Source organism: Podarcis tiliguerta (assembly GCF_965153285.1).
Source record: "Podarcis tiliguerta genome assembly, chromosome: 9".
Taxonomy (NCBI): domain Eukaryota; kingdom Metazoa; phylum Chordata; class Lepidosauria; order Squamata; family Lacertidae; genus Podarcis; species Podarcis tiliguerta.
In genome coordinates this window covers 42,123,776-42,195,864 of record NC_139542.1, presented here as the reverse complement: position 1 = coordinate 42,195,864, position 72,089 = coordinate 42,123,776, and positions in this window count along the sequence as shown.

The following is a 72,089-nucleotide window of genomic DNA, read 5'->3' as shown; positions in this document are numbered from 1 at the left end:
CTTATCCCAATAAAGCATGTTTTCATTGGGCAATGCCTATGACACAGGTCTTTGTTTGACTGATTGGTCCAAATAAGGCTCCCTTCACCTGGCCTGCTTAACAAGATAATGCTCCTCCTTTTCATTCATTGTCCTATACCTCCCTCCGTGGGAAACCCAGCTAGATGGGTGGGGAATGCAAGAAAGTAAAAAGTTATTGGGAAATGATATATAATGAATTGAAAAAAATGTTCAAATATACTTTTGTTAAGAAACCAGAAGCACTCTTACTTGGTATTGTAGGGAATGAGATAAACAAGAAAGATAGGAAATTATTCTTATATGCAGTGACAGCAGCGAGAATCCTGATAGCTCAGAAATGGTAGCAAGAAGAGTTACCTACACTGGAAGAATGGAGAATGAAGATGATGGACTTTGCAGAACTTGATAAACTGACAGGAAGAATTCGAAATCGACGAGATCAGAGATTTATTGAAGAATGGGAAAAGTTCTCAGAATATATGCATAATTTAAGTGAAAAATAAATAACGCTTGTAACCATTAATGAAGCTTTGTAAAAAAGAAAGGTTAGAATTTGAGTGAAACAAGAATTAATTTTTTAAAAAATTAGGTGAGATCTTAGAAATGTGTAAGAAAGTAAGAAGGGAAGGAGTACCAGCCAAGTTGAGGGAAGTAAAAAAAAAAGAGAACGGATGTTAAAAATTGTACGAATTGTATTAATTTGTTTTATTTGTAAATGGAATAAAAATTATATTTAAAAAAATAGATGGGTGGGGAATGAATGAATATTATTATTGTTACTACTACTACTACTACTACTACTACTACTACTACTACTCTGCTTTGTACTTACTTCAGTTTTCTATGCAGCCATTCTGGTGACTGTTTTGGTTTCATTTGTTTTTATTTAGTAAGTTTAGTGTTACTACAGTATGATTTACAATGCTGATCTCCTTTTTAAGTTTTAATAATTAAAGGTATTAATCATTAACAACAACAACAACAACTCATTTAAATGTTTATAACAGCAGCACCAGCCAAAACCAAGAACTCCCGTATCCCTGTTAATAGTGGGAAAGCAACTAATATCACTCTTCACTCTTCCCTGCTTATTGCTACTATAATCAGCACAGCCACAAACACACGTACACACACACACATGTACACACACACACATGTGTACACACACACACACACACACACACACACTGCTGCATTTCTCTAGGAAACATACACACACCAAGAGATTTGATAACGATGTTTCAATTATGAAGCACACAGTGAACTTTCCTCTCCACTCCACCATTCCACTGCTCCATTCTGCTGTAAAAACAATAGCAACATGTGGGCAACTTGATATATATTCTAAACAGCCTAACTATCCAAATGCTTTTCTAATGCTTTTTGAAATAATTGAGTTTTTGGCCTGGTGCCTGAAAGAAGGTAGTTATCTTGGTGCCTGCTGAAAAGCATGCAAGCAGAGGTTCTTGTAAGAAAGAAAGAAATCTTTATTCAGGCAAATAATGGTGCAGGCTCAGCAGCAGCCTAAGGAGTCTTAGTTTAGGTGTTCAAGAGCAGCGCAAGAAGTTCAGGACTGGATGGAAGCAGCAAAGATGTCCCAACAAGTTCCCTAACCTGTCTGCCAAGCTTTTAAAGATGAGGCATGTCACACTCACTCACAGGACTCGCTTGCCTTGTGGGAATGAGCCCCAAAATGGTGGTGGAGCTGGAACTAACCAAAGGATAGGATACTATAACCCATCAATGTTGCCTAAATAACGTGTCTGTTAAGGGCATGACCTCTCATCTGTAATTTCCTGACCCTTTGAAGCTTGAGTGAACATGGAAAGTCCCAAATACTGAAAAGGAAAGGTTTTGAGTGAAACAGTACCACTATTTTCCAATTCGGGTGGTGATATTTTCAGGGATAATGAGAGTTAAAAGTAAAAAAACAAATGAATGATCCCTCCACACCAGAAGAGCAGGGGACATGGAACCATCACTTCAGTTTATTCACATAGCACTGAACTATGGTGTAACATTGCGCTCAAAACTAATCACAGTTTCAGGTGTGAAAGCAAATCATAGTTTGGCTTTGCAGTCTTTGGTTTGGGGTGATGTCTGATGCAGCTATTCTAAACTAGACTCTTGGTATAAACATATGTTTTGATGTAAAAAAAAAGCAGAAATCGAAGATAGATTAAAACAATAAGTAAATTTCCTTGTATTATACAGGTGCTTAAGAACTGTTTTGCTTTAAAAGAACAAAATGGAAAGAGAAACAATAAGTTAAAAACATGACTACTGGGATGGATTATTACTGGCATTATTCCTCATACTTTTAAGATCCTCTGTACCTTGTCAAAACAAATGTTTTGCAATTTTCCATGGGATTTGAAAATGTTCTGCTCTAACATTTTCAGTCCCACTCTTATCTTTCATTGATCAAAAGGAGCTTTTAGCTTTTATGTTTCTGAAAGATCTGGAGTGGAGAAAATGTACAAACAGTAATGACTGTTTGGGCTTTTGAGCCCATTATACCTAATTCTACTTGAACCTGAAGCTCAAAAACCTAATTCCCCCCACACTTTAGCATTAGGATAAATAGAAGAAAGCCTTCTAGAAAGCATTGATTAAAATCATATATTTTAATGACATTCTTTGAAAGGGTTTTTAAAAGGTTGTTTTTTACAGAAGGGGGGGGGGAGGCAGCACAAATGAAGCAAAATAGATACAATTGGAAGCAGAGTAAAACCTCAAACTGAGCATCAGAAATTCATAGCAATAGACCGTATTTTTCTGTGTATAAGACTACATTTCCCCCCTATTTTTTCAAGTTTAAAATTGGGGGTCGTCTTATACATGGATAGTGCATATGGAGGATTTCTTTATTTGGAGTCCAAAAAAATAGGGGTCGTGTTATACACGGGGGCGTGTTATACACAGAAAAATATGGTAATATCTATGTCCAACAAAATTTCATTTCTGAGCACAAGCCTGAGGTTTTGCCTTAGCTTTTAGCTTTAGAAAGAAAAATATAATTAAATTATTAAAAAGCACTTTTAAATAATATTTGGAAACATTAATTCAGTGGCAACAAAGATGGCTGAGTTTCTTTTCTAACCCTTTTCCTGTTGAGTTTGAAGCACTGCACAAACATAAACCTACTAAAGCGGTTCATTGTTCCCATGTTTCAAGTTGGAAGGGGCTGAGGATAAGAGATAATTATTTGCAACACTCCTTCAGGGTGGTTCATCCCGAATACTGGTGGTTACAGTAGCGTGGTTCTCTCTTAATAATCCATGACAGAGGTGGAACAAATGTGGATTTGGATTTTCCCAGTAAAAATCCCCTCACTCCTCAAGTTGTAGTCTCTTTAAATCAAGCATAGGCAAACTCGGCCCTTCAGATGTTTGGAGACTACAGTTCCTATCATCCCTGACCACTGGACCTGTTAGCTAGGGATGATGGGAGTTGTAGTCCCAAAACATCTGGAGGGCCGAGTTTGCCTATGCCTGCCTTAAATGGTCCCTTCAGGGTGCAAACTAGGACTCTTGAGGACTGTGGCCTGGTGAGAGGGAATGTTCCATGGAGCTGTCAGACAAGAATGTCCAGAGTGAGGAATCAACTCTTCATTGTTGAATGTACACTCGCAAGCTAGGGAGATGCATGTCCATCTATCTGACGTCTCCCACCTACTCCTAAGTGCGCACCTGGTGAGGTAGTAGCTGCAACAGAGAGGCCCCACCCTAACCTCAGCTTATGTATCTGCCCATTTGAGCGGTACACAAGCAGGAAAAGACTCCACCTGCAGTTAACGTTCTGCTCCTCCCTCTTCAATCCTCTTCTGGTCCTGGGGGACAGTGGAGCAGGAGACGTGGGGGCAGGAGGAGCAGGTGTGGAAGCCCTCGATTATACACCAGCCTGACCTAGCTCTCTCTTCTCCACCACCTGTTCTTCACTCTCCAATTCTGCAGCTTCTTCTGCCTCTGCCTCTCATCTCCCAGCTGCTGCAAGTTTTCCCAGTTCACTGACCCCTTCTCCTAAGGCAGTCTCCAACTCCTCTTCTCCTGGTGCCCACTCAACAGTATCCAGCCACTGCTCCTCAGTATCCAGCCAGTCCCTGGCAATATGTGGCTGTAGAGGTGGTGTAGCCTATAGAGAGGCCAGGAGGCTAGAAAGAGAGAAGGGCCTGAAGGGGCAGATTTGGTTCCCTGCCTTGAGGTTCCCCACCTCTGCTGTGAGGTGAAGGCACTCCTCATTCTTCTTATCCACGTTGTCATCAGCTTTGATGGTTGCCACCAGCTTTCCTGTTTGTGAGTGACACCTGAACTTCTGATGACCATAGGTTTTTTTAAAAGGATGTTCTCCAGATTTTATGAAATGTGCCCTATAAAACAATGACTCCTGTTTAATGATAGCTTATCATTCTCTTTCTGTAGTAGCTAAGTGCAAAAAAGGGGAAGAACCCCCCCAATGATATTCTCCTCTTTTAAGTGATTTATTTAAGGGGAAAAAGTTATCCTGGGTTTTAAAATTGTAAAGTTTAAAAGTACTGTGTAGGATTATTTTCCCCATGGTATCTTAGAGAGTCAAGTGTCAGAAGCACAGAAAATATGAGCGAAGAGGACTCAGTTCACTGAAGCAAAGAACAACAACAACAAGAAAAAACAAAACAGGATCCTTGTGGGAATCATTAATAAGCATAGCTCTGCTCTGTAGCAGCAACAGCAACAAAGTATCTTTGGTAGAAAGGATCCTCTTTGCAGTAAAGAGTGTTAAAATAAATGAAAAGGTCCGTCTCGGGGGAACTTTCTCCATCTTCAAATGCAAAACCAACTGAAATGGTCAATGGCACACATACACATGAGAGTTTAGTGAAGGTCATCAGTAGGTCAAAGAAAAGCATAAGAGACTGGCCTTGGTGGAAGGCAAAGCAGTTCTCTCATTTAATCAAGTTTTTCAGAATGTTCTCATGCTTGCCTGTAATGAATCATGCAGCCTATAACAACCAGGTCAAAAATTTACCATTGATGTGAGCATGGAATGATTCTAAAACAGTTAATGTGTTATACAGTGTGTGTGTGTACTTAAAAGTTACATCATGCATGAGAGTTACATTCCGGGGATAGTGCATATATGCAAAAATGTATATATCTGAATGGTCCACCTTGGAAATACCCCTGTACAACCATCCTTACCTTCCAAGCAAGACAGAGAGCTATTGAGCTCCCCACCTGGGCTCTAGGATGCTCTCACAAGATCTCATGGGAGGGGTGTGTGGCCAGGGGAGCCTCATGAGGGCCAGGTGGAAAGGCTTGGAAGGACAAATTTGGCTCCTGAATCTGAGGCTCCCCACTCCTGCCATACAATAAGCAACAGCAGATTTATACCATTATTCATTTAGCAAACAATGTAGCATGGCTCTTTCTCACAATAACAAATAGTCTTTCCATAAATGAGAACAACATGTTATTAATGCTAGACAAAAGCTAAACGAAGCAGGATGAATAATGTATGTCATAAAATATAGCAACTGTCTTTGTATTTGCATAGCCAATCCTTGCCACAGGGATATTGTATAGTGTGTAACTATTTACACCTAAGAAATTTAAATATTCTAACAACATTGAAGGAGGGAAAGCAATTTCATCAGGCTTTGTGGCCAAATGTAATATGTGCAGAGATGCCATTATCTGTATACCCTAGGGATGCTATTTACTTTTCCTGCATTCTCCACCCACATGATGATTTGATTAGTTTTCCTGCCGCAAAATTCATTAAGAAATGTGTCAGTGCATTGTGATCTATAGGTCAGTGATATTAAGGCAAGTGTACTTTATTCTGGCTAATCAAGCCATTTAGCTGACATTTGCTTTATGAAGTTCTCAGAATCTAAGAGCATTTAGAGGAAGAATACACTAAAATGAGTTTTTAAATGGTTGCTTATTTTACTTCCCCAACTACAATTCTGGTATCATGTTGTGCTGATAACGAAAAGAAATTGAAGTCTAAAGCTGAAGGCTCAAACAATAACAGATTTACCTGAACGCTATCTGTCTGTCTGCCTGTCTGCCAGTGGTTGTATTGTCAACCAGTATGTTCATGTGGCTTAAATACTTAAAAATCAAATCAAATCATGTAGTGTGTCAGATCATGTCCAAAAATGTGAGACTCAATAAAACTGCCTCAAATTGTCATCTGACCAATGTATGAGGTAGTTCACACCCTTTCTGTGGTCTTTGCTCCAGGAAGTGAAAATGATAGTTTGAAGGTAGGTAGCAGTAAGGAATCATAGAATCATAGAATTGGAAGAGACCACAAGGGCCATCGAGTACAAACCCCTGCCAAGCAGGAAACACGATCAGAGCACTCCTGACATATGGTTGTCAAGCCTCTGCTTAAAGACCTCCAAAGAAGGAGACTCCACCACACTCCTTGGCAGCAAATTCCACTGTCGAACAGCTCTTACTATCAGGAAGTTCTTCCTAATGTTTAGGTGGAATCTTCTTTCTTGTAGTTTGGATTCATTGCTCCGTGTCTGCTTCTCTGGAGCAGCAGAAAACAAGGGTCTAAATAACTGTTCTGTCATAGTCAGATGATTTCATAGTGAGGTCTGGCCTTTGGTGACAGTTCTCTATTTCTCCTGGCTGTCAAAAAACATGAGGACAAGTTCAAGTTTTTGGTTTTAACCCATGAGGCCTCAAACGATTTGGAACTAGGATACATGCAGGCATACCTCTCTTCCCCTGCTGTGCTGTCCAAGCATTGCACTCAGCTGTTGATGGTTTCTTGACTGTGCCACAATCACAGTTAGTGGCAACCTGGGAAGGGTGTTATCTGTGGTGACCTGCTTCCAATGGAAGCTCCTCCCCTAGAAGCTCTGAAAAGTGCCAGTGCTCATATTTTGATGTTTAAAAACATACCTGTGCACTCACACCGTTTTTGGTGTTAAATGTCAGGAATTAATGGTGCCATTTGGTTTATCAATTGCATTTTCTTTATATTGCTGTGAGTTTACTTTTCATTGTTTTAACATTTGCACTTTTATACAGTGGTACCTCAGGTTACATACACTTCAGGTTACATACGCTTCAGGTTAAAGACTCTGCTAACCCAGAAATAGTGCTTCAGGTTAAGAACTTTGCTTCAGGATGAGAACAGAAACCATGCTCTGGCGGCACGGCAGCAGCAGGAGGCCCCATTAGCTAAAGTAGTGCTTCAGGTTAAGAACAGTTTCAGGTTAAGAACGGACCTCCGGAACGAATTAAGTACTTAACCCAAGGTACCACTGTACTGCCTTGAGATGGATTGCATAGGAGATATATAAAAACTGTTTATATATTTTAAAAATGTGCATTTTTGTTCACACTTTTTTGTGGGGGTTGTAGAACCGCATCACATCTTCGGAGAACTGCAAATTTTGAAGGATAGCTGGGATATGGTTCACAAAGTGCAAATAAGGTATGTTCACACTGAAATGAAAATTGAACTGTATTTCTCCCCTCTCCTGTTACCCTATCCTGGTGCCACTTGGTGATGGTGGATACAAAGGATGGATTGAGGTGGCATAGTGTAGACTTCATAGTCAGAGTGGTAATAGCAGTGTCCCTGCCCGAGGCCAATGGGCGGGAGGAGGGGCAGGACAGCCATTTGGCTCAGGGTCTCAGGCTCACAGAGGGGCTCAAATTTGGACACTTTAAAATTCATTGGCATTCCATAAGTTTCACACTTTGTTTTTGTGCATGTCAGATCCAATTGTGATGCGCTCTCTTTGCTTAGAGTTGCAAATTTAAACAAATAAATCCAATTTAGTAAAAGACATAACTTATTCATTAACTAATGAAGATTTCATCAAGGACTTAACATCAACTTGTCTGTGACATTGCATGAAAGCAATATTTTCCCTAAACAATTTAGTGCATTTGCACAGGAAAAAGATATAAAAGCACTTGTTAATTAAAAAGGAAATCCAATTGCATTCCACTCTCCTCTTTTATGTTGCCTTATTTTGTTTTCATATATTATCATTTTTTCATGGCTGCACTTAATATGGCTAGAGGCCATAAAAACCAGAAGTGGCCTCTGAGAGAGCCTGCCCACGCCATAGCAGCATTTAGGCTCCCTGTTTCATTGCTGCCTATAAGGGAGTGAATGGCAAATCTATTCATCATGTGTCCAGGCTTCTCAGAAGAGGATGTGACTTTCAGTTACTTGTGGTTTCCAAGCTTAACTGAAATGGTTTGGCATTAGCTTTGAAGGAGGGCACGTTCCAGCTCTACCTAATTTACAAAATGTTTATGATTGCAACATTTTACAGATCCGGAGCAGTTGTGAAAGCCACTTTATGAGCCTGTCATGCAAAATAATGTCAGTATGGAAATCGTTACCATTGGCTAAAGCAATTATGCTTTTAGAAATGTATTCAAAAGGGGAGGGGGGGATAAAAGTAAATAACAAGCTGCAGATGCCTTTGAATAAGAAAAATAAAGGCTTTTGTAGTCAATATTAAAGTGGTCTTTTACAGAAGTACAGACACTGTGACCTTATGTAAAAGCAATACTGAATGTGCCTGGTTGCCTCATTTTGTAAAGCAATTTCATAGCACTGGAATATCTCTATTCAACATAACATTCTCTTTTCTATGTGCCTTCCTATTCTTGTCTTCCTCAGTAATATGTGAACATGGGCTAAATGGTCTCATTTAGACACAAAACCGAATGCGAATACGCCTCAGGCTGATTTGTTTGCCCTCGTCTCCTCCAATGTGGCCATAAGGAACAATTATGATGTTTTCACTTCTGCTTTTAAAAAACTGCACTTGAGGATTATGTCTGTATTGAGGGAAACTGTGGTTAGTCACAACCTGGGCTTTTTTTGCAGCTGGAACTCACTGGAACTCAGTTCTAGCACCTCTCAGGTGGGCACCATTGCCGTTATAAGAGAACAAGAGTTCATGGTGAGTTCTGGAACCTCTTTTTCTAGAAAAATAGCACTGATCATAACTATGGCTTACTGAAACACGCCAACTTCAAAAAGTGGTTTGAGAAGCTGCCTTGTTTCCATGAACCAGTTAAAATTAGCCTCAATTTGGGATTTGGATGTAATGTTGGTTTGTGGTTAGCTAAAAGAAGAAGTGAAAGCTTTTGATCTTCTCTGGGCTATGCAAGAGGAGGAGAGGAGAATGCATGAGCCCAATACATGTTATTATCAGTTTAGCATTTTATCCAAATATAACCTAAGTATTTCTAGTGCAGAATGGCATAGTCTGTGTTGCACACAACTGTCAGACTCAGGAGTTTATAATGAATTTCCTGTAATGAAACATCTGCAGCCTTGCTCTCCCATTTATGACGAAGACAGTACAGTGGTACCTCTGGTTATAAACTTAATTCGTTCTGGAGGCCTGTTCTTAACCTGAAACCATTCTTAACCTGAGGTACCACTTCAGGTTATGGGGCCTCCTGCTGCTGCCGCGCTGACAGCACACGATTTCTGTTCTCATCCTGAGGTAAAGGTCTTAACCCGAGGTACTACTTCTGGGTTAGCAGAGTCTGTAACCGAAGTGTTTGTAACCCAAGGTGTTTGTAACCTGAGGTACCACTGTAATCTATACAGGGATCTGTACAGGCTTAACACACCTACTTCACAGTACAAATGGAATGAACACAGCAAGATAGCTCTATCTCTGCTTCACTTAGTCACTGTTGGATACAAATTTGCTCTGAGTAGGAAAGAGCTTAAGTCTTTTCACAATGGTTAGGATTGTGGTTAGAACATTCTCTGGATTATGAACATCAGAAAATATTTTCAGTCTACAAAGAATAAGAGACTGAGCTTGCAAACAAATATACAGAAAAAACTAATACCAATCTTAGCAAGTTTATTTATGTATAAGAATCTTTCCACAAAGCTTGATTGTGTTATCCATGTTCAAATAAGATGTTGGACTTTTCAACCAGGTAGGAGGTTTGACCCATTTCCTTCTGTTTTCTTTCTGCCTCATCTGCAGAACAACTCATCAGTGCAAGAAGTTCAACTCTGGCATGTTTTGGATGATTTGCTGGTAGCTTCCCAACAGTGTTAGCTGTTGTTCAGGATATGCAGTTGTTTTGAAACCCTAAGGGAATTACAGTGGTATAAATGATGTTGTACATGGTAAAAAGGTAAAGGTACCCCTGCCCGTACGGGCCAGTCTTGACAGACTCTAGGGTTGTGCGCCCATCTCACTCAAAGAGGCCAGGGGCCAGCGCTGTCCGAAGACACTTCCGGGTCTCGTGGCCAACGTGACATTGCTGCTGTGGCGAGCCAGAGCCGCACACGGAAACGCTGTTTACCTTCCTGCTAGTAAGCGGTCCCTATTTATCTACTTGCACCCGAGAGAGCTTTCGAACTGCTAGGTTGGCAGGCGCTGGGACCGAACAACGGGAGCGCACCCCACCGCGGGGATTCGAACCGCCGACCTTTCGATCGGCAAGCCCTAGGCGCTGAGGCTTTAACCCACCACGCCACCCGCGTTCCTGTACATGGTACAGGGTACAAAATGGTACAAAATGGTACAAAATGGTACATGGTACATGGTACAATGGTACAAAATATGTGATGGCCATGCCACCAAGAAGACCAGTCAAAGTAGAGCAGCACAAAAGTATCATTAGTTGTGTGTGCACTGGATTTATCCCCATTTGGAATATTTAAATTTTATATTTGCTATAAAAGGCCTGTGATAGCTTGATTTCAATCTGACCCAAACTCAAAAGGTTGTAGGTTTACTTGCTGAAAAACTCAAATAATCATGGAACGTGAATTCTATTGCTTGTTATAAACCAAGCTTTAAATTAGATATTGCATAGAATACCATTATCATTATTAACATTTGTATACCACCCTTCATCCAAAGATCACAGGGCAGTTCACAACATAAAAATACAGAATGAGAACAGAAAATAAAAAATAAAACAAAAATAAAAATAAACCAATAACACCGGCGCTGTGGGTAAAAGCCTCAGCGCCTAGGGCTTGCCGATCGAAAGGTCGGCGGTTCGAATCCCCGTGGCGGGGTGCGCTCCCGTTGTTCGGTCCCAGCGCCTGCCAACCTAGCAGTTCGAAAGCACTCCCGGGTGCAAGTAGATAAATAGGGACCGCTTACTAGCGGGAAGGTAAACGGCGTTTCCGTGTGTGGCTCTGGCTCGCCAGAGCAGCAATGTCACGCTGGCCACGTGACCCGGAAGTGTCTCCGGACAGCGCTGGCCCCCGGCCTCTTGAGTGAGATGGGCGCACAACCCTAGAGTCTGTCAAGACTAGCCCGTACGGGCAGGGGTACCTTTACCTTTACCTAACCACTTTCCTCAGAGGCGGACTTGGGTAATCGTTCGTAATTAGGCACCCAGTGTGGGGCCAAAATTTAGTGCCCCCAGATTGATCTTCTCAATTTAGTGCCCCTTCATCTTGGCATCTGCACCACATTAAACCCAACATTGCTCCCACAAGCACTTTAAAAAGGCCATAGAATGTTAATTAGCTAAAGGCCTGGTTATAGAGAAACATTTTCCCCTGGCACCTAAAGGATGTAATTTCTTGCTAAAGAGAGATTGCTTTAGCTGTTTATCCGAGAGACAGAGAAAAGAGATATATAGAGACTGTATTTTATGTAAAGTGATTAGATTTAGAAGTTGCTACTGGTAGGATAAATTGGAATTGTTAGGAAAGTTGCTTCTCTCAAATTTTGAAATTATTATAGAAAGGAATTGTTCCTCTTCACCAGGACAGGTCAGTTATCAGGGCCTGATTTGGTCCACAAAACTATTTTTGCTGGCACTCCAGTCCCCAACCAATTTTACTGGCAGAGGCTTTGGTAGCAGCATTGAATCAAGTATAGACCCTCCAAGTATCCCTGTTTTCCAGGGACATCCCTGATTTAGAGAAGCTGTCCTGGTTTCTGATTAGATCCTGCAACGTCCTGCTTTTCCTTAGGACGTCCCTATTTTCATTGGAGAAATATTAGAAGGTATGGTAAAAAGGTAAAGGGACCCCTCACCATTAGGTCCAGTCGTGACCGACTCTGGGGTTGCGGTGCTCATCTCGCTTTATTGGCCGAGGGAGCCGGCGTACAGCTTCCGGGTCATGTGGCCAGAATGACCAAACCAGCGCAGCACATGGAAACGCCGTTTACCTTCCTGCTGGAGCGGTACCTAATTATCTACTTGCACTTTGACGTGCTTTCAAACTGCTAGGTTGGCAGGACCAGGGCCTGAGCAATGGGAGCTCACCCCGACGCGGGGATTCAAACCGTTGACCTTCTGATCGGCAAGTCCTAGGCTCTGTGGTTTAACCCACAGTGCCAACCACGTCCGAAGGTATGGTAGCATGTCCTTATTTTCATTGGAGAAATGTTGGAGGGTATGGAATTATCCAACCCCCAAGTCTTCTTCTGAAGGCAATCCTGTAGAGGGATTTTTTTTAAAAAAATGTTTAATGTTTTATTATGTTTTTATATATGTTGGAAGCTGCCCAGAGTGACTGGGACAACCCAGCAAGATGTGTTGGGTATAAATAGTAGAATTATAATTATGGAATGGGATGTTGCTATTTTCATTGGAGAAATGTTGGAGGGTATACAAGTACCTCCTCTTTCCTCTAAACTCTCTTAATCTGAGCTGATCAGAGTGCTGCAGAAGCACAAAAGAGCTATTCGATCTGCTATGTTTAGCAAACACTATTCATCTTGCTTTGCCAATTCATCTGCAATTTAAAGTTGCTCACAAGACTGGATTTTTTGTCTCTTGCTTGTGCTGCATTTTGCTTTCTGTCATGCATTGCTTGGTCATGAGGCCTCCCCCACGTAATACTTCTGTGTTCTTGAATTATATGATGATGGAGCATTGGTCCTGTTGTGATTTAGAATCAAGCATACTTTAGAAGACTGGCTGAATGAGAGAAGAAAACGCTTTTATTCTGAGCTTTCGAAGAATGCTTGGACTTTAAGCACACGCTCATTACCAAAGTACACCTTGAGGACACCATGTCATACCAGCCATGCAGTTTGTGCAGATGCAAAAAATGAGCCATTAACTAACAATCCTTTTTATAACAAATATATTACAGTCTCTGTTCATCTGAGTCAGAGCTTGTTAGGCATCTGGGAATTATGAGGAGGCTTCATCTGTATTATGGATCAGCTAATTACAAGATTCAGCAACAACTCTCTCTCTCTCTCTCTCTCTCTCTCTGTATACACACACACCCAATTCACTAGGGTGACCACATCCATGTATCTAATGGAAGAGGGTTGTAGTCCATGAACACTTACGCTACGTAATAAATTTGTAAACTGCCATAAGACTCTTTGTTCTTCTTGCAATGTATAGCCACCCCTGTAATTTGTCATCAAGATATAGTCCTTTGCTAATTTGCTGGACAAAAGAACCTCTGTTCTGAGAGACTTTATCACTTCCAGTTTTAGCAAGGTAATCTATTTACTGAAGGATCCTTGCAAGAAAAGAGAGAGGTAGGTATAGTTATTAAACAGCCTTGAAAAAGAAAACAGGAGAAACAGTCTAAATAACAGAACAAGCCATTAATATATCTGGACTTTCTCATTCTTTTTTTTTATTAAAGGGGTCCAAACTTGATTTCAAACCACCTAGGAAACTCCCTTACTTTCTTCCTAATTTAAAGAGAAATCCACTTCCACATTAACCAGCTGCAGACAGCATTTGTTTTAAAGAAAACACTGCTCTGAAGCTAGTCTTGTCACCATGGGGAACAATGCAGCCTACAAGCTGGAAACTGCATAGCTTTGACATCAGTAGTTTTTTCCTTCCCTCCTTCTGCTTTGTTTAATATCTAAGCTCATGAAATATTCTGAAGCACCCCAGGAAAAGAAGCCTACTGAAGGACTTTACTTGTTAGTGAGAGTAGCCTGGGACATGTATGGAAACAGGCCTGTGATGCAACAGACGTGAAATAAAGTGGTACTTGCAGCAGACCAGACATGTACTGTATCTATGCCTTCTTTGTCCCCTTAGGGGGCATTTGAAAGACATGGAATGCCCATCTTTTGATGTGCCCCGTTGCCACGGGTGCAGCATGTTGAAATATGGATACCTGGTTGGGCAACATACACTCATTCCACATTTGCTTCTGATGCATGGATTTGGGAGGTTTCTGTGTCATTTCAAAAACCTGCCCAAAACATTTTGAATGGAGACACTATGGGGTCAGAACAAACCTTGGTCTTGGTTCTCTTAGAATCTAAGTCGGTGGAGACTGTGGTGTCTTTTTGACATATGGTTTTATTTACATACACACACATGAAGGTTGAGGGTAAGATAGAATAAGCTCTTCAACAGATTCTGGTACTCTGGCTTTCCTTTGCTATAGGACTCTCACAGAGAGCAAAATTAGGCCTGTGGCTCCTAGCTCACAGAGAGCTAGGAGAGAGGTGAGAGCTGAGCCTGGGCTCCTAGATGACTGTCTCCTTCCAAAATCACCTGCCTGTTGAGAGAGATCTCTTTATTGAAGGAAGGTAGGGTTTCTGAGCATTCTACCAGGGCCATCAAGTTACTCTCCAGCAATTCTTCATCTCCCATTAACACTCCTGTCCAAACCTCAAACTTACAACCAAGAATCACAGGGCTGTGAGGGACCCCGCAAATGATACCTAGACTAACCCTCCCAGTCCTTTAACTTAATCATTGCACTGATTGATGTGGTTCTTTAAACAGAGCTAATTGTATAGTACAGGGCATTGGCATCACTTCTCATAATGGCAGGCTGGAAGTATTTTTAATAAAGTAATTCCCATGAGTTATGTTTTAGTCAGTTTTGTTTTCAGCTCTCTTTTTTCCACTTTGTTATTTTCTAGATCATAAACCAGCTCCTAGTATTAAATAAATACAGTCAACTTAGTCACCTCTCTGTTCCTTTAAGTTCTCCGTGATGTACTCTCTCAGATGAATACAAGCTTTCGTTACTGGACACATCAGAAAGGCAAATTTCTCAATTTGAAGTGGGGAATGAGGCCAACTAGTAATTTTACATGTGGTCAGTGCTCCCATTTTGCTCACAAAATAGTTGGATTGGTGGACTTGTGGCAACCCAGTCAGATGGGCGTGGTACAAATAATAAAAGGAGAAAATATGGAATGTTGTCATATAGTGTGCTGGATGAATGGGGAAAAGGACAGGAGAAAGAATAGAGAAAAGAAAGCAAAGAGCCCTAGAATGTAATGAAGGCTGTAACCCTAAATTTACCTACCAAGGAATACAATGGGACTTACCTAGAGATGCAGCGGGACCTATTTCTGAGTCCACTTGAACAGAATTGCATTGCATAACTGATTGGAGAGGTCCAAATTTAATAAACATTCTGGTGGTGGAATGCAATAGTTCCTGGCAGCCCACCTCTTGTGTTAACATGCTCAGGCTCAGCCATTGGCTTAAATGCTCTTTTATCTACTTCAGAAGGGAAACATCTTGAAAGTTTTCAGTATGCCAGAAGAGTATTTGATAATCTGGAGAAGCTTGTAAATGTTCACTATCCAGAAGGTACTTGGTAGGCATGAGGAAACAGAAACCGATAATTGTATGCCTTGTACAATATAACCTTTAAAAGCAAGTTAGCAGAATGAAATTACTGAGATAAAGTGACCACAGAGTTCAGTGGAAGAGCATTTGCCTCACATGTAGAAGGTCCTGGGTTCAATCCCTGGTGTCTCCAGATAAGTCTGATGAAAGCTCCTGTCTGAAACCTTGGCGCACTGCTGTCAATCAGAATAGACAGTATTGAGCTAAGTGGACTGATGATCTGACTCTGTATAAGGCAGTTTCATATGTTTCTATTTGGAATTCAAAGCCACATTGCTATATACCAAACCTGCAGAAGGAAGAAAAGCATGCAAAATGTAAAAAGCACATCTTCTCTGATAGATGTCTTTCATTATTCTATTTTGATCCAAGAGTCTTCTGTGTACGCCATACCTCACCCTGAAAGAACAACAGTACGCAAAACTTATACAAATACACCAATTTCTTGATAGCATATTTTGACAAATTGTTATTCAAGCGAGGTATAATAATTGGAGGGACTCTGGTAATTAATATGCAAATCAAGTGTGAAAATAGCAGAGATCACATTAACTGCAGGAAGGGTACAGAAATATATTCTGATAAAGGCAGTTATGACTATTACTTGATAAGCATTAATTGCAGCAGCAATGCTTTTCATTTCTGTCATCAAGTTGTTGTTTTTCCCCACATCTGTCTTCAAATTAAGAGAGTATGTTATAGGATTGGGAAGTTAGTCTGTATGCCATATGTGGTCCCATACAAGCCTGTGGTTTTATAACTGCAAGGTGGGATTCTGCAGAAGGAGGATGTGCTGAAGTGTCAAACCAGTCTCTTTGTTACATTAATGATCCTAAACAAAGCTCTTAAGCATCTCTTTGCTTGACAAGAGATTTGGTCAAGTATAGTTATGCTGCTATAGAAATGATTAGCTAGTGATGCTTCCAGAAGAAGGGGCCACACCTTCACCCCCCTCCCTCCCTCCTCTGGCCTCATTGGAGGAAATATCATCCTGGGTGTAGAACAAGGGTAGACTCTGGTCTGCAGGGTGATCTTTGCCTGCTAGGAGGCCAAAGTTGGCTTGTGAGGCAATTTCCCATGTCCCTATCAGTTGACATCACTGGAAACCAGCTGTTGGGCAAGGGCAAGGATCCTTCTGGGTGCTGCTTCACCTGTGTTCTCTGTAGTCAGCAGTACAGTGGTACCTTGGGTTAAGTGCTTAATTCTTTCTGGAGGTCCGTACTTAACCTGAAACGGTTCTTAACCTGAAGAACCGTTAAGTTTAGCTAATGGGGCCTCCTGCTGCTGCCGCGCTGCCAGAGCACAATTTTTGTTCTCATCCTGAAGCAAAGTTCTTAACCTGAAGCACTATTTCTGGGTTAGTGGAGTCTGTAACCTGAAGCGTATGTAACCTGAAGCGTATGTAACCCGAGGTACCATTGTACTGTACCCTTTGCTCATCAGCTATCCCATTGATTTCAATAAGATACGGGGGGCCACCAGGTGGCGCGTTGGAAGATGGCTGACAATAACATCTCTCTGACCCATACGAGGTAATTAAGAGGCTGCTATGGGAAGTATGCAGTCTTCCTACCCCCCCAAGGAGATGGGGGGGGCTGCCTTGCCAGCGGTGTCCACAATGCACCCCCTGATCTGAGAGATGGGGGTGCCGGACACTTGGCATGAGCCCTCGATGAAGTCAGATCTTCCTGACACCGATTCCAATCAGCGCGTGCTGGTTAGCTTCAGCTCGGAATTATAATTGGAAACATACGATTGGAATGAAGCTGAAGCACATACATCAAGTAACGCTCGAGAGATAAGACTGCTGATTAATCTGCTGATCTCTGTGACCGAGAGTAACGGACGAATAAGTAAATCTTCTGATGAATCACCATTAAGAGACTGTATGTTTGGAATGAAGGGGGGGGAACCTTTTTTCTTTGCACGATGTGATATTAATAACCCTCCACCCCAGATAGAAACAAGATCGTTGCGTTTTACTAATCACAAGCTGGAATTCAAGAACTGTGTGGGATGGATTATAGCTGGAGAGAGGATTGGTGAACGGTGAAAACGGAGGAAAATTTTATGACGCAGTTAAAAAATGGCATCTCGCCAAGACAGGCTTGCCGGAGAAAGAAGGACGTGATGTTTCCTGCTTGGCAGGGGGTTGGACTTGATGACCCTTGTGGTCTCTTCCAACTCTATGATTCTATGATTCTATGATTCTATGATTCTGTGACAGGGGGAGGAGAATCAGGACCATTGGAATGAGAAGGAATGTTGGAATGCAATCTTAACCTGACAGAGCCTCCTGATTTACTTGGCAAGTCTGAGAAAAGTAAAGGACAGGCCGAAGATTATTTTTTTTATGGAAGCGTTGAACAGTGGCTGTCCCTGAGCGATATGATCTTTGGAGAGTACAAAACCCACACAGAGGATGCCTGTTTTCAATCTGCTTGTGAAAATTATCAGAGATCGTAAAGAAAGGAATATACGATAACAACAAGAAGATGAAGAAAGTAATAAAGGACTATCTGGATTGAACTGGATAGAACTGTTTAATTAAAGCAGCAATATAAGTGATGTTTGGACTCGTTCGGAGCTTGATGTATGGGTACCCCCAACAAAATTTAAAATTCGGCTGTATAATTTGGAACTAATGTGATTTGGATAATCCAATGTGATTTGGATAATGTGATGTGATTAATAAAAATTATTATTATTATTTTTTATAAAAAGTTTCAATACGATACATTCATAAGTAACTACATACAGGGTTTCAGTTTTAGGTTGCAATCCTCCATGCTTTGTGGAATTGTGGAATGAATCCTTAGATTGCAGTCCTAGGCACGCTTACCAGGGAATAAATCCCACAGGCTTCTAAGTAAAGCTAGTATAGTTAAACACAAATGTAAATGAGGATTAAATTCAAATGTCACCCATAAAGACAAGTGATATGAAACGTTCTTTTCATGTCAGATAATTTGTAATTCCAAAAGCATCTTTTTAATTATTCGGTTACATAGACCTTCCAGAGTGCAAAATTATAGGCACAGTTAAGACCCATTGGTGTCAACAGAAGAATGATTTCCATTGGAGACAAATCAAAGGGAACTGAGAGTGCTTTTGGCTGGAATAGGAGTTGCCATTTCTGCAATTGCCATGGCCGAACCATTGTAATTGTAGGCTGTTTATGATAAATGCAGATAATCATGGTTACAGCCATATAATAAATGACAGATAATTATGTAGTATAGAATTAGTGTTTAATAAAGGGAGCTCCATGGTTTACACAAAAGGGTCAGTTAGGTTTATAGCAGACTACAGCTCAATATTGCTTGTGCAGCTGCGCAACTGTTCGGTGTTAGAAATAGGATCAATTATATTGGTTGCTTCCCGGCAGTTGTATAGAGACCAGACAGGCCAGCCACAATTGCAGAGCATGAGAGTTAGTAGCAATAAGGATATTTTTTAACTAACTCTAATAGCAGTACAGGGGGAATTTTCAGGGGTGTGTGGCTAGGACCCTTCCCACAGATTGATAACAATTGCTCCTGCTCCTTTAATTAAGTGTGCACTTCTGCTTGTGCAAGTTGGGCCACCTGATTTTCTCTGATTGCCCCTATTTACTGCAACCCTCCATGCAACATCATTTTTCTGCTCTGGGTGGCCCTCTAGGTCCTGGGGCAGCTTATTAGCAAGTGAGGGGGCTGAAATGTGTAGGAGAAATAAGCAAAAGTGGATGCCTGACTTGTGTGAGGGAAGTGATTTCTGCTATTGAAAAGCCACCATGGGATGAAATTCTGTATGAATATGTGGATAAATTGCAGTGGCCCCTCATTTTTTGAATGCCTTACCATCTGGGGTCCAGCAGACCCCATCACTACAGGCCTTTCAGAAGACTCTGAAGAGGCAGATGTTTTCCTTGGCATTTTCTTGAGGTGCCTTTTTGGATGGATGATTTTGGTCATACCTTGGTGTTGGATTTTAACAATTTCAGGCTACTTGTTGCTTTATTACTCATTGCTGGTTTTGTTTCTATGTTTTGTTGTATTCTATTTTATTCTGTAAGCTGCTTATGTGGGCTCCAAGTCTTAAGAGTGGCCTAACTTAGAAAGAAAGGTAAAATGGTAAAATGATTTTTCGTTTAAAGTTTTGTTGTTGTTGTTGTTTGAAGCAACTGAACATAGCAACTCAAGACAAAAGCAGCTCATTGAGAAAAGAAGCAGAGGAGCAGGACATTACATAAGTGAACAAAAGGTATGTTTAGCACAGATATAGTACAATCATGATAACCAAATCTCTTTTTACAGGGTAGCCAATGAGTTTTGTGTAAAGTGATTTATTTTACTTTGGGCAATGTAGATGTCTAGAACTTGAAAAGTCTATCTCACAAAGATAGATGTGAGATGCTGTAAAGACAAAGAGTCTGGATGTGACTGCAATTCCATACCCACTTAAGTGAGAATGAGTCCCAATGAACTTATTTTGACTTATTTATTGCATTTCTATCCGACTTTTTCTCCTAGTTGCTTAAGTGGTGCACATGGCTTTCCTCTTCCTTAGTTAATCCCCATAACAGCCCCTGTGAAATATGTTAGGCAGAGAGATTGGCCCAAGGTCATCCAGCAAGCTTCATGCCCGAGTGAGGATTTGAACTCTGGTCTCCAAGATACTAGTCCAACACTCTTGCCATTACCCTGCACTGGTGCACCTACTTCTGAATAGATATATGTGAAATTGCACAGTTTGTCTGAAAGACTAGGCTGCACATGTAGTTTGAGCCTCAGCTTTGTTCATCTTTAGGCTGTAACCAAAAAGCTCTCTCCACTCAGTGGTTGTTTGGTATTGTCATGATTTAATAATTCACTGGGTTTTTAAAAATATTAAAGGTAAAGGTAAAGCTACCCCTGCCCGTACGGGCCAGTCGTGTCGGACTCCAGGGCTGCACGCTCATCTCGCTCAAGAGACCGGGAGCCAGCGCTGTCCGAAGACACTTCCGGGTCACGTGGCCAGCGTGACGAAGCTGCATCTGGCGAGCCAGCAGCAGCGCAGCACACGGAAACGCCGTTTACCTTCCCGCTATAAAGCGGTACCTATTTATCTACTTGCACTTAGGGGTGCTTTCGAACTGCTAGGTGGGCAGGAGCTGGGACCGAAAGACGGGAGCTCACCCCACTGCGGGGATTCGAACCGCCGACCATACGATCAGCAAGTCCTAGACACTGAGGATTTACCCACAGCGCCACCCGTGTCCCTTTTAAAATATTATCTCTGCCCAATTGGGAATTCATCTCTGTGATCTTTGTTATGTTCTTTTTATTGCAAAAGTGTTTATTCTGTCATTGTAAGAGTATTTCAGTGAGGAGCACCATCTGCTTTCATGCTTTTTCCCTCAGTCAGATGCTTTAGCCTGTGTACCTCTCCTTTACAACCACTGCCAAGAACCTGCATGTGGAGGTGTTGAATAAATTTACTGCCACAAATGCACCATATTAGGCAAGGTATGTTTTATCAACAGTGTGATCATGCTTCTTTCTGTGCTGATCTACTGAAGCCTGGAGAAAAGAAGGCTACTGAGGAACCTACTCTAGATCGATTGATTATACATGGCATACAATGGTATATGTAGAGCCAATCAGGGAAGCTGATATGACTCTGATGCTCCATTCTAGGGTCTCCACTCCACATGCACAAGAAGTGAAGCTTCCAGGAGAATTCTTATTGAGGCATTAATTGAGTGGAGGGAAGATGTAGGACACTTTGTACCCCACAGGACAAACTGGCAGGATTAAGACACTTCTCTAAATCAGAGGTCACCAAATTGGCACCCATGGGTGCAATGATACCCGTAATCTTTTCCTCTGACAGCAAGAAGCCTCAGAGGGCATCCTCTCACTGTCCCTTTGGTTATAAGGCGGTTATGGTGGCTTCCTATTTTTCCCTTGAAAAGTGCATAGGGCAGAAGGAGATAATGGAGGAGTGATACTCTTTCCAACCCCCTCTTTTGCTGTACATGATTTTCCCAGGTTCAGCTTGATTTTTTGAATCCAGATTTTACAAAGATTCTTCCCATCCAGTGAACCTTATCTGCTAGTTCTCTGTTCACTGTTATGGAATTAAAAGACCCTGTGTATAACAACAATAGATATAAAGAAAAAGTAAAGCATACAAGATCAATTGTGCTTAAAGCACCCTTGAAGCAACTCAGTCATTTTGCCAGCGGACAAGTTCTGGGAGAAAAGACTAGAGACCCTGGATTTCCAGGGCATTTGATCTAACTCTAAACTAGGTTCAAGTAGGGCCAAAAGGATGGTGATTGCATAAATGTGTGTTAAGTTGGTAAATGCATAGTGTTTTGAACCATTCAGCTTAGTTCTATGGAGTCCAGACAGAAAGGCAGGTTGCTGATTACAGCACCATGGATAGCTCCAAGTGAGCCTTTCGCTCCATCAAGAGCTTTAGAGGAATCGAATTGAACGTTTGCATTGGGAAGCCATGTGCAAATAGACACATTCCCATCACCATCAAAATTTTATATACTTGTCAAGGTTAGAGATGTGTTGCATTTTCATCTCAGTAGGGACAATCTGCTTTGACCAGTCAAAAACCATTTATACTTCCCCACAAAGGCCCTTTCTACCTTTTAATAGTTTCAGCCTCCATACCCTAAACTGAAGGCTAAAAATGAAGGAAAACACGACTCCCCCTGCTCAGTGCCAGATACCTCCACAAATATTGCCGAATACCAAAATGAAATATCGACACCTTCTTGGGAGCCAAATTCTTTCCCTTTCCCTACAATGAAAACCCCCACTCTCACAGTTCCAAAATCACTTTTCCAACAGAGCAGTCACTGCCAGTACAAACAACCACAGCATGCTGCAAATCGGGAACAACCATAATTTGTACTTAATGTCAGTAAGTGTAAAGCAGGGAACCTTATTTCACTAAATGTTCAATGCTACAACAGCATTGGTTTAATATCCAAACCCACAGTCTAATGCATGTCTCCTGGAGAATTCAATAGTTGCATAATGTTAAAGAAGCCTGAAAACTAACAGATATCATGGTCTAACTGAGGATCCAGCACCCACTATACTAGACACACAGAGAACAAAGATGCAGCTGTTGCCCAGAACAGTTTATAGCAGGGGCCCCCAACTTTTCATACCAAGTGGGCCACAAGAGTACTTTGACACAGAACCCATGGGCCACACACTGCAGAGGTTTGCATGCAGAGGTTGGATGGCTATCTGTCATGGTTGATCTAGTTGAGATCCCTGCATTGCAGGGGATTGGACTGGATGATCCTCAGGATCCTTTCCAACTCTACAATTCTATGGTTTGCTTTTGTTGCTTTCCTTTATTTTGCTTATGTACATTTATTTTACTTATGTACATTGTTTTGAGATTTATTGTTCAAATGTGGAACTAATGATAATAGTAGTAGCAGTAAATTTGGAATTTGTATCATATTTTTTTTTTTTACAATGATCTTTGTTAAGAAATGTAAATCACTTAGAGTTTTGCTGAAATATAAAATGGCATGCAAGTTAAATGATTGAAAATAACAATAACTGAGCCTTTAAAAATCTTTTCCTCCAGTCTTCCTTTACCATGCCCATCCCCTTGTCCTGAAAACTGTGGCTGTTCTTAGAGTCAGGCCTCTGGTCTTTGCACCGTTGAGCAGATGATAGTGAATGTAGTACTTGATTCTTTTAGTACATCAGGCTTACTCCAGCACTAGTGGCCATAGAGGGTAAATAAACTTGTTTTGTCCTTCACTTTGCCTCATATGTAGGAATTGGGAAGTCACACAAAGGCTTTAGGGAGACAGCTGAATTTTATCACAGGCGTCTGGGTTCCTGGTTGGCATCCATCTGCCTCGGGAGACAATGGAGAAGTATCCCTTTGCCTCAGGAGCCAATGGAGGACTGCAACTTTGTGGGTGAAGTCACACTGTTGGAAGATGTGGCTGTAGAAACCAATAAGGGAGATGCATGTTTTGTTACAGCTGGGGCAAGTTATCCGTTTTCGCTGTTGCAGATGCACCATGGTGTTTCTTCTGGGCTAATTAAATTCGGTTGTTTTATGGCAGTAAGAATGTGTAGAATGATATAGTGAGAGATTCAGGCAAGAAAAGAAAGCTTCCCTGTTGCAGAGGCAAACAGCTCTGTCACAGCATGGATTATGAAGTTCATGCAACTAGCAGCTTCCTCATTTTCTTCAACACCAGGAAGACTTCGTGTGATTGGGTATCTCTGTTGCTTATGTGAAAATTTCTATGCCATTGACATAGGGGCTGGATAATGAACTCCGGAGGGAGGGCGGGAGGGTCAAAGAGAGAATCTGGCAGCGTCAAGATAGCTGCTGCTGCTGCTGCTATAGTATTCACATGTGTGCCTGGAGAGCCCTTGACTCAATCAAGAGCTGGAAGTGCAGGAATTGTGGTGGAGAGAACTTCATGTCTGCTCTATGAAACCTTTGTAGAGGCCAAGGCTGGGCCTATTGTGCCAAGTATAATTGTGAAGTGCACACTTTGAGAAATGATCAGATAATTCAGGCTGGGGCTGCTGCTAAGTAGCTTGATGAACTGTTATTTATGATTTACTGATTATCTGAGTTCTGCAATGAATTAAAACACTGGGATAACCCATTTGTTAATAGATGAAGAATAACTGACTAAATTGAATTTAATGAAGCAGAAAAGCTGTATTATGTTTCTGCAGCTGGCTTCTATACTACCTGTTTCAGGCCTGTGTAATCCCGGGATATGCAATTAACTCTGATTTTTCGGCCATTCAATTGATTTTGAATTTGATTGTGTTTGCTTCAATGTGTCTCAGTATGGGCTGCTTCCAACAGAATATAAAAGAAAGGATAAGCTCTAAGAGTGACAAACTGCTGCATCAAAATAGAAAGTCACTGCAGAAAATTGTGATAGTTACATTAACAACCTATAAGCAATCATTTTTGAAGTGAAATATAGGCTCCAATTTTATGATCTATACAGATAGCATATGGAATTGTGGATGGAAATATGTCTTGTATTCATCCTTTGTCACCCTGAGTAGCTCAAAAAATATTGCCATTTTCTAAAGCTGTCTGCCATGGACTACAAAGAGGACTACCCACAATAGTATTTTAATGTTCTTGTTAAACTTGTTTTATATTCAGAATTATTAGTGATATATATTAATAGGATTATTATTACAGAAATGTCCCTGCATCCCTTGTGTTTGTCCCAGCAGGAGTCTAGATTTGCTACCGTTTTGTGTTTGTAGGTTCTTGTACTATTTCCATGTTTTGTCATGGCCATTGCGCCACAGGAACATAAAATCAAAAGGCTTGAATGTATGTTTATTTTGACAATATACATACTATTCAGTTACAATCCCTAAGACAGGTACAGGGGTCAGTACAATTAAAATAAGCATGAGTTGTAATACGATGAATCACATTTTTGCGGCTTAAAGCTTGAGTCGTAATCCTTGTTTACTTTGTTATATGTAGTAATGCAACACTTAGTACTTAGTAAAAAACAAAAACAAAATAAAACCCAAACTGCCATACATATTAAAAATAATAAAAATCAGTGCTATTTTTCTAGAAAAAGAGGTCCCTTGTTCTCGTATAATGGCAATGGAGCCTACTTGAGAGGTGCCAGAACTGAGTTCCAATGTTTTCCAGCTGAAAAAAAACGCCCTGATAAAAATAAGTACAGTTAATGAAAGCTTGTATCTGAAATCCCATGCATCTGGGGGCAACTGTGAAAAGAAAGAAGGCTGACTTAGCCCCTGTGTTTTCATTGACATTGATAGCATGCAGATCAGGATTATTTTTTTCTGGATCTTGCTGGAAGATGTTGATTTTCTGTGTTGCTTTTAGGCAACATCATAGCTGGGAAACAGACAGCACTGCTTTTCTCTTAGCCTTCCAAAATGCATTGTGGGTGGAGGCTTAGAATTCATGCTTTAATCTCCAAGTGGAAATTGTACCTCTCTTTTTTTTTGGGGGGGGGGGCTGTTTGTTACAAGGAAAGAAAGACCTGTAGTGCAGTCGTATTGTACCAAGCACAGTTTTGTGATCTTTCCAACTCATCTGATTCATCGTAGTTTAAAGGCTGTTGTTTTTCAAGGACACAATTCTGTTTCCTTTCCACAATGTAATCATATGAGGAAAATATAATTAAACATTGGCAGGATATGTAGAATCAATTCCATCCCTAATGGCAAACGGATTCCTTCCCTGATGCATACAAACACACATCTACAAAGAATAAAGTTAAAATTGCCATTATTTGTGCTGGTGCTAATTAGAATGGCACATCACTACATTATATTTGTAATCTGTTCAAAATGCCACCACCATTACTTCCAGTTTTATTAAAGTTAAGATATATGAACCATAATGGCTTGTCTAAGACAATCTGCTGGTCTAAAAGTCAGTAGAAGTATTATATTCAACCCAGCACACGCAATACTATGATTTCCTTGATTTTTCCATTTGCCTCGTTGCACTTTTTAATACAGAGTTGCTTATATTATACTATAGGGTAGTAAAATAGGACCAGTTGTAAAGAGGTGAAAAGATAGTGAACGGGCCGGTTAGCCTCTGGCAGAAAGTGATTCAGTGTGTGGACAATTCAGGTAGGAGTAAAGGATATTCTTTGTACTGAGCACATTTTTTCTTCAGCAGAGAATCTTAAGTACATCATTATATATGAGACACTGTTTGATACGTAAAATGGCAGTAGGAGGGTTAGACCTGGATTAGACCTTGACTGCAGCTGTTGGTCCATGATAATAAAAAGTAAATATGTGCCCATTATTCTAGGCTGTATACATCTAAAGGTTGTTTTGAGTAAACCCTAAAGGAATGAATGGGAGCCACTCAAGGATAATCACTCCAGTGGAACTTATGCACAACTGCTTTCAGGTGAGTTGCCTACCCTATTTTGATTCTGCTCAGCCTTCTGGTGACTGTCTTCCCTGCTGCCTGCTAGCTGTGGCAGCAATCTTATTTGTTTCCCATCAAACCTGGATCTTTGACAAGCTCCTGTCTATCTGCCATGGAGCTGCCATACTCATGAGAGTTATTGTGTATTATATAAACGACACTCTCTTTGCCCCTCCTTCCACAGAATAATAGCTGCCAAAACACAGTAATTTTTGCCATAGTATCTGTAGATCTAGGGTAACAGATTGCCTAACTCAGACACATACAAAGAAGAAAAACACAGAGAAACAATTATTCTCATCTTCTCCCCATACCCTCTAAATAACAGATAATGCAAATGTAAATGGTAGGGTGGTTAAAAAGGAATTATGGAATAAGAGGAAGACATAGACTGACAAGTATGGAAAAAATCCTATTTACATAGAGATATATTTGACTATTTAATAGTCTCCCAGGAGGCCTCACTATTTGGAATATTTAAAATCAGTGCAGGGAAAACGTTTTCCCAGTAGGAAAGTAGTCAAGCCTAGGAGTAAGTGAAATAGACTAAGTCATTCTTGTTCTTTAGCATATTGATGCTAAGCTGCTGCTGTTTTAATAGTTCTCATTCTACAGAAACAAATGGTGTTATTAACTTACAAAAAAGTTACCTAGAAGGTATTGTGCAGCAAAATGGTTCAATCTTGCCTTTAAATAGCTCTTCGTCGTCCTGTCAATGACACACATTTTGTCAAAATGTGTGATTTCTTCTCCTAATCATCATGTAGCCTTAGTAGACTTTAGTGGAGGTGGGAACAATTGTGTGAACTGTTCTTTAAGTGAACAGGGCCTGTTAGCATTCTCAGAACAGTTATATATATTTTTTTTAATAATGATATTTTATTTTCCACATTCAATGAACAAAAAATACAAATCGACAAACACATCAAAAAGAAAAAAGAAGAAGGAAAACAATACATACATTATACAAAGACAAAAAGAAAAATAAAAAGAGATAAAAATAAAAGAATTAAAAACAAATATTGTGTCATTGTGTTCTTCAGCATTAACTTAGTTCTGCGACTTCCCTATGCCTTCCCACTCTGTATTCTAGGTCTTATATTCTGGTAGTAAACTCTTTCCCTCTGGCGTATCTTTGGTTCAGATTAATGTTATTGTCTTATTTATCCTTACATTTCCCTATGTCTTCCTAAATATACTATCTTTAACATTGTCATTTTTATAATAACATTCTTTTACATTCAATCTGATAACCTCAAACGTTCGTAATTTTATAATGCTTCTGTACATAGTCTTTAAATTTCCTCCAGTCTTCCTTCACCATCTCTTCTCCCTGGTCTCTGATTCTGCCAGTCATTTCTGCAAGTTCCATATAGTCAATGAGCTTCATTTGCCATTCTTCCAGCGTGGGTAGATCTTGCGTCTTCCAGTATTGCGCGATGAGTATTCTTGCTGCTGTTGTAGCATACATAAAAAGAGTTCTGTCCTTCCCTTGAACCTGTTGGTTTACCATACCCAGGAGAAAGGCTTCTGGGATCTTTCTAAATGTGTATTTAAATATTTTTTTCAATTCATTATAAATCATTTGCCAGAAAGCCTTAATCCTTGGGCACGTCCACCAAAGGTGAAAAAAGGTACCTTCTGCTTCTTTACATTTCCAGCATTTGTTATCAGACATATGATACATTTTTGCAAGCTTGACTGGTGTCATGTACCACCTATAAATCATTTTCATTATATTCTCTCTTAAGGCATTACATGCCGTAAACTTTATTCCAGTGGTCCACAACCTTTCCCAGTCAGCAAACATTATATTATGACCAACATCTTGAGCCCATTTAATCATAGCCGATTTCACTTCCTCATCCTGTGTGTTCCATTTCAGCAGCAAATTGTACATTCTAGACAATGTTTTTGTTTTGGGTTCTAACAGTTCTGTTTCCAATTTTGATTTTTCCACCTGGAAGCCAATTTTTCTGTCCATTTTAAATGCCTCCATTATTTGATAATAATGAAGCCAATCTCGGACTTTACTTTTTAGTTTGTCAAAACTCTGCAATTTCAATTTGTCACCATCCTGTTCTAAAATCTCCCAATACTTTGGCCAATTGGCCTCCATATTGAGTCTTTTTACTGCTTTAGCTTCCATTGGAGACAACCACCTTGGGGTTTTGTTTTCCAAAAGATCTTTGTATCTGCTCCAAACATTGAACAGTGCTTTTCTGACAATGTGAATTTTAAACATTCTATGCACTTTAACTTTGTCATACCATAAATATGCATGCCAACCAAATGCATTATTGAACCCTTCTAAATCCAATATATCTGTGTTTTCAAGAAGTAGCCATTCTTTCAGCCAGCAAAACGCTGCTGCTTCATAATAGAGTTTCAAGTCTGGCAGGGCAAAGCCCCCTCTTTCTTTAACGTCTGTTAGTATTTTAAATTTTATCCTTGGCTTTTTGCCCTGCCAGACAAATTTAGAAAGGTCTTTTTGCCACTTCTTGAAACAATCAGTTTTATCAATAATCTGCAATGTCTGAAACAAAAATAGCATTCTTGGCAATACATTCATCTTGATTACAGCGATACGTCCAAGTAGTGAGAGTTTCAAATTAGACCATATATCTAAATCCTTTTTTATCTCCGTCCAGCATTTCTCATAGTTATCTTTAAATAGATTCCCATTTTTTGCTGTCATAGTTATTCCCAAGTATTTTACTTTCTTCACTACTGTTAAACCTGTCTCTTTCTGAAATCTTTCATTTTCAATTTCTGTCAAGTTTTTTGTCAAAACCTTAGTTTTTGTCTTATTTAATTTAAAACCTGCCAATTGACCAAATTCTTGAATCAGTTCTAGAGCTTTTTTCCCACTAGCTTCTGGTTCCTGCAACGTCAAAACCAGGTCATCTGCAAATGCTCTTAATTTATATTGTTTAGCTCCGACCTGTATCCCCTTAACCAATTGGTCCTTTCTAATCATATTCAGCAACACCTCCAGGACCGATATAAAAAGTAGAGGGGAAATTGGGCACCCTTGTCGTGTTCCTTTTTCTATTCTGAACTCTTCTGTCAAAACATTATTTACAATTAATTTAGCTTTTTGTTCAGAGTAGATTGCCCCTATACCATTTTCAAATTCTTGGCCTACCCCCATGCCTTGGAGGTTCTTCTTCATAAAGCTCCAAGAGATATTGTCAAAGGCTTTCTCGGCGTCCACAAATATCAACACCGCTTTTGTATTTATATTTTCCTGTAACAGTTCCAAAATGTCAATTATATTTCTTACATTCTCTGATAAGTGTCTGCCTGGGAGAAAGCCTGCTTGATCTTTATGAATCTCCTCTGTTAATACCTTCTTCAGTCTTCTCGCCAAGATATCTGCAAATATTTTGTAATCCACATTTAACAATGATATAGGCCGATAGTTCCTAAGTTGATGTTTTTCAGTGTCTGTCTTTGGAATAAGAGTCACGAAAGCTTCTTTCCACGATTCTGGGGCCTTTTCCCCCTGAAGTATTTCATTACATATTTCCTTTAAGGGTTGAATTAGCCAGTCTTTCAATGATTTGTAATATCTTGCAGTCAGCCCATCAGGTCCCGGAGCTTTGCCCAATTGCATGTTTTGGATGGCGCTCTCTACCTCTTGTTCTGTTATCCTACAGCTCAGTTTCCGTTTACTTTCCTGCGATATTTTTGACAGCCCATTCACTTTCAGGAATTCTTCTATCTCTGTTTCTTTCTGTGGCTGTTGAGAGTAAAGCTTTTTAAAGTATTTTTGAAAAGCACTCCTAATCTCATTAGGGTGTTGCAGCATTCTTCCTTCAACTTCCAGATTTGTAATAGTGTTCATTTTTTGCCTCTTCTTTATTTGCCATGCCAATAACTTTCCAGATTTATTTGCCAATTCGAATGTTCTTTGTCTCATCTGTCTGATTTTCCATTCAATCTCTTGGTTTATCAATTGCATGTACTGTACTTGATGCAGCTTTATCTCTCTTAAAATTTCCGGTGATTTTGGATTTGTTCTCAGTCTCTTTTCACCTTCCTTAATTTTGTCCAAGATCTTTTCTCTTTTTTCCTGTTGTGATCTTCTCTTGAGTGCATTTTGTTGGATCAAAAAACCTCTCATAACCGCCTTACTTGCGTCCCATATAATTCTTTTCTCCACCGTAGTGTTCAAATTTATTTCAAAGTAATCTTTCAGAGTTTTCTGGGCTTTCTTTACAAATTCCTCATCTCTAAAAAGAGAGTCATTCATCCTCCATCTAAAGGATCCAGTTGGTTGTAAGTTCATTACCATCTTAACAGCGTTGTGGTCGGAGCAAGTCTTTGGGCAGATTTCAACCTTTTTTTATCTTTGGAGCCAGTTCTCTAGTGGTCCAAATTTGGTCAATTCTGGTCCAGGTCTTTTGGGCTTCAGAAAAGAAGGTTCCCTCTCTTTCCAGGGAACAGTTATAGGACTTCTGGGATGCAGGCCTAGTTAACTAGTACCCAATGAGCTCATTCTGACTGCCAAAGTCGTCTTATTTGTTCTGTAGCCTATCATCCCAGACCACAGCCACTTTGCGTACGTAAAGCAAGCCACAAGATGGAGTATCATCAATGGAACACTGCAATTGTTATCTATGGTGCAGGGATAGATAACGTGTGGCCCTCAAGCCCTGCACTATAAACTCCATAAGCTTATATTTTGATTACCCCAGTGAGGAGTGGATGAGGCTCATCAACCTGGGAATGTAGTCTATCTAGGAGAAGGAAAGCTCTCAACCCAAGCCTCTGCTGCCTTGCAGCTATACTCGTTCAAGAGAAAGACTTCAAGAGTAAACCCTGGGGAAAAGCCTGTACCCACTGCTTTGTGGGACATCTTCGGGAGAAGAAAATACAAAGGAGTAAATTGTACACAAATCTGGAGTGAAGTTGCTAAGACGGTTGGATGGTGTCTTGTATAAGGGGGGTTTCTGGATAGCTCAGTTGGTGAGAGCGTGGTGCTGATAATGCCCAAGTTGCCGGTTTGACAACAACTTTGCCAAAAGAAGCTCAACAACTTTTCCGTCCAGATGTTCACTTTTGGAAATATGGCAACCCTATGGGGCAGCTGCATATTTGTGCATTGCCAAGGGGTTGGACTAGATGATCCTCATGGTTCTTTCCAACTCTACAGTTCTATAATTCTATGCCTCTATCTGGCAGCTCTGGCAGCCAAGCTGGTGCCAAATGTATTGCTCTACTTTCCTTTGGATCACACCAGCAAGGCCGAGGGGTGGAGAGTCTTGTCATCTGGGCAGCCCAGGCTTGAGCCCCAGAAAGGTCACTTCAGTGTTGCTAATGCCACAAAAACAACATGGGAGGCAGCAGTTACAAGATACCGGTCTCCGCAGCCACAGCAGGCACTGTGATTCTCTGATGGTTTGGCTTCACCCCTGGAGGTGCAGTCCATTGTCTCTCAGTACAACAACAGCAACATGTGTGTATGTGCATTCCATCCATTGTTGCTTTGGATGTGCTGGATCGTGTAAGCTAAAAAGCTGTGGCTTACTATATAGCCCGGTAGCAAATGAGTCCCCTTTTTCATGGCTGGTGGCATTGTTCTCATTATGATATTGATATATTTAGTGAGTGTTCCGGGGTGCTAGTTGTTATTGATTGATTTGCATAGACTGACTGACTGCATTTCAGGCAGGAAAGCTATTATGCTTTCCTGTGTGGGATACATAAGATCGTGTATCTTATTGCGTATCAGCAGGCAATGAAAACTCTTTTTATAGCGCAAGGAATCAGGTGGTAGGGAAAAACTGTCCAATGAAAAAAGAGACTGCAAAATATATGAGACATCAAACTGCTGCAACGAAACACAGAAGGGAGTGGCGCATTTATATTTTCCAACTTACTTTGTGGGTTGTCATTGTTAAGTGGATGAGATCATAAAAGGAGTTCCAAGACATGACCTAGATTAGGTTTAATTAATTTTCCCCCATGTTAAAACAACACTCTCTTTTCATGGTTTTGGTGGGAGGTGGGTGGGAAAGAAACTTGCAAAGTATACCATCTTCAAGGGCTTATGTTTGTCATTGGCTTAGAGTGCCCAGGTGAAAAAGAGGAAAGGGCTCTTGCACCTTTAATAGCCATGCAAGCTATGCCTTGTGAAATGCTACAGTGCAGCATCCCTGCCATATTTTTCATCTGGCCACACTACATTGGTGCAATACAAAATGATGTATGTACAGTGCCATTTATTCAGGAAAAAAGTACATCTTTGAGAGTTGTTGCTTCAAAAAGGCAAGTGTTTGTAATGACTAATGTTACTGAAGCTGTACACTCTAACCTGTGAGTAAATGTCATTGAGCTTAACGTGACTTACTTTCCGTACATGTGCAAAGGATTGCATTGTTAAAATGTGAATTATTCAGTTACAACTCATATCCCAGACACTACAAATTCTTGTGGGACTTCAAATCATTGAAGCAGCAGAACTGGAATAGATCTCTGCACCAGTTAATTCACCCCAGGATCATGCAAATCAGACCTAAATTATCTGTTGCCATAGCAGCAGAGAGCTATGCTACCAGTCTAGTCTGACATAAGGGTGAGGGTTTCTTTTCTAGTAAAAGAATTAACACTTGGTAAGCTATAAAGTCTGTATGAAAATTTTTCATTGAGGACTTTAGGAGGGAATAATAGTACTTTGTAAAAACTCGAACGGCCCAGTAAGTGGTTTAAGTAAGTGGCTTTCAAATTTTTCTTCCGCCTTGAACCCCCTTTCACATCAAATGACTTGTTGGGGGGGGGGGGGAAGGGGAGGACAGTTGCCTGTTAGGAGTCCTATTTTTATGAAATAGTGCTGGCCATTTCAAATTTTATGCATGCAGGCTAGTGACTGATGCACAGACAAACACATTCTTCCTTCTGCTGCAGCTTAGACCTAATGCTCATATGTGTGCAAATCATGCATTTGCAAAACAAGTAAAATGTTACAAGAGCAATGCAGCCAACCAATCAGCTGGGGTTGGGGAGCCAGCTGGAGGTAGAAAAATTGACATGCTCCCTTTCACTGGAAGTAGTTGGATGTCCCCAGACTGGCAGTATAGAGGATGTTCAGGTTGGTTGGCAAATTGCCTCTGGACCACTCTCTACCCAATTCTCCCCATGTTTGCATTTAGGTGGTTCTTTTCCATCAATGGCTAGCTCCCCTTATCATCCAGAAGATGATTGCATCTTACTACTGGGCTTAGAAAGATACTGATTCTTTAAGGGCAGATTCTATTCTTGTTCTGAGCAATTACTATCTATTGTGCAGGGATGGGGAATCTGTGGCACCCAGGTGTTGTTGGACTCCAGCTCCCATTAGCCCCAGTCAGCAGGCCAATGGAAAGGGGAGCTGCAGTCCAGCAACATCTGTTTGCCGGTGGGCTGGCCTTATGGATGAGCAAATTGGCCATTAGGCTAATGGGGCCATGAAGGTCAGTTCAATTTTTGTTGACTTATACTTGTCTGTAGTAAGAAAGGGTGACTTTTCACTGACATTGCTGGGAATGTCAAGAAGCAGTCAGACTCATTAGACTACTAAGATCTGCAATCCTGCACAAGCAGAACAACTTGGAACCACTGCAAAAATAATGATAGGGGGGTCCTGAAGGTCCTGCCACTCATGGCACTATTTATCCTAGGGCAAGCTCTGGTTTCCCACAGCATAAGTGTTCACTGTCAGTATTTCAAAGGACATTGTTGTGACAGGCACCCTTAGCGAGCAAGATAGCTTTCTAATTTTGGTCATGGGTTTCTCAGTGACAGTTTGCATGATCAAAGTCGTCTTTCCTCCAGGAGTACCTGGCAACCTGTTAATGTTATTTATTTCTTCTGGCAAATCCTCAATCCAGAAGCACAAATTAGCTTTAGATAGATAAGACTGCATCAAAAAATACAGAAACTGGTTACTTCTGCAGCTAGTACCTTAAAAGATAACCTAACTCCCCCCCCCCCTTTTGAAATTATTCTTGCAATACTGTTGGAATAAGAGACCTCATTTTGAATGTAAATTTTGAATGGTTATTTTGCAATTAACTGAAACACTGACGTTAACTCTTCACTTATAGCTAACTGTAGATCTTGGCCAATATTTTATTAAATTCTTATCAATGTTTTACTTAAGGCTGCACAATAGATGCAAGGTTATCACAAGTCCTTTTAGTGTTGCATGAAAACAGGTGGGAAGCTGTATTAGTAAAAAAAAACACACCTTGGAGTTGGCCTAATTACTCTCTAAACAAACTGGTAGCCAGAGGCCATGGGTGAGTGGGAATAGAAGCATCAAATTTTAAGACCAAAAGTAAGCAGAACCACAAAAGTAAATGTTCTATTTGTGTAGTAAGCTAGTTTACACGCATGCATGCACACCCCCACACCCCCACCCACCCACACCAGTAAGGTGTAGGTTAGAAATCTTTTCTCTGCAACTATTAGACAGTAATAGGGATGATGACAATGATAATCAAGTGAAAACATTCCACATCTGACTCTTGTTTCTACATTATGAGGCACCGCTGGTCGCAAGGTTGCCTCATAATGTAGAAACAAAAGTCATTCCTGCACACTTATACAAGACCTTCATCCAGAGAAATCCACATTGTTCTTTTCAACTGCAAACTTTATTATTTCCCCTCAGTTTAGAGTATTTTCTAATTAACCTTCAAACATTTGCTGGAAAACTTCCCATGAGGTTAGGCTTATGCAGACAATTAAGAAAACATCTTTTTTAATAGTTAGCAGATGATCTGTGGTTTTAATTTTATGTGGTTTTTAATATATAGGTTGTAAACCACTTTAATAACTTTTCTAAAATGAAATTGTATGTAATAAGGTAGCATTTACTTCTAGCCAGAGCTGGAGTTCTTTAGAGTTCCAGGTGTAACCCTGTTCTGAACAGACAGAACCAAAACCATCTCGCAGTTCAGATGAACCACCTACCCACAAAAGCAACTCAGCCAATAGTTTTGCATTTGATTGGTGGCCCTATTTCCCCAAGTAGAAGCACCTGGGTGGATGCGTTTAGATTCCAGTTCCTATCAGCCCCAATCAGCCTGTCCAGTGGCATGATGGAAGTTATAGAACAGCAACATCTGAAGGGCCACATTCACCTGCAGAATTGTTGAGCTTTTTTGTTTAGGAAGACCCTAAATTGAAACCAACCAAGTTTTGAGCTTTTTTGGGACAACAATCATACACTGTTGAACATTTCTGGGAAAACCTCTTCCCAAAATATTGATTTTAAGCTTTTGGAGTTGTTTCTGCTGCTTTTTCCACCATTTTGAAGGTTCAGCAAAAATCCCACCTGACGCCATTTTATTACCCGAAAACCAGGGCATGTCAATAATTTTCCTGGCGTATGGCACACCTAGAAGGGTTAAACCTACGTGCTGCGGTCCTGATAAGAACATGATTGCCAGAGGCTGCAGTGTGAGATCTTGAAGGTGACTTTAGGATACTACCACAGCATACAAACTGTGACGTAGCTGCTCCTGCAGCGCCTTTACTAATCTGCCCTATTATGCCATTTTCTTTTGTGAAAACAGTGGTTAGTTGTTATGGCGAGTTATAACATTGCCACTATTGTATTTTTCTCGTTCCTATTTTTGTTGTCAATGAGACATTTTGTGTAAACACTTCAAGATCTGACACAAAGCAAGGAAATAAAATGATTGCAGATGCCTCAGTGCTTTAAGGCATCCATCGATTTCACCCAAACATTCATTATCTGTAGCATTTCTTGTTTGGCAGGGAAGGCAGAAATCAAGAAAAGCTAAGCTCTTGTTCCTACCTGAACCAAATTTCATGGAAGTCAGGCTGCGAACGGTACATGAGGTGACCTGGCAACTAAAACCCTATTGAATTCCAACAGGAACAACAAGTCTAAGACGATTGGAAATCTCAGTGGTGGCAGCAGCAGGAAAGTCATATTTAGTCTCAATTGTGTTTTCAACAACTAAAGACAGAGGGTAAAATAGATCTGCTTTAACAGAGGCGCAGCTATTGAAATCATATTTGAAAGGAATTTGACAGCATGTGTGCAGGAGAAAGGTTTGAGAGTTCTGAAACTAGGGCTTTGTGGTGGTAGACCTGAACACAAGATGTACATAGCTTTATGTATTGCAACCTGTTCAGGTGTTAAAAAAACTTTTTTAGATGTTCTAAATTGTTGTTGACTAATATATATGTTTTTGTTTTACCTGAATTTTACTGCCTTTATTACTTTGCTGTTTGCCACCCTGGGCTCCTTCAGATAGGGAAAATGTGTAAAGATAACAACATTCCCTATTTTAGCAGTGCCAGAGAGGCAGAAAAACAGGTTTCTTGAGCCCCCAATGCAGGGATGTAGGAAGGGGTGGGCGGACCGCCCTGGGTGCCCTCACTGAAGGGGGTGACGTTTGGTGCACCACCCACCCACGACCTCCAAGCCTACTCTGAGCCATCAGGGAAAGGGGGAGAGCTGCGCCACTTTGCCAGTGGCACTCCCCCCTTTTCCCTTCGTTTTCACAGCTTGGGGAAGGCTTGGGAGTCGCAGGCGGGTGGTGCGCTGAATGTCCGCCATGGGCGGCTCACTCTGCCTCTGTGAGCAGCTCGCTCCACCCCCATGGGTGGCTTGCTCTGCCTTTGGCTGCAGGGCACGCTTGTGCTGCTCCAGACACCTGAGCAGCTATCCCATGCCTGGGAGGGCACCCTCCACGCCATGCCCCCCTTGGGAGTGCACCCGACCTGGGCAGTGCAGGCTTATGCTCCGCCGCTGTCCCAATGGGCCAATGTAGACAGCCAGTGTGTAGGGTGACCATGGGCCCTACATTACAGGGGTGAGTCCTCTATTTGAAGACATGGATTGTCTGGTCCAAGTCTAGTTCGGATGAAGACAGCGTAACAGAGGTCTTGAAGTTACCTATCAACTTACCCATCAAGATTTAGGACCTGGACAGCAGCCTGCACATGGGTTAACTGGTTACAGTCTTCCTTGAGATGTATTGTATTTCAATTTAAATGATATAAATTTCAAAATTTGCATCTATAGTTAAAGATTATCATATTATTATTTTTAAACAAAGAAGTGCCCACGGTTTTGTTTCTTACTGGTGCAAAAGTGGCCACTTGAGGTGAATCAATTTTTCAATTTCAATTTTGCTCCGTTTCTCATTTTTTCTGCTCTTAAATTCAGTTCTCCACATTTCTGCATCACTCTGCGTTTTTTTTAAATCCACATGTAAATCTGTCAGAATTTTAGTGCATATTTCTCCCTGCATTTTTGTATGCAGTTTTTCCCTAATCCAATGCATGTTATGCTATTTTCACAAATATATGCATTTTTATGCACACGCTTCCCTAATACACACATTTTTGAAGACATTATTAGAGCAGTTGGTGAACTGAATCACAAAATTTGAAGAAGTGTGAATTTCAAAGGATAAGTATGTTTCAGTTCGTCCAATGTTTTGGAAAGTGTGAATAAAGTAGTAATGAAATCAGATCCACCCCCATTTCCTAGAATGTCCACTGTATTATCGACCTCTGGCTGGTTTGGGACAAGCAATTCAGGCCTGATTTAAGGACTTCACTTTGCAATTCCTATACAGTGGTACTCAGTCATAGAACAAAGAGAGAGCATTATTCAAAGCTCTCCTCCCTCCCGAACTAAACTTCAGTTTAAGGAAGATTATTCACAATCTTGAAACACTCAAACCGTCTTTCTTTCTGTGTTCTTAATCACACCGCTTTGCAAATGAGCATAATTTAATTTATGTTTATGGACCAACAAAAGCTTTTTACAAATGCCTGCTTAGTTTGGGTACAGTAATTTTCATCCCCAGTGATTCATAAATTCATGGCATGTTTTTGAATACAATGGCAAAATGTGTGACAATTAAGGTACAAAGGACTGGAGGGATTTGATCCATTTCCCAGTTCTGGTTGAAAGCCAATGATAATATGCCAACTATGCTCTAGGTCTAGGGAGATGCTTGAACAGCAAGGTAGACATGTGGCACCAATCCCATCTAACCACCACTTAGTCGCATGTCAACTGAGCCATATGCATAAAAATCTGACCATGCCCTATTTGCATGATATTTCTCACACTTTTTTTTTTTAAGTAACACATGTGAAGAAGGCCTCTTTGTAATCCATAAAAGGATACATAGCTCTTTTTAAAGTTGTCATGCGATCATAACTCACAGGCTGTGCCAAACATTCTTCCATTTCAATTTCTGGATTAGTAAGAATGTCAGGGTGGTAATAAATCTTTCCTGAAAATCACTTTCAACTTAACCCCCCCACCCCACTTGACTTGCTTGGTATCATGGTTTGATATTGCTTCAGTAACACTTTCCCCAGTTATGGTTTCTTCCTTCCCCTTGATGTAATCACATGGACAGTCTCAGGCAATCAGGGATCACATGGTGAACTAACTAAAAACATGACGCTATGTAGCCAGTCGTATTTGGGTATGTAATGTCATCACTGTGGGCAAACCAAACCAAGTGAGAGCAAGGACATTGCTTTCCAAATGAGTTACATAGATAATTCCAGCCAATCAGGGTTCATGAAGTGAACTGTTGCTGTGTGACACAGCCAATCTCATTTGGCTATGTGATGAGTAATTGATCAATAAATGATAATGTAAAAAGTCAGAAGAGTTGAGATTTTTTGTTACTGCTGCTGCAAATGTTCCCCAAACACAGTGTGGTTTGGGCTTAGTCCTAGAAAACTGAACTCCGATGCTACCAGTGCCACTCATTAGAAAAAGAATAATATATTACAGATAGCACATGGATTTAAGTTCCCCACATCTTTCTTTGGAGTCTCAGAGAAGGAAGCAGATTCATTTACACCAATGGGCAGCACTGCCAGAAGGGGCTAGAGAGACTTGCAGAGATGAAGAATATTAGCCAAGACAACCTGTTTTTAACTATCAATAATATGTTCCCTTGCTGTACTAATACATGCAGTTGTACAGCTTTAAGACCTGCCAATTTAATCCACAATTCAGTCAAGTCCTGTTTAGTGTAGTCATGAGAGATTCCTCATAATAAACATATAGTTGTGTTTTAGAACAATGACCCTATCTTTTGTGATATTTGTCTTTATGTATAAAAGAGCTGGACCAGTTATAAACATGTTTATTTGAAAGTAAGTCCCACTGAATCCAATGTTTTCTCAGTATTTCTGTTTAGAATTTGAATACTCAAAGAGAAATTGCCAAAAGAGGCTAATGGTTCATTTTGATTTGGCTAGAAGCCCTGACTGAAGGTGATCATGAACTTTGTAACAATGTTGTGCACGCTGATAATTGAAATCACTAAAAATGTTCATACTACAGTAGGACCATCTCTATGAAAACCCGCAGGCTTCTTAATTGCTCTGCACACAAATATGAATGCAAAGGTAATTACTACAGCTGCAGGCAGCTCAATTGCTGGGTGCACAGCAGGGCAGTTAAATTCCGTAAGAAAGATTTTATGAGCGATATAATTTCCTTCTTTCTTCTGAAGTAGTTGTTTTCTTCTTGTTGGTGAGAATTTACAGCAACAAATTCTAATTACATTTATAATTACAGGATTTGGGCACCCAACTGAAAACTACCTTGCTCCTGTTCCGTCCTTCAACTTCTTGATTTAAATGATGCCGCACTGACCATGTTGTACAAGGCAGTTGGACACCCTTGAAGCCCCTGGTTTCAGAAGGTCTAAGTAACTTCAACACCTTAGTTCTTGGAGGGAACTGCCAAAATACAAATCTGTAGCCTGTAAATATTGGTTCCTGATGTGAAGCTTGTATGACTTTGGGTTGGATCACTAGGCATAGAATTCTGAAACCCTGAAGGGAAGAAAGCTGCTGGGATGTGAGTGGTTTCAAGCTGGAAACAGCTGGTAGGTAAAGGACCAAGAACCTTCTCTGACCATCATTATCACTTGCCATCTCCTGAAGTTGGGTTTCTACCCATTCCTAGAAAAGTGCTATGGTCCTTTTTTGGAGAAAATGTCCACTGTCCTGTTTGGACTTCAAACGGGATGCCTTTTTTCACATATTCAAGCTCCTCCTCACACGTGGGACATGGGCAGAGGGTGGGGTGGGCTGGGAGGAGGAGTTTGAGAGAGAATTTTTGTGCAGGCAGAGGGTGGATTGCAAAGAGTGGGTTCTCATGTACAAACATGCTATGGTGGAGTCGGGTTTTGTGTGGACAGGGTAGTGGCAGCTGTGCCATGACTAACACCAGTAATGTCCCAAGCCAGAGTTGTCTCTTACTGGTTCAGAGGTAGTATTACTGGAGCTATTTTCCTACAGTTCTTGTTGTTTTAGAGTCTTTTGTTGTGAATGCCATTTTTATTGCACTTCTATTCCCTGAAGTTGGTGGGGGGTTTTTTTTTTTTGAGTTGGTTTAATTAAAAACATTCAGTGACATAACACTGAATATATGCAAAGACAATTATGTGCTGTATAAGGCAATAGAAGCACAAAACAACATTAAAAAGAGTTTTAAGAGTATTTTGTGGGTTATTGCAGCAGCTGAAATTCTGGGATTTCAGACACACACCTATGTCCTCCCCTCAAGTATTTCTTTAAAACAAGTGTTTTTGGAGGGCAGCCAAGCATGAGATTCGAAAAGTAGCAGGAAAGTGGCTGGGGTGGTAGGCATTATGGCTGTTTCATACAACCCAAAGTTGAGTGATAACAGTGATTCTTTCATGGATCCAACTTTCATATGGACCCAGAATGAAAAGTTGACTGCAACAGTTTTTGGGCTACATCTTCTATCATTTTAATATAGATTTTGGTGTGAGAAGGGACAAAAAAAGTACAGATGTGTACAATGTGCTAATAAGAAGTCAAGAGCTCAGTGATCCCGTTGCCAATGAAACCTCACAACATCGATGATGGCTTTTCGGAGCTAGCTGACCTAACTGGAAGAGTCCGCGACCAGAAGGAGGAGGAGTATCAGGAAGAGTGGAATAAATTTAATGAATATCTAGTTAAATTTATTAAGCTAAATTAACTGAAAATAGCTTGCAGATACCTATTGGGCTTAGGATTTTATTTATGTTAAGTGATGAATTAATATGTTTAATTCCATAAGGTGAAGATCTAAGGATGTTAATGTTTAAGTTAAATTTCATAAGAATTGGGATTTGGAAAACCGTTAAAAGAACATGCAATGAAATTCAACCAAGGGGAAGCGAGGAAGTCACTTAACAAAGTTAATAAGTGTAATTTTTAATAAGGCTATGATTTATGTTTGCTTGTCTTGTGTGTTTGTTTGTTTGCTAATAATATTGTGAAAACTAATAAAATTTTTGGAAAAAGAAAGGAACCTCACAACGTCATTTACTTCAGTGTCATAGAAATGTAGAGTTGGGAAGGATTTTGAAGGTCACATGCTCCAGTTAAATGCAATGCAGGTTGTAACGACAGCATCCCTGACAGATGGTCATCCAATTTTTGCAGACAGTATGCCATAGAGCATGGATTGGCATGCTCTTCCTTTGGCATGCCGTCAGATGGCAAATTGCTATGAAGTGGAGAATTGTTGGCTATAGAGCAGAGTTGGGTTAGCACAGACAGTAACTCTTATCTGAGGTTATCTGAGGCATCTGGCATCAGGATGTTCCTTCTGAGAACACTTCAGTGGTGTAGGCACTTCTGCCGTCTGTTCTGTAACCCTCATTGCTCCGGTAGCATCAGATGTTAATGGTTCTGAGAGCTGGGACAGCACTGGCCTGGGAAGAAGCCATATCACAAGTTCTTCTAATGTGCCTTTGGCTTTATGATGTGGGAAAGTGGCATGCTAAATGTATTCCCATAACACTGAGTCAGCAATGGAAAGGCAACCGTAGCACCAATTTCCCTGCTGAACTCAGTCTGGCAAAGCATATTGCATATACATTTCAAAGTTTTGGGCTCCTCTTCCTCCAATATTCAGTAACAGAAAACATGGATGGAAGAAATGGTTCTGAAGAATTTTTCTGCTGTGGGGGACGAACGATCCTGTTTGATCATTATTCCATCCCTGAAAAGAAAACTCTTTTCAGGGAAATCCTTACATGTTATTGATGTCCCAAAGGGAAGGAAATGTAATCACAGACAGATGGCACATCGTCAGAATTCTAATGCCTCCACCTTCTAATTAGGCCCAATAAGCTTCATTATATAGCCGTCCGCAGCTGCTTTATTAGCTTCTATAGCTCTGAAGTGTCCAGACTGCCACAGTCTCTCTTATCTTATGCAAAATACTGTGGTTGAAATAATAACCCGCCCCCTGTAGTTTATAGTGACAGATACAAGGTTTTATTATAGCTTCCAGCAGAGCTGACTATTCTGGTTGAATACTAAGTTCTGGATCTTTGAAATGTTCCCATTTATACCAATGTTCTCCATTAGCTTCAATAATCCAAGAGGAAAATTTGATATAAAGGGTAATGAGCCCTTTCACGACAGCCTCCTGTCCAATGAGGGCAATGAAACGATAACAGAAAGGCGAGGATTTGTTGTCATTGGATAAGATGGTGAGAAAGTTTGTTATCAACTGTACTGATACCTGCCCACAACACAACTGGCTGATATTAGCCATTGGCTTAAGGTCAGAAATAAAATGTCGTCTCTCAGGCATCAGGGTGACAGACAGCCATGAATGCATTTGTTACAGGAAAGCTAGAGTGCAAGACACTATAAATCTGTTTTCATCTTGAAATCCTCTTCCTTCATTAGCCAAGATACAACATTCACCCTGTTCAGATGACAGGGCTAAGCCTTTATGCACATGAGTGCATGGTGGAAGGCAGGAGGCTGTACTCACTCTGTGGGCACCTCTGCAATTTGCCTATACTCATGCAAGCACTCATGCTTACGTAACCTTCCACCCAACTGGAAACCCTGCTTTTGGAAGGTTTCCAATTGCACGGAGTCTTTCCAATGAGTCTTTTACTTTAAAGCTGCTACATTTTATAAAGATGTTGCTCTGTCATTTGTTCCTTTTTGCATATCCAGAATTTACACGGGATATGACATTTCATTTTTGTGCTGGAGAAAAGTTATTTCTACACAAATGGTCAGATCAGAGAGAGATCTTCCGCTCGCAACATATATCCCTCATGATTCCCTGATTTACACCCCTGGAAAATTTAAAGAACCAAATACAAGCAAACATTTCACTTCTTTACATGGACAAGGAAATTTTGAAGGCAGTAAGTAGCTTTCACAAGCCAGACCCTTGGATTTTTCAAATCGGCAATACACCACAGTTTTGCATAATAAGATCCATATGCTAACTATCTGCATACTGCAATATACTGTAATATTTCCCCCCCCCTAGTAACTTCCACAGTTGAGCAACTCCAAACACATCTTGCATTACGGCCTAGATCTGACAGTTTGTTAGTGCGGTATAATTTTCAAAAAATTCATTATGCATTCATGAGATACAGTGAGGCTTTGCACAGCCAAATGAGGTATAGCAGATTAGCATTAAAGACTTTTTAAATGGTTAGCTAATTTATTGACCTAATAATGATAGATATAAGAACATTGGCTTTGTTTTCCAGTTCAAAACATTCACAAGGAATCTATGGAATTAATAAAATGGCTTTTGGCTAACATCTAGTTGACATGGTCTCTTGGCAATAATAACAGTTTAAAAATCTATACTCATGCTGAAAAGCTTCACAAATAAGTGTTCTCAATTATCTTGAATTATCAGCAGGGAGGTGAAAATTTGAGCAAAATCTCATAAGTACTCTTATCTCTAGCACAGGGAAGGGTGTACATAAAACATGTTGTTCATGGCCAGCTTTAAACAATATAGTCAAGTCCAGCCATTCTCTCTCTGTTAGGCAGCAGTCCAAATCATACAATGTTGCATTGTAATGGCTTATTTTGCACAATTGTGCAATTGCTAGGGGCAATGAGCTACTCAATCACGAAAGCACCACCTCAACTGACTTCTGCTCTTCCCAGCTTCAGAGTTTTCACTGGGTGATGCATGCAGACAGGTTCAAACTAAGCAAAGGAACTAGAAACGTGTTTGAAAAACTCATATATTCAAGCTTTTGTATTCAGTGCAAATACCAATAATAGAAGCATGGGACACAAACAACTCTGATGGTAATCAGCACACTGAGTTCTTGAGTAAGTTGAAATATAATTGTTGTTATGTTGTTAACAAAATACTACAGAAACCAACACCTTTCAGCATGTGGGTTCCTTTTAAATTGATTTTTGCTGGACTTGTGCTGGAATAAAATACAAAATGATTTCCACATAAGGCACAGGACTGAAATCAGATGAGCTGTGGATCAAGGGTAGTAAACAGAGACCTTCACCTACATGGGAAATACTTTACAGAATAGATGAAAAAGACATATCATGCTGTGGTAATAAAACTCACACCATTATTTTTCTCTAGGTGCTGGCTCTTCTGCTGTGACACCTGCCATGAAGCATCCAAATCCTATGTGATTGGTATCATGTCAAATCCACTTTAGATTTTTACCAGCCAGAATAAGCAAAGTCAAGCCAAGATTCCAAATAGCGGGATTAATTGGAGCAGAAAGGATTTTAATATTGCCTCTTGCTCTGAAATGCATCTTGAACCCTGAAGGGGGATTGCATAGTCAAAAAAAGAGACATGTATTTGGAAAATGATATGGATCAGTGATCTGATTAGTTTGGATCTTCATTCATTTGGGTATTTTTGTTTAATTGCAGCCACATACATCTTAATCACTGGAGGGGATGGGGAGTTGGAACATTACTTACTGAATAAAAGCAACCAAGAGTCTTGTGGCATTTTAAAGACTGACAAATTTAATTTGTCCAGCCCAGAGTCCATGATCTCATCAAATGTATGAAGTGGTCACCTAGCTAGTTTGGTATGTACTAAGAGAAACAGTGACTGGTAGATGTGTCTTGCACTAACAACAGATCAACTTTAGGGACTCATAGCTTAAACTCTGCAGTTCTTGGCTCACTCTCTGAAAACTGATGGAAAATTGGGCTTCATCTGTTCACAACATGCCCTGCTTCTTTTCATATCTGAGAAGAGGAAAATATAGGGTTGTAATATTTTATGTTGGTGGGATTCCACTATACAGCTCCACTAGTGGAAGGCCTTTTAGCTACACAGCAGAACTTCCAGCCTCCCCGCATGTCCCCCCTGCCCCATAATTTGCTCCGAGTTCCCCCAACCCGCTGGAGTGGATTTAGAGATCATGTGCAGAAATTCTATCACACAGCTAAAAGTCCTTGCACTAGCAGAACTGTTTAGTTAGATGCTGCCCTGAATCAATACACTTGACTAGGTTTTCTTCAGGTTTTCTTGAGAGATTACCAGGAAAGGCTGGAGAATGCACTCTAGAATAACAAGAGTCTACATTTGAAATACTTATGGTTAAATGGAAATGCATTGTTTGCAGAGAGGTAGACAAAGCACTTTTGTTATCAGTGACATTGCATGTTGAGAAAACAGAGAAAGAAAGGTGTACTATTAGTATCATTTTCCTGTACTGTGTATGAGATGGCATGACAGTCTAGCATTCTATTTCCTTTTCAGTGAAAATATCAGATTGTTATTTGAAGTATTGAGGATCACCAAAGGTTTGTTTTCATTCAGTGTCTGACTTGAACTTTTGTTCAACCACACGTCTCATGAAAATTTACCCACAGAATAGAATCTTGTGGCCACAACTCAAACTTTGGTGCTATTGGAACCAGCTGCAACACGCGTGTGTGTTTGTATATGTGTGTATATATCTATATAACCAGCACAATTTTTGTTTCTGTTGCTTACCAGCCAACACTGCATTTGAAAAAGGACCTCAGAAGGTCCTTTTGTTGGCATTTTAGTGCATGGACACATTTGCCTGATATGAAGGTAAAAAAGGTAAAGGACCCCTGGATGGTTAAGTCCAGTCAAAGGCGACTATGGGGTTGTGGTGCTCATCTTGCTTCAGGCTGAGGAAGCAGGGGTTTGTGGGGGTCATGTGGCCAGCATGACTAAACTGCTTCTGGTGTAATGGGACACTGTGACAGAAGCCAGAGCACACGGAAACGTCATTTACCTTCCTGCCACAGCGGTACCTATTTATCTACTCACACTGGTATGCTTTCAAACTGCTAGGTTGGCAGAAGCTGCACAAAGCAACAGGAACTCACCGCATCATGCGGATTCAAATTGCCAACCTTCTGATAAGCAAACCCAAGAGGCTCAGTGATTTAGACAAGAACACCACACGCTCCCCTTTTGTCTACTATACAATGCTTGCAATTTACCCTAATACAATGCATTTGCATTGTTTTCACTGACATCTGCATTTTTATGCACACATTATTTGTCTGAAGAACTGAATGGCAAAATTCATAAAAATGCACATTTTGAAGGACACCAGGGTTTTGTTTTGCAGATTGTTTCAAGAAGGATGAATGAGTTATTTTCATGTTACAATGTAAACCAAAGCTAACGGCAATGACAATTCACTTAGCCCTATCCTTCATGGGTTAAAAAAAAAGAAATCTATCAATGAATATATTCTGAAAGTGCATGTTGAGACGCACCCCACTTTGAGTACCAGGTTCTGGGGAGAAACAGCAGATAATGGACATCACTTTCATGACCTACTTATGGGCTTCCAGAGGCATCTGCCCAGTCGTAGTTGGAAACAGAATGCTAGGCTAGATAAAGCAAGCCTGTTCTGGTGTTCTTTCTTTCCAATAAAGCATTTCTGTAATGTATTCAGAAATGGTGACAGTTAATTATATATTGCTCCAAATGAAAGGCAGTTTGCGTCTGCTGAATGAATTCTTTTGATCTAGTAAGTGCATCACCAAAATTTGTCCAAATTATTCAGCTTCAAGGGATTAACTAAACAGACAGCCATATGCATGCAGTGTATCTGAGCTACCTGGCAGGACTGAGCACCTGTGGTTACCTGCAGCTGAATAGTAGACAGCATTTTAATCATTTTTAAGCAGAGAATGCTAGGCTGGCACAATTTGCAACAATCCACCACATTTTAATAGAACTGTAATATATACATACTCCTTTATTATGTGATACATTTACAGAACATGCTTGCAAAATATCTCACTATATAATACAAATGATGTTTTCCCACCCATGATCCTATTCCTTCCCAGCAGTGTAGTGAGAGTTCTGGGGCTTAATAGCCCACCCTTTCCCACAAATCATCAGCCAGTAATGGGGCAGTAGAAAATATGCCCTGCATGTGCACTTGCAGTTTTAGAGGCATGTCAGGGTCCACCAGGTCTAATGCTGGATGTCACAGCTTCCTTCTGTCTCTCGCTATCTCCTTCTTTCCTCCTTCTCCTCCTTAAAAAAAGGTGTTGCCAACCAGACATGTACCTATTCAAAGGTCTTCACTTCATTGTTTCTACTTGAAAATATCCTTTTCTATAACAAAATGGTGCCTGTTGTTGTTGTTTAGTCGTTTAGTTGTGTCCCACTCTTCGTGACCCCATGGACCAGAGAACACCAGGCACTTCTGTCTTCCATTGCCTCCCGCAGTTTAGTCAAACTCGTGCTGGTAACCTTGAGAACACTATCCAACCATCTCATCCTCTGTCGTCCCCTTCTCCTTGTGCCCTACTTCTTTCCCAACATCAGGGTCTTTTCCAGGGAGTCTTCTCTTCTCATGAGGTGGCCAAAGTATTGGAGCCTCAGCTTCACGATCTGTCCTTCCAGTGAGCACTCAGGGCTGATTTCCTTAAGAATGGATAGGTTTGATCTTCTTGCAGTCCATGGGACTCTCAAGAGTCTCCTCCAGCACCATAATTCAAAAGCATCAATTCTTCGGCGATCAGCCTTCTTTATGGTCCAGCTCTCACTTCCATACATCACTACAGGGAAAACCATAGCTTTAACTATATGGACCTTTGTTGGCAAGGTGATGTCTCTACTCTTTAAGATGCTGTCTAGGTTTGTCATTGCTTTTCTCCCAAGAAGCAGGTGTCTTTTACGTAATTTTGTGGCTGCTGTCACCATCTGCAGTGATCATGGAGCCCAAGAAAGTAAAATCTCTCACTGCCTCCATTTCTTCCCCTTCTATTTGCCAGGAGGTGATGGGACCAGTGGCCATGATCTTTGTGCCTATTCTCAGGTAAATGGTGCCTATTCCCAGGTAAATTCCCAGGTAAATGGTGCCTATTCCCAGGTAAATGTGTTGGACAGCAGAGGAGCAGCAGAAAACTAAGTTTTATCCCTTCCATCATGATGGTGCCATGATCTGTGAATTTAAAATGGGAAACTGCACACACTAAGAGTATTATTTTTTTTATCAGCATTTGTAAACTGTAATTGTTTGTTTGCCACTGTAATATATTAGAGCATAGTGCACACAGAACACCGACCCAGTCAGATGGCTATTACTACTAGTAGTAATAATAATAATTGTAAGGCATAGGATGGTGGTTGGGGCAAGAAGAGCATGGTAACTGTGTGTTATAAGTTATATACATGAATGTCTAAAGGACCCCACATACATCCATACCTACCTTTGCAAGAGCTTTTTTTTTAAGGCAGAGTCTTTATTGTTTCAAGCAGCAGAACAGTAATCTGTTCTGTTTGCTGCCATCTGTTAATTTTCTCCCTAAGAGAATGTAATTGAATATATTCTTTGAGGATGAGTCACCAATGTGAGTGTTTATGTGAACCTGGCACAGCATATAAATCTATTTTAAGACATGATAACTTTTTTATATTAAATTTTATCCTGCATTCCCTGAAAAGTTGAGTGCTTGCCACCTCTGCCACTGTTACAGAATTGTATGTGGAGCAGTGAGGCATTTCGGACTTATAATCTTGTGTTTCTAAAACCTGCACCAGGTTGATAGATCCTCGAGGGTATCCATTTCAGTCCTAGGCCACAGTCTTGACACTCCATGCACAGTGTGCAAAAAGGCTTCTAATAGCATTGGTGCACATCCCATACCCCAAGTCCCATGTCATGACTGTGCTGAGGGTACAGGAAAGCACTGGAGATTGCCAGTGGTTGCTTACTCATCCCATGTCTTGAATGAAAATCAATTTATTGAATAACATTGGTATTTGCTGTGGTTGCTGTTTCAGTCTGCAAACAATACGTGATTGTTTTTGCAATGTGTTCCTTTCACATTCAAATGAATGGGGGTGGAATACTGTAACGACAATGTCATTTATGCAATGGATTACATAATTTATGTGCGTTGTGTAATTTCACCACAGCAAAATGGATCATTTGGTTTTTGATTGGAGACAAACTGCAGCAGAATGGAAACAGGACTGTATGTGACAAATTCAAGGAGGAACAGAAAACGATGTCTTAGGGAGAAGACCAGCCTGAAATATTGTTCTTAATGAGCTGGTGTTCTTATGCACAGGAAATTTTAATAATAACATCAAAATATGCAATATTTCACCTGCTGTCTGAAATGGTACAACAGAAGAAAACCATGCCATGCAATCCTGTTCTATGGGGATGCCACGCAGCTTGTTAGGCACACCACAATTCAGAATACTGCCAAGGAGAGAGATGTTTTAATTGCTCCTGGTTTGCCGGTGAAGAACCTTCTGATCATGTCCAGTCTCTTCACCCTGATTCTATTACATTAAGTGGGTCTTGGCATCAAGATAGTGACTCATTATCTTCCTATAGCAGGCTTTAAGTCTGATGAGAAATATGTCCCCACACCAAATAGTCTTTCTCGAGTCCTTTTGTTAACTTTATAGCCGTCCCCAAGAATGCACTGCTGTTGGCACCACTGTATCAAATGCTACTGTATCTTAAATTACTCATAGGGCTGCCTAGCTTTACTGGCAGTTCTGCTAATTGTTCTGACTAGCTGTGAGTCACATAATGTTTACTGTCAAGTTCCTTCTTTCCCTCCTCCCTGTAGAATATAAGCTGCTAGCAGCTTTTAATGAAATGCTGCTGGATTTTCTAGCTATCAAATGCAAGAGTAAAATGAGAAGCACGGTCAGATTCTTCCTCCTGGCAGCATCTAAAATATGCAGGGCTTTAGGGGTGCACGGAACATACTTAATAGAACACAAGGTTGGAAAGGAATTGTTTGGCAAAATCTCTATTTTAATAAGGAGGTAGAAGGCCCACAGCCACCTTAATATTTTGCAGCAACAATAACACCACCACCATAACTTCTCTTTCCCCCTAGTTTAGCTTGTAGGAGTGAGTTCATTTTGGATTTATGTCTGTTTATAGGAGTAGGTGTTCTATCGTGGGCAGGAAGGAATTATTTAAGGAAAATGGCAACGGCATTCAGGTGGGGGGGAAAACTGGTGACTTTAGGCACTCTGTATCTGGTAGTGGGATCCAATTTATTTCACAGCCTGCTTTTTAAACAGTGTTTGGAACTGGAGATAAAATTGAAGTCATTATTTCTAAGCCATGAGGCTCCCAGCAGTATACAGTTCGCTTGCTTTTGAAGGACCAGGGGCAAATTACCTTTTTAATCATTAAGGTGTACAGCCATTTCTAGTTTTCCTGTAATTGAAAAAGAAAAGAGAACTATACACAAGAAGCCAGTGGGTACTGGTAGAAAGGGAAAGCTTTAGATTGTCTGTGCTAATTGTCATGGGTCATGAGTGGCACTCAGAAAGTGTATTGGGTTCTTCTGGGAAGGAAATATCACTTTTAATGATGAACAAGTGCTGAAATTCTGAGCAAATGCCCTGGGCCAGCCCTGACCATATTTAAAAAGAGGTATGGGCCATTAATTTCAACTGGACTTTTCAAATAAATGTGCTTGGAAATCTGACCTTATAATATTTGAGCCATTGATTCATACAGGGTTTGGGATACTCCCCAAATTAATTATCTATTACTTACATAAAAAGTGAATGTTCATAGAAGGCAACCACTAAATGCTGATCTCATAATTTTAGTTTTCACAGAATCATAGGTGCCATATGGTACCACTTGCTAGCTTATTAGTTTTGTAAGTATTATATCCCTTTTTATAAAGCAGATATAAGCTGTAAGTTAAATTGGAAAAACTAAATACAAGTTCCATAATTTCATAATGGGCTGCTAGCTGTTCCAATGAATGCTCACAACAGGAATAAAATTAATAACATCTCAATGCCATCATTTCATTTGTTTTTTTAATGGTAATTATTATATTTTTGAAAATTATTTCTTTAACATCAGAGTTTGCTTCTCTCCTGCTATGATTGATGTCATTCAGGTCAGCATACGTAAGACATTTCTAGAATACTGTAGCTACTATTTGCAATCAAATAAAACTGTGTGAAAATGGACCTAAAAAACAAATAAACTGGTGGGTGTTTAAAATTTGCTCTACCGCAATTAAAAGTATTACATTCAGCAGTGGCGTAGTGTGGGGGGTGCAGGGGGGGCCGGCCGCACCGGGCACAACATCTGGGGGGGGGGCGCTCGCACTCGCAGCTCTCTGCCCGAGTGCTAAAATCCACGGGTTAGGGGGCGCAAATTACTTGCCTTGCCCCGGGTGCTGACAACCCACGCTACACCACTGACATTCAGTTAAACCCAGAGCACTACTCATTAGCTTTTGATGTTCCATAAAAGCATTTTGGGGGAATTAAACTGGACAAAAGAAATTGGGAGTTACAGAGCTTTAATATTTTCTTGTCCATTTTCCTCCCACCCAGTATAATAAATTAATGAGTCCAGCAGCAAAAGCTTCTCAGAAACAAGCAGTGCTTTTTTTCTGGGGGGACGCAGGGGGACACATACCCCTAAACATTTTGTGAATCTAAGTTTGGCCTCATTGAGGGGCAGTATTTCAATATGAGTAGGAAAATAAGAGTACCCCTAAACATTTTTTTTATAGAAAGAAAGCACTGGAAATAAACATCATTGAGCTGAATGAGGTGTACTCCCAAATAAGTCATTTACTCTGGAACTACTGCTTTCCATAAGGTTGCTTCCAAATAGATGTGGCTTGTTGGAGAAATGCTGTGACTTTTTTAAAAAAAATAATTTTTATTAACCGACCAATCAAATCAAATCAAATAACATCACATAAATTCCGAACTACAAAGCCGAATTTTAAATTTTTTGTTGGGGAACCCATATTTCAAGTTCCGAAGGGGATTCCAATCATCTTCTTGCTGCTGCTCCACAAATCTGTCCAAATTATGTTCATAATTCTATCCAGTCCCGTCTTGCTGTTCCCACATCTCATCTTATTCATATATTTTTCTTTTTTCTTTATGATCTCTTCTGATAATCTCCTTAAGCAGGTAAACACCAGTTATAATCCTATGTGAATTTTCCATTCGTCCAATCACCATATTGAGATGGTTTCCATATATCATCACTTCCATAAATAAAAGCACTCTTTCCATCATTAATCTTCGCAAATCTGTCGCCTTCTTTAGTCCCTCTGAGGAGGCTCGCCCACAATATGAAAACAGATCCATTCCTCCTCCCAGAAATAAGTCTTTCGACAGAACTTGCCAAAATGGCGACACTATTTTTTACTGCGTCATCCCAAAGCTCTTATACTTTCCACGATCTCCTTAAAACATGCTTTTGGTTAGAAAATTATCTCCACACAGTCTTAAATCATCAGCTTAGGTCATTTAAACGGCATTTCTGACTTGGGGGGGGGATTCTTGGTTAATCAGATAGAGAAAAGAAAGGAAAGTTCCCCCCCCATCCAGTACCGTTGCCGACATACCGAGCCTTGGTGTGTCTTCTCATGATATATTCCTGTTTATCCGACCCGTCTTCTTTCTCAGAGATCTCTTCAATTAGCAGTCTTTACTCCTCATTCTTCCTTGAAATATGTGCATAAGCTTCCTCCTAATTGTTTCTTTTGAAGTTGCTGCAGCTAGAGGCACGAATCAGAGACAGCGTCCAGGAGAGCCGAGATCCACACAAGGGCTTTCTGCCTAGTGCCCCCACCCCCTCAAGTTCGGGGGTGGTATAGGGCACAGCAGGCAAGGGCAGTCCCCCCCCCCCACTCGCTTGGGGGGCCGGGAGGCTGCTTACTCCCATCACAGCCTCTTAATTACCTCGTGTGGGTTGGAGAGATGTTATTGTCAGCCATCTTCCAATGCGCCCCTAGTGGCCCCCCCTGACAAGCTGATTTTAAAACACGGGAGGTCTCTTGACTGTAGCAACTTTGGCTAGCTGTTCTAGATAGCAAGGAGTCTATATAGGTTTATAGCAACCAGTATTCTTGTAAGACCTCTTTGTTTCTCTTCATGAGTCTTTCCCCCTCCTACCCTATTTACTTCATGATTTTTCCAAGGAAAATTTTTTCCAACATTTTTTTATAGAAAGAAAGCACTGGAAATAAACATCATTGAGCTGAATGAGATGTACTCCCAAATAAGTCATTTACTCTGGGACTACTGCTTTCCATAAGGTTGCTTCCAAATAGAAGTGGCTTGTTGGAGAAATGCTGTGACTTTAAATTGTTTGCTGAGAAATAACCCTGCATATTTAATTTTTTAACTGGCATGACCATATGCTGTCAAGAAATCAAAAACATGGCATAACAAACTGAAATTCTGGTACTTTATGTAACAATTATTATGAAGTTTCTACTAGGAAGACAGAAAGTATTGTATAGTGACATTATTTACTGTTTTCATTAGTGATTTCTAGTAGGGAACATAAATTTGTCTAGTAGTAAGGAGGAAAATAAAAACAGGAAGGTGAAATATTTGGCTCATTTAAGAACTGACTGAGATATATAGTAGTATACATATACACACACACACACACATATATATATATATATATATATATATATATATATAATGAATAAGGAACATCACTGCAGTTCTGGTCTTCAGATACTTGAAAAAACAAAACAGATGTGTGTAGATGTTTTTCCCTCATAACTTTATGCTTGATTTAACGCAACAATCAATCCAAAGATCTGCTTTCAAATATCATGCTTATGATCTAGCAATTAAATTTCATAGAATTGTAGAGTTGGAAAAGACAGCTGTGTTTCTATACTTTCTTTGTATTAGATGTTTGATTGTTGTTTCATTATAGTGATATGGCTGGTTTAGCCCATGAACGACACTTTCTGATTTCCCCGAATGCAATGAAAATCAGTTTTGAGGAAGGAATGGGCTGCAAGCTCCTTTATCATGAAGTGCAAATATATTCAAATACAAATATATTCCTATATTAATATATCTGGTCCAATCTAGTAATACTTTTCTTATGTTCTTACATAAGGGTTTGCTCTGTACACTTGCTAAATTCCTTACTGATATCATAAAATATTTTTGCTGTCTCTTCTTAAGGAAGCTGGAAGTTTCACTTAGCTAAAAAGATAGATGGCAAAATAGCTCAGAAATTTCAGTGCCCAATCTAGAAATATACTTGAAAATAGTCTTTCCCTATGAATGACATTCCTAGTTTCACAGTTCACTTCACTGAGATAAAGATTTGGTTCAAGGGTTTCCTACTTCACAGAGAACAAAACACTTTTCATATTTTACAACTTAAATTAAAGCTGTCTGCTTTTAGTGCTCCCAGTTCAATTTTCTTTCTTAATTTTCCATTTACATGACACAAGCTCCCAGTGCTCAGAAACAGAGTGTGCATTTTAAGAAGTTACAGAACAAGAATGAATTTAATAAGTCATTAGTTCAGGTTAAAATCCAAACAGCACTCAGTTTGCTGAAATATCTTCTATACAAAGAACCTAGAAGCCACATGCATTTATTCCTCCATAGGTGAGCTGTCTGGGGGAATAATGATTGAAGTTTCACTATAAATGCTTCATAATTGAAATATTTTCACAAGGAATATGAATTAGATGGAACAGAGTTCTACTACTCTCATCAGTGTCAATTAATATGACGAAAAAAGCAGGCAGTAGCCCTATTCAGAAGTTTTCCTCATATGTTGAATAAAGGTGTCAGGGAGAAGCCAAGCTGCACCAACTAGGACCACCCCATACTGCCCCGGTATTCATGTGTACAGGGTGAATCTCTTTAGGAAAGGACACTTTGCATATACAGTGGTACCTCGGGTTACAGACGCTTTAGGTTACAAATGCTTCAGGTTACAGACTCCGCTAACCAAGAAATAGTACCTTGGGTTAAGAACTTTACCTCAGGATGAAAACAGAAATCGTGCGGCAGCATGTTGGCAGCAGGAGGCCCCATTAGCTAAAGTGGTACCTCAGGTTAAGAACAGTTTCAGGTTAAGAACGGACCTCCAGAATGAATTAAGTTCTGAACCTGAGGTACCACTGTAGATCTGAATGTTGTGAAGGTTACCTCCCTGCAAAACGTTCATGTTGTATGCATAGAAGTGATGGAGTGGGGCGTGTCCACAGGACCCCACTCCCCACACTCCCTCACCAAGTGTATGGACAGACTCCTCAATAAAGCCACATTGTCATCTATCTAATGACACCAGCTTGTGGCAACAGACTTCTGCGTGCATGTACTTAACCCGAAAAGAAATCATGCATGTAGGAAGTGGGTGATGCATGGCTGTTTCTACACTGAATAGCCACACTTGTTTGCTCACTTTTTACAGGGCATCTGCATGATGTTGTTGAAGATATAGATGTACATTCCCTTCATTACTCCTCTAATTTATTTTCCATTCTTTCTCTCTCTATAGCCCAGAAAATCCAACTTTTAAAATAGAAATGCTGAAATTTCCCCGGGTGTAGATGATATATGACCTTGTTGTTCCCAGTGGGTTATGCCCTGCATAGACAGCTCAGTCATTGTCTTGGTTGCACTATATTTTATATCTCTCCTCTCTAGTACTCAATTCTGTCACTTTATCCTTACCTTTCCAAACGTAATCTTATTTATACCAATCCCCACCACACCTCTAAATTGCGCCTTGGGTGCAGGGAATTGTCACTGGGAATGAAGTGAGGGAGCTAAAGCATTTACCCCACAATCCACACACTCCGCAACATGTGTGTGGCTACTGAAAGGGAGGCTGCTAACTTGGCCACACTATGTTTGAAATCTGGAAGCAGGGTTGCTATTCCACTTCCGGCTTAAAGCAGAACAGCAATTATTTGGTGTGCTTGAATTACTAAAGAAGCACCTTGTGTGTAGTTCCTGGCATGACAGCTACCAGAGTACTGTGCCCATTTCTTAGTTATTTAGGTGCCTTGCTACCTAGTTATAAGGTGCCTTGCTACCTAGAAGAGCTCCATGCAACTTACACACCACATTGTGGAATTAGATTGGCTCCTTCTTTCTTATACTTTCACAGGCAGGCTAAGATTTTCCTGCTTTGAAAACTTATGCACAAATGACCACTGAGCTGCCGTCAGGGCAAACTAGATTTTAATGCTGTTTCTAAATGTGTGTTGATGCACTGTTGTTGATTGCTGGTTACTAGGGTTTGGGTTTTTTTTAAAAAAATTTAAAAACGTGCTTGTATTTTATAATGATGTTTTCAAATGTTGTAAGCTCCCTTGAATCCCAACGTGAGAGAGAAATGGGATATAAATATGCTAAATGGAAATAATGATGTAAAAACAAATGTGGCTACATTGTACCACAGGGAATAAAATAATATAAAACGCGAGCATTTTCACGCAACATACCAAATGCAGCTTCCCATAACAGCCATAAGAAGATTGGTCAGCACACAACCATCAGCATCATCATTATTCTTGCCACCATTGCTATTACATTCATTACTTGTCCTTCACCAGCAGGTCTCAGGGCAGGCTACAACAATTTAAAATTCAGAATTAAAAACCGTTAAAGCAAATTACACAACAGACAAAAAACAGAATTAGCTCAGTCAAATCAAATCAAATCCCTTTATTGGCATCACGGTATAAAACGTTTCAAATCACTGGGATAATTAAAACGACAAGGGTGAAGCTGTCAAGGGTTATAGGGTCACACTGTGGTAATGTGCACTTAGATATTCTGCTACGCCCAGTCTATTTCCCTAAGGGATGGTTCGTTGGGAACCCTTTTGGGTAAAATTGTGGCTAAAAAGGAAGCTACTAGAGCAGTGGTATCTTTGTCCCGAATTAGCTCAGTCCATCAGAGGCCTGGTTGCGGTGAGGGAGGTAAATCTTTACCTGGTGCTGAAAAGATGTCAGTGAAGATGCCAGATGGACCTCACTCACTGGGGAGGGCATTCCACAGATGGTGAGCCACAGTTGAAAAGGCCCTGTCTCTTGTTACCATCCTCCAAGCCTCCTTCAGAGTGGGGACTTAAAGAAAGGCCTAACATGAGGACCTAAGGATCCAGGTAGGTTCATATCTCTTGTCCAATAATTGCACTGCCATCACCCAGTGGTTAAGCATGGGACTGGATTTAGTCCCCTGCCCTTAAATATATGGCTTGGTTTTGTCTACACATGTGCGGTTTTGTGCCATATTGCCTACTGTGCATGATTGTACCCATTATCACTAATAAGAAATGAGTACAGCAGAATGTACATGAAAAGAAAATTATTTTTCTGTGAATGTGCTGGGGGCAAGGTTAGAATATATTTATAATGTGTAGGTTGTTTCACATTGCATGGCAATTTATTGTGCCATAATCGTTTAAGTTGCTTGAATAGCAATTGCTATTAATTCACGAGTAAGCTCAGGCGTGCACACAGTTTTATTGCTTCAGCTTCGGCAGCAATTTGTCTAGTTTGATTTAAGCAACAATCTGTTAGCAAATGCGAATCACTTAGAATTACCTGTTATAATACATTTCTGACCGCATATAAGTGTTTCTTCCCCACCCACCTGAATATCCAATGAAGTAAGTAAAGCATGAGATTTTTGTTTCACTATAATTCAGTGTTCAGAGCTAGACGGATAAATTTATTTTACTCAGAATGCTTGGGGGCAAGATTTTACGACCATAATAAAGAAATAAAAACCAAGCAGGACAATCAATTTTTGATAGCTAAAATTGAAGCTGTATATAAAATTGGGTACCTTTCAAAAATGTATTATACATACCAGTGTGAAATAAATACAGTTTTTGAATAATCTGTTTGGATGTGAGTTTAAAAAAATAAATCTTGCCATATGTCAATCAGGTTAAGAAATTTATATTCCAAATACAAGCTTATTAACTGTGTGGTCTTGGAGAGTACCAGTGCAAAGGAATACATACATTTGCCATTGTCAAGAAACAAAAATAAATAAATTGCAAATCCTCATCTATGAATAACTCAAGCTATGGGTAATTAGCATACTGATGGTGCCTTGGCCCCAATATCCTAATGACCACTCCAAATAGCTTCATGTAGATGTTAAATAACATAGGGAATAATATAGTTCCCCGAGGCAGTACACAACATCATTTTCAGGGGCCTAAAAACACTCCCAATGTTGCTTTCTGGACTTGGCCCTTCATGTAGGATCGCAACCATTGCAACACAGTGCCATCAGTACCCATCCCATGGAACCAGTCCAACAATGTACCATGGCCAATGTCCTCAAATGTCACAGAGAGACCGAGAAGAGGGAAATTCTTTGCTGCAGATCTGGGGTTGGTGTTAGGTTGCGTCCTCCAAAGGAACATGGTCTTGGTCCAAAGGAGGTGTGCTCCTCCCCTGTGCTGTCCATGCCTCTTCCCTCTTTTAGCTATTCTGATGATGACATATCTGTCATGGCAGCACCGTATTCATTCGCATAGTGGGGCTTTCCTATAGCTGCTCTGCTGGTAGAACCTGAACATAAGATTGCACCCTAAGAGCTATCCACAATACAGCACTCTCACTTTGAACTTTGAGAAGATTCCAAAAATGGTACCAATTTACTGTTGCTTGTTGCTGAATAGTTAAAGTATGGAACAGAGCTCCAATGGATGCTGAACTAGCATAAATAGTTTAAAATAAGACGTTAATAGAGCAGTGGCGTAGCGTGGGTTGTCAGCACCCGGGGCAAGGCAAGTAATTTGCGCCCCCCCCCGCTGCACTGTCCCTCCCCCAGATAGTCCCTCGCTCTCTCTCCGCACCGCACCGCACGCCTGGCACCCTCCCCTCCACAGTGGGCGGCGACCCGGCTGCTCGGATCGGATTCGCACAGCCAGCACTGCAGTGAGAGAGAGTGAGTGAGCCAGGTAGGGGCAGAGAGCTGCGAGTGCGAGCGCCCCCCTCCCCGATGTTGCACCCGGTGCGGCCGGCCCCCCCTGCACCCCCCACGCTACGCCACTGTAATAGAGCATCCTTCAGCAAAAATACAGCTTTGGATCTGGACTTAGTCCTGCTTTGAGTAGATCCAATGAAATCAGTGTGACTTCAGTTAGTCAAAACTAATTCTGGATCCCATGCATTATAATACTTCTTTAATTTGTTCAGCTAACATTTGCTGCCGTTAGTGATCCCTCCAAATCTGATACCTGCTTTGGCTGCCTTGCTGTGCCTAATGAAGCAAGGCTGGACTTGATAGCAAGATAAATGTCTGTTACTTCTAATATTGAGAATAGCCAAAAGTTCAGGGTTCATGTTCAGAAATGGCTAATTTGGAGCAAGTAGTTTGAGAATCACTGCCCAAACTTCTGTGTTTGGATCCTTAAATGCACCTTATTTTATTTAAAATAGTTATTATTAACATTGGTGGATGTTTTGCATGAAATATATTGGTAGGAGAAATTAACAAGATCCTTAAAATAGAACATAGCAAGGCAAGTAGACAGATTACATGAAGAGCTATTCCATCAAAGCATATTTGTCCTGCCGTAGATGCTACAGTTTGAAGGGTTGTTATTGGACAGGGCACTGAAAGATTCCCCTGTTGAATTGTCATGATATTTGCTGACCCTGTTGAAGCTGTTCAAAATACGTTTCTGTTCTCATAAACAATTTTGCAGTTCATAATGGATTGTGGGGGAAAGGACACAGAGTATATAGAACTTTAAGAGGGATTTGATGTTTCAGTGATGGCTAGTTGGTGAAAGCAATGGATTTCCCCTTAAACCGTATCTGTCAAAAATAATTGGATTCAGCTGTTCACCTGTTAACTGCAATGCAAGTTTTTGTTTTGTTTTGTTTTTTTAAGGAAAGCCTGTGAAACAGCAAGTGGCCTTAGAAATCTACCTTCAGATCCTTTGCAGTGCTGCTGAAGATGTTGTGATGGACCCAATAGCTTTCATGGTGTGTCTTCCTCTTCATGCAGCAAAGTTAGTTAGGGCAGCAAAGTGAGTTCCTTTTCTACTTGCTGGGCTATTTGTATTGTGCTTTCTTCATCTCTCATTCTTTCATTCAGAGATGAACCTATGGCCCTCCAGATCAGTGGCGGAGGAAGGGGGTGGGGGGGACAAAATGCCAGGCGTCACTCACCGTGGGGCCTGCAGAGCACCGGATCCACATGTCTCTCCTGGGAGAGACATGTTGGCTGGGGCACACGCAGGCTCTGTGCTGCCCAAATGGTCCGTCTGCCGCCACCCCTTCAGCTGTAGAGCAGCTGGGTGGGAGGAGGCAGACAAACTCCTTGGAGGCCCCATGGAGCATTCTGCCGTCGACTGGCTCCGCCTTGCCCCGCAGATGGCTGGCCCCGCCTCGGGCCCCACCCCAGGGCCAGATTGGCTTGTTCCACCAAATCTGAATGGCAACAAGTTCTTCACCCCTGTTCTACTGATAGAGCTGCTACATACTAGAGCATACTGAGCAAATAAGTCTTTCTATTGAGCAAATAATAAATAGGTAAATAATAATTCTGCCCTCTCATAACATTAACATGACATAAAATAGACTCAATTCAGCCTAACCACGGTTAGCAGATAGCCAGAAAAATTTAACAGTATACAATAATAATGTCTATGGGGGTGTTGCTTTTTGCTTGCATTATTAACTGGAAGCATACTGTTAAAAATAGATGTTCTCGACTTTCCAGGTTCCCTTCTATGTGAATGAATGAAATATGAATACATATATATGAATATATGAATGAAGGAAAGAGCCCAAAATGTCTGGTAAATGAATATACAAAGCTGTGGCCAGGTAATAATAGAAATTCTTTTATTTGGTACATTTCAGTTCCCTGGGATTGTATCCAAATGATGCAAACACAGAGTAAACTCATTAGTCATGACCATTGATCTCTGAGTATGATTTACTTGGCTATAACCCCTTCCCGTATTTCACTGTTATCATTAAGGCATTGCATTGCATCATTGGGCTGATTCATCAAGACTTTGAACTACTTTTGCCCTAAAGTTTGCAACTCTAAAGAGGCTCTGTGCTTTATTTTATTTTAAACTGAAGCAGTGAACCGCAAATATATTTAGGCATACAATCTTAGTACAGTGGACTGTCAGATGAATTCTATCCCACTCCAGCAATGCAACAATGGATATAAAGCTGGCATTCTTGTGTTAAATTTTGCTGATAACCAGCTGTGTGCAAGAGGCGTACCTGCACAGTCAGAGGCAGTTATGCCACTGAACACCAGTTGCTGGAAACAGGCAGAGAGTATTGATGCACTCAAGACCTGCTTTCGGGCTTTCCAAGGGCATTTGGTTGGCTATTCTGAAAACAGGATGGACTAGATGGGCCATTGGCCTGACCCAGCAAGGCTTGTCTAAATATCCTAATGAGACTATCCTTCAAAAGTTTTCTGAAGGTGGAGAAATGAGATACTGCAGGATTGCGAATGACTGTGTGAGGAGCAGCTTTTAAACTATGATGAATCTTTCATAATACGGCGAACCTCCTTTTTCCTCCTGCAGATTCTGTTCTGAGAGGAACATGAACTGTTGGCTTAGTCGCCAGATCCTTGAATAAAAAGAAAACAAAAAAGTTTTCACAGAGGTATGTTACTTTAGTTTGACATTTGGGCAGGGACAAATCTTGGGAGCAACAGGTTTCCATCCCATTAGTAAGACTCAGTTGGTTGAAGCAATCAATAGTGCTGCTTCATTTCTTCCCTGGGCCCATTCTAGCAACCTTCGTAAGTGGCTATGCACCCAGCATACACACACTTCACTTCTGTCTCTTCCAATTAGGCTTGTATGTGATGCCAATCCTTGGGTAAAGTGTTTGTACTTCCCTTCTAGATTGGAGACAGGAGGGGAAAAAATTGTTTTGAAATGCCAGTCAAGTCTTCTAGCCTTCGCAGGTGAAAATGCCTTTTCTATCATTTTAGACAAGACACCTGGCTTGTTTCCTGTTGTGATTCTCATTATTATAGTGAATCAAAACAGGATGAAAATTCCACCCCATTAAACCTGCAATTTGGCAACAGGCTGCATTATCCTCTTCTGTGTCCTTTTGGACAATGATATTTCAAGAGCCTTTTATGCTTCCGTATGTATGGCTGGGAAAAAGGAGACAGCATGATTTTTCTGTTTTTCTCTCTCTCTTTCTGTGCATAATTCTTCAGCTGAATGTTGAAAATGTACCATCTAAACCCAATATTTCCATTGGCAACTACTTCAACATCTATTATTTTTCATGTGCCTCTGAGCATGATGGCAGAATCAATAGCCTCAGGGACTATTGCCAAGGCAGATTTGATTCTTGAGGTTGTACTTCATTTCCACAAAACAGATAATGGCAAGTGGGGGGAGGCGGGGGGGGGGGGGACACATCCAGGAACCAAAAGATACAGCGCACTGCCTACATCGACTTCTGCAATGTCTACAGTAACAAGGCATTTGATATTTTCTTGGAAATGTAGTTCAAAAGTCCCATTACCAAGAAGTTGCATGAGCTTTCCACATCACATAAATTAGCTTCAATTCAGAATCTAGCAGAATATGCAGAATATTGGAGTAATAAACATATATGCACAAAAATGCACCACTGTGTTGGTGGTTTGCAGCACAAAACAAACAATCTATAGCATTCTTTTGGGGTTTGCATTTTCCCCCCTCTAAAAAAGACATGTTCTATTTACAGAGAAGTTATGGTCCATTCTTCCTTTCCCAAGAATTTGCCAGAAGAGGAAGAGCAGTTGTGGGACATCATGTGGCAAATTACCTCCTGTGATGTGACTCCAACAAGAGCTTCACAACAGCTTTCTGCAATTTGGTAAATTCCAGATGTTGTTAGACACACACTCCCATCAATCTCAGCTAGCATAGCCAATAGTCAGGGATCATGGGAGTAGTAGTCCAAAACATCTGGAAGGCACCGCACTGGGGAACCCTGCTTTAGAGAAAATAATCAGAGCATAATCTTCCTGTTATCTGTGCTGCAGTCATAATGTTATATATGGTTAATAATGAGGGCCTTCCAAGTGACCTAGACATATTCTTTCCTCTACTATTGGTTACTTCTAGAAGTTGGAGGGTAGAGGGCAGAGAGAAGGAACTACTGAATTTGTGCAATAATTATTCCATCTTCCTTATGATTTTTGAGGGATAAGCATCAGCTGAAATTCTATACCTGTGAGAAACCACCATTGTCCTCAGTGGGACTTAGTTCTAATAGGCATGTATAGGAGTGTGCTGAAAAATAAAGTCTGGAGATATGGGGTTGTTTCTAACTGTGCCCATCTCCCCTCAAAGTACTCTTTGCCTTCTCTCAAATTTATATCGGCAAAGGCAAGCAGTGCAGCCATCATGCATGAATCACCTCTTCAGCTCCAGAGTGATATTTACTTTCCAGGAAATGGCCTTAGCTCTGTTGTCAAAGAAAAGAAGACCAATGTTCCCTAGTCAGCATAGGAAATGAGCTCAGTCATCATTAAATTCAGGTGAAAAGAAAGAAAGAAAGAAAGAAAGAAAGAAAGAAAGAAAGAAAGAAAGAAAGGCTTCAACTGTCTCAAGGTCAGATTAAGAAATGGTATTCTAGAACATATTAGTTCTATTTTGTGTTAACCACAAAAACAACTGGATCCATTTAAATTCCTCCCCGTTTATGTATTTATTTATTATCCTTGGACAATAGACATTTCATCTTAAATGAAGTGTAAGAACTGCATCTGTATGTATAAAAGGAATGAATACACACATAACATTATATGTATACGATTCTATCGATATTATATGATACATATAATATATATGTTATTGAGATTCACAAAAGAGACTTTTTTAATGTGGCAAGACATTTTGGATTCTGCCTCCCAGCTGCTCTCATAAAATGAGTTATATACACCATGATGCCAGCAAACAGAGTTCTTGTTCATTTTTGTGTAGATAAACACCTGACTAGGGGATCAAGGGTCTCAGTAGCTCCTGTGCAAATGGCTTTGCGAAGGCATGCAGGTTAAAGATGGAAAAAGTGGGAATGACCCCAATTCTTTCGCCACACATTCATATCTGCAAAGAAATGACTGAACATGACTTATGTCTTCTGCTGCAGAGGAAAGTGTATATATTCTGTTCTCATTTCTGCTAGAGAAAAGTATTTTACTTTTCAGCTACTGAAGTTTGATTGGCATATTGTTTCATTTCTTCTTTCACCTTTTGGAGTGATCAGAATTGGTCTAGTCCCAGGAACACTGAAGTTGATTTTTTTTTTTTTTTACATTGTATTAAGACAGGAATTAATGAAAACATTATCAAGAATTGCTGATAATTTATGATACCCCCCTGGGCTTTTCCCTGATTTAATTAGAATACTGATGAAGACGGTTGTGCACTTTCTAAAACATATTCCTGTTTTTCTTGTTCAAAGAATCTGTCTTGTAGTAGCATAATAGGATGGATTCTTTCAAAACAATAAATGAATGCATGTCAACGATAGAGAGATGCTACATTTGATATAAAAAATCTGTCTGATTTGTTTTTCATTGGATTTGTTTGGCCATCTTGGCTTGTAATTCTCCATATGCTGTTGCCACTCACTTTGAATTAAAATGCAGCAAAATGTCAAACTGCGTTTCTTAAGCATTCTGGTGGGATTCTGTTGAAAAACTCCCTTCACTTCATTACTATTCCCTTTCTTTTGCATATTGGCTGACATGCCCCCTATTTCTCTGAAGCCATATAGGATAGATATACCATCAGACTCTCATAATCCCATGGAATTCTTTGTTTGGCAATCTTTGTTTCATTCCACTGCAGTGGTACCTCAGTTTACAAACTTACTCCATCTGGAAGTCCATTCTTAAACCAAAACTGTTCTCAAACCAAGGTGCACTTTCCCTAATGAGACCTCCCACCGCCAGTGCCCTTCCACCATTTGGATTCTGTTCTTAGACCGAGGTAAAGTTCGCAAACCGGGACACTACTTCCAGTTTTGCAGAGTTCACAAACCAAATCGGTCGTAAACAGGACTGTTCTTAAACCGAGGTACCACTGTACTGTATAGAGTTTGGGGAAGTCAATGTTCAACTATTTGTAAGTCACTACGAAGCCTGCATTGTACTCCACTAAGTTATACTCAGTGTAGACCCACTGAAATTAATGGATCAAATTAGTCATGCCTAATGATCTCAATGGATCTACTCTGTGTAGGACTAACACTGGATACAACCCTCCATGTTGAAGTGTTTAATTAAACATTGAAGGAGAAGCCACTCTGTGCACACAGCTAGGCAACAGTGGGTGGTAGACAGCGAGTAAACTGGGAGAAACATCTGCCATCTGAAATTGATGACATTATCCTCTATTCTCTTTTCTGCCTCAAGGATGTTAGCCCTTCAGGTCAGTATGAAGACAGCCAGGTACCCAGGGGGCAAGCTGGCCCTGTAGTCCTATATTTGCTCTCCCTTCCTTCTGCTCTATCAGTCCCAAAGGGCACCAACTGTTGATGGATAAGATGTGTGTGTGTGTGTGTGTGTGTGTGTGTGTGTGCATGCACGCGTGTGGCTATCACGGCAATTATTTGCAAGGCTGCCTCAAAGAATAAATAACCTTCTGAAAATAATGTTTGATAAAGTTGTAGAATTGAAGGGTGAAGACATTTGAAGTAAGGTGAATATGGTTTCAATGTGTTGCTTTTCTCTTATACTTATATATTTAAAACTTTTAAAAAGAATTCTTTGAAGATGCATGCTTGAAGACAGAAGGATGTAGTTCAAAGTAGGGATGATTGAGGGAGAGATTCTTTGTGAATTATGAGATGAACTGCTCTGATCTGCACCTGTTGGACTAACATTGAAAAACATATATTGCTATCATTTTGATTTTCACACTTCTTTGAATTTTACAATGTCATTCTCTCTTCAGAAAATGCATTGAAAATGTTGTTTTTAGAATACATTTAAAAATGCACACTCTGAGAGAGAGAAAATATTGTTAGAAATGTGTGTTTTGTGGCAGAGTAAATTAAAAAACAATAAATACTAAAATTTATGTGTGCTTAACAATGCAAATTTGCATAGAAATGGGATGGGATGGGATGGGTTTAAGAATGAAGACTTCTGAAATGGACTGATCTCTTCATGCCTTGTTCAAACTACTTGAATTGTACTTTAGGATGTCATAATCCTGTGTTACTGTCACCTAATTTGATTTCCTGGCCTCCATCCATGGCAAACTGGCCTGAATTGGTCAAGCTTCATCAAATCTATTTTTTTCTGTTAGGTTCACTCTTCTACTTTTCATTTGACTGTCATCATCCATTATAAAACAAGCATATCATTAGGCGATTTGCCTGAATTTTGCCGGCAACTCTCGACTAATTATAATAAACGAAAGATGGCGCAATGCAGGGGTACGTATTCAGGCAACGTTGGGCAACTAGTGGACTGGGTAAAGAAATAAGCATTCATTTCATGTTTTACAAAACCATCTGACCTGACACAATGTAAGTAGGGTTCTCGCACACATAGGAAGTTGGCCATGATTTGAAGTGTTGTCATGATCCAGAGGTCAGACACTCTCTCTTTGTGGAATGAGGCTGGGGATTCTGAGTGAATTTTGTTGCTGTCCCAGTTGTCAGTGCTAACCTAGAAGCACACGTGGAAGAGGAGTTCATTGTGTCCGTTCTGTTGCCCTCCTCTGACTTTAAGCACACCAGCTCGAAAACTATAGTGAAACCACAGTCCCTGCTGTTCTGTTAGAGCTGACAGCTGCTTAAAGGAGACAGGGCCCCTTTCTCACAGAAGGTGGACCTAGATACTCAAATAGAGCTGTGGCTCCAATTTAAAGCTCAGAGGTGCTGCTGAAACAAAAATTGAGCTTTGTTCTTATGGAGCTTTCTTTCTGCCTTACCCCTTCATGGAGCTGTCCAAGGTACTGCTAAAGGCAGGCCTAGATGTAGATGTACAGTGGTACCTCGGGTTACATACGCTTCCGGTTACACTGCTAACCCAGAAATAGTACCTCGGGTTAAGAACTTTGCCTCAGGATGAGAACAGAAATCGTGCTCCAGTGGTGCGGTGGCAGCGGGAGGCCGCATTAGCTAAAATGGTGCTTCAGGTTAATAACAGTTTCAGGTTAAAAACGGACCTCCGGAACGAATTAAGTACTTAACCCGAGGTACCACTGTACTTTGCTTTGCTTTGCTCTGCTTACCCCAAAGTGAACACTTACTTTGAATAAGAATCCCTATACTTCTAGTATTGTTGCCAAAACAGAACACACTCAGTGCTTTGACAACTTTTGGATTCTTCTTTAAATTGAAGTACCCAGGTATGAGCTACTAAAACCTGTGAACCACCTTGAGACCTGTGGGTATAGGGTGGTGTACAAACAACAACAATAACAACAAAAGTCTGGCACTTTGAAGTCTGGCACCTCTTTTCGATTATACTTTCTCAAAGTAGAGAATAATAAAACAATATAAGTAATAATAATAAAAAACATTCTCCCATTCACTGCCTAACTGAAACGTGGCATCACAAATGAGCAAGCACTTTCAGCCAGCTTAATAAAAGAAGTCTTGATCACAATGCCTAAATCTAGACTAAGATCTCAGATTTGGTGAATCTCAGGGGAAAAGGAATTCTACAACTGTAGAGAAAGCACTTACAACACGCTGATATGCCTGCATTATGGCCAGGCTTGTGTCTCTCCCTCCTTGGAAGGAGGGGAGGGAACTCTGTTGCCATAGAAGAGTAAATATCTTCCTTGCTTTCCATTGGATACAATCTCCATCCGATTTTTTTCCTGACCCATCATGGACTTAAGGGTCCCATTTTTTACATCAAGTGAGGCATCACTTTTGAACTGCTCTTTTATTATTGCCTATGTCCCGGTGGGTGGCACTGTGGTCTAGACCACAGAGCCTAAGGCTTGCCGATCAGAAGGTCGGCAGTTCGAATCCCCGCAACGGGGTGAGCTCCCGTTGTTAAGTCCCAGCTCCTGCCCACCTAGCAGTTCAAAAGCACGTCAAGTGCAAGTAGATAAATAGGTACCACTCCGGCAGGAAGGTAAACGATGTTTTTGTGCGCTGTTCTGGTTTGCCAGAAGTGGCTTAGTCATGCTGTCCACATGACCCAGAAGCTGTCTGCGGACAAACGCTGGCTCCCTCTGCCTATAGAGTGAGATGAGCACCGCAACCCCAGAGTCATCCGCGACTGGACCTAATGGTCAGGGGTACCTTTACCTTTTACCTTTATGTCCTAGCCAGGCCCGTGTCTTTACCCCAATCTCCTGTAGATAAAGGAGGCATCTAGCTCCCAATTTTCTTTGGCTGGGGTACTGATAGGACTGTTTAATCTGAAAACATTAAAGTATACCCAGCTCTGTAAATACTTTAATGATTGACAACTGATTTATTTACAGTACAATCCTATACCTGTAGACTTGGAACAAGGTGTCATTATGTTTACTCCCAGGTAAGTGGGCCCAGGATTTCAGCCTTGTTTTTCCCCAAGCTCATCTACTAAACAACCTTTACAGATGAAGAGACCAAAGTATTTTTCACTAAATAATACATCAGCAAAAATCATCTTTGCACACAGACATCTCAGCTGCTACCTGATCATCAGTGCTCCCAGAGGAAGCAAGATTCTCTGCTCCATTTGATTTTTTCAGTAGTTTGTGAAGCTCACGAAGGACAACATTCAGACTATCTCTCTTTCCCCAACAAATTTCTGTCAAATGAATGCCTTCAATCTCAATTTAAAAGAGCTGAACATTTGTTCATTTTATTCATCCCAAGCTCTCAACACACACTGAGAATACTGAAGAGGCTGGGACAAACTTTTAGCAGATATATTTCCTTGTGCTTTGTGCAATACTTTTGAACAGCGATGTGTCTCAGCTGTTGGGACTTGTATTCATATCCTGGTAAATCAGTTTGAAATGCAGCCATTTTAATAAACTCTTTGCTACTTTTGGCAGCTGATCTAATATTGAACAGAGATAACTTTGCCACATCCCAGGATCATAATGCACTGCTTGGGATTGCTGCAAGTACACTTGATGAGGGAAATTCAATTTAAAATAATGGTTGGTGAAGTTCCTTCTGCTGAATTTGGAATCAGCTCGGCATATATGAGCTTTCTTGAATGAAAAATCTAAGAGGGGGGAAAAACAAAACTCCTTTGCCATATTCCTAAGAGTTTTCTTCTAGCTTCTAAAAAACGTCAGCCTGTGTCAAGTGCAGGCAACATTTATTGCCTTGGAAACTGTCAGATTCAATAGTCCCCCTCTTTGAAAACAACCCACCCAAGAGAGGAGATCTGGACAACAAAACACAATGGAGAGAACTGAACCAAATAGAGAAGACATTCATCAAATATAAGGCTCCTTGGTTGGATAGGGAAGATATTTATGAGTGTTTTCCCCAACACCCTAGTAGAGGAACACAAAACTAGCTGGGCATTTCTCCAATGGCCGAAGAACTCACTACTGCAGTAACACAGAGCTGCAAGGAAACCAGATAGTTGGAGTTGAGGCCTGGGGCAGGGATATCTGAATCCAACAGTTCCTCAGAGTTGCTTGCAGTACAGAGCTTGGCTGGGCTGCCCTGCTGCCCTGTTCCTCCTCCAGTGAGCCTTAGATCCCAGGTCTGGACAGAGGTGAACCTTGAGAGCAATACATCTACGTATTGTGAGCTGCAGTGATGTCCAGTGTTCACTGGACTTGACAGGGCTGTTAAGAAATCATGGGTCACAGGGGTGTGGCCAGTTCTGGTTATCTCCTCCTCTTTTCCCCTTACACAAAAGGCAGTGAAAGAAAAACAAAAACAAATAGCAAGAGTGCTTACAGAACAGGGGCACTCATAAGGGCTGTCTGGGTAGATGTGCCTTCCAGTTCTGAGCATGCTTAGAACAAAGATATGATTATGAAATAGTTCAATACTATCACGTGAGGCTGTTATTGAAACAGTCCTGAGTCCTCATTATTATAGTGGCTGTGCAGGATAGGCATCATAACAACAAATGGAGTGTAGCAGGGCTGACTTTTAGACAGTCCAATCAGCCACATGTTTTTTTCTGCTTAAAGACACATTAGAGGGACTCTGCCATAGCTGTACTTTTGGACTGGGGTTGGTTGGGTTTCTGCAGAAGCCTGATTGGCCAGAGAACAGGAGATTGGCAGAAATGTTTACAGAGTTTCTCTGTGTTCAAACAGAAACTGAAAATGTGTGTGGAACAGGAAAGACTGTGTGTGGCTTTGAGATTTAAAGAGGAGGTTTTTTTTATTTAAAAACTGCTTAGCATTTACCTGTACATTGGAAGGGTTGTACCCCAGTTGCCTTCATGACCAGTCTGCACTGGTGAGCTTGTCAAATTCATATTCTGAACCAGGTAATTATGGACTTTGGCAATATCATTAATTTAAAGTTCTGATTTAATTATTAAAATTTCTAACAGACTAAGCATGGCTTATCTGGTGGGCATTCTTAATTAGTACTGTGTGAATATATTATGCTTGCTGTAGTATCTTCCTGTCTTCTCATTTTTTCTACACTTACTATTTTAATCAATATTTTGAGTCTCACTGATAAAACATCTTTGCTCAATGCTCTTCTTCACCCAGACTTGAATTTTAATGAGCAACATTTCAAGTCTTTATCACCTTACACCCCAAATACACTGCAAAATGTCAGTCTGGTCAGAAACAAACCCACAAAATGAAAAAAGAAGCCATTTATTTATTACAAATATTTTTATCACTCTGACAATTTTGAGAGCAGCTTAGAATTTTTAAATAGTTGCAAAACAAATTAAAATACAAATAATTAATAGCAGCAGTGCAATCAAGAGAAAATTTCACAAGTTCAATAATTGAAAGACCTGCTTAAAATGATACTCAAATACGTGCCCTGAGGTTCTGAGTAAGGTCATCACTGAGGTACAGATAAAATAGTGGCTACACAAACTACAGCACAGGCTATGTGTAAAACTCTAGTAAAATTGCAATTCAGCCCGTCTTTTTCTTCATGTAGAAAAAGCAACATACCACTGATAGAGAATAAAATGAAACAAAATTTATTTTGAATACCAGAGTTAACCTGAGCATATTAAAATGGACATATTTATTTCATTTTTCTTTTATTTGCTTGTAGAATTTCTTACCCTCCCTTCACATAAGGTCTCAGGGTGGATTACAGAAATATAAACTCAAAGTTAAAAACATGCACAGTATAAATTACATAAGGCAGAAGGGATAAGCCCCACAAAAATACCTTAACTGTCAAAGGCCTGGCTCATTCTTCAGCATATGACAAAAGCTATACAGTGAAGATGCTTGATGCATCAAGCAATTGCATTCAGAAACAGCTACATTTTTAAAAGAGAGATCAGACTTCATGGATCCACAGATGATT